At 45.9% G+C, this 63,821-nt stretch overlaps 2 protein-coding genes across 2 annotated transcripts; both read right to left on the bottom strand.

The window, feature by feature from the left end:
- Nucleotides 1-5,051: 5,051 nt before the first annotated feature.
- On the bottom strand, nt 5,052-34,136 carry fmr1 (fragile X messenger ribonucleoprotein 1). The gene is made up of 15 exons (XM_072459662.1): nt 33,990-34,136; nt 28,886-28,938; nt 28,715-28,808; nt 26,985-27,056; nt 26,763-26,911; nt 25,624-25,717; nt 22,823-22,939; nt 21,950-22,120; nt 19,440-19,518; nt 19,074-19,192; nt 18,910-18,996; nt 18,205-18,439; nt 17,373-17,570; nt 12,292-12,371; nt 5,052-7,853 (listed from the first exon to the last, which is right to left on the bottom strand). The coding sequence occupies exons 1-15, from the start codon at nt 34,038-34,040 to the stop codon at nt 7,710-7,712; spliced, it is 1,743 nt and encodes a 580-aa protein (XP_072315763.1). The 5' UTR covers nt 34,041-34,136; the 3' UTR covers nt 5,052-7,709.
- Nucleotides 34,137-42,468: 8,332 nt separating this feature from the next.
- On the bottom strand, nt 42,469-58,092 carry rab33a (RAB33A, member RAS oncogene family). Its single transcript, XM_072459664.1, has 4 exons — nt 57,644-58,092; nt 49,592-49,732; nt 49,084-49,164; nt 42,469-42,702 (listed from the first exon to the last, which is right to left on the bottom strand). Exons 1-4 carry the CDS (start codon nt 58,016-58,018, stop codon nt 42,478-42,480), a joined length of 822 nt encoding a protein of 273 aa, XP_072315765.1. The 5' UTR covers nt 58,019-58,092; the 3' UTR covers nt 42,469-42,477.
- Nucleotides 58,093-63,821: the final 5,729 nt, after the last annotated feature.

The following is a 63,821-nucleotide window of genomic DNA, read 5'->3' on the forward strand; positions in this document are numbered from 1 at the left end:
ACCACAGGGAGGACCACAGGGTCACATGGAGGACCACAGGGAGGACCACAGGGTCACATGGAGGACCACAGGGTCACAGGGAGGACCACAGGATCACAGGGAGGACCACAGGGAGGACCACAGGGTCACATGGAGGACCACAGGGTCACATGGAGGACCACAGGGAGGACCACAGGGTCACATGGAGGACCACAGGGTCACATGGAGGACCACAGGGAGGACAACAGGGTCACATGGAGGACCACAGGGTCACATGGAGGACCACAGGGAGGACCACAGGGTCACAGGGAGGACCACAGGGTCACTGGGAGGACCACAGGGAGGACCACAGGGTCACATGGAGGACCACAGGGAGGACCACAGGGTCACAGGGAGGACCACAGGGTTACAGGGAGGACCACAGGGTCACAGGGAGGACCACAGGGAGGACCACAGGGTCACATGGAGGACCACAGGGAGGACCACAGGGAGGACCACAGGGTGTACCACAGGGTCACATGGAGGACCACAGGGAGGACCACAGGGTCACATGGAGGACCACATGGTCACATGGAGGACCACAGGGAGGACCACAGGGTCACATGGAGGACCACAGGGAGGACCACAGGGTCAGAGGGAGGACCACAGGGTCAAAGGGAGGACCACAGGGTCACATGGAGGACCACAGGGTCAAAGGGAGGACCACAGGGTCACATGGAGGACCACAGGGTTACATGGAGGACCACAGGGTCACATAGAGGACCACAGGGTCACATGGAGGACCACAGGGTCACATGGAGGACCACAGGGAGGACCACAGGGTCACAGGGAGGACCACAGGGTCACAGGGAGGACCACAGGGTCACATGGAGGACCACATGGAGGACCACAGGGTCACATGGAGGACCACAGGGAGGACCACAGGGTCACATGGAGGACCACAGGGAGGACCACAGGGTCACATGGAGGACCACAGGGTCACATGGAGGACCACAGGGAGGACCACAGGGTCACATGGAGGACCACAGGGAGGACCACAGGGTCACAGGGAGGACCACAGGGAGGACCACAGGGTCACATGGAGGACCACAGGGTCACATGGAGGACCACAGGGAGGACCACAGGGTCACATGGAGGACCACAGGGAGGACCACAGGGTCACAGGGAGGACCACAGGGAGGACCACAGGGTCACATGGAGGACCACAGGGTCACATGGAGGACCACAGGGAGGACCACAGGGTCACATGGAGGACCACAGGGTCACAGGGAGGATCACAGGGAGGATCACAGGGTCACATGGAGGACCACAGGGTCACAAGGAGGACCACAGGGTCACATGGAGGACCACAGGGTCACATGGAGGACCACAGGGAGGACCACAGGGTCACATGGAGGACCACAGGGTCACATGGAGGACCACAGGGAGGACAACAGGGTCACATGGAGGACCACAGGGTCACATGGAGGACCACAGGGAGGACCACAGGGTCACAGGGAGGACCACAGGGTCACAGGGAGGACCACAGGGAGGACCACAGGGTCACATGGAGGACCACAGGGAGGACCACAGGGTCACAGGGAGGACCACAGGGTTACAGGTAGGACCACAGGGTCACAGGGAGGACCACAGGGAGGACCACAGGGAGGACCACAGGGAGGACCACAGGGAGGACCACAGGGTCACATGGAGGACCACAGGGAGGACCACAGGGAGGACCACAGGGAGGACCACAGGGAGGACCACAGGGAGGACCACAGGGAGGACCACAGGGTCACATGGAGGACCACAGGGTCACATGGAGGACCACAGGGTGTACCACAGGGTCACATGGAGGACCACAGGGAGGACCACAGGGTCACAAGGAGGACCACATGGTCACATGGAGGACCACAGGGAGGACCACAGGGTCACATGGAGGACCACAGGGTCACATGGAGGACCACAGGGTCACAGGGAGGACCACAGGGTCAAAGGGAGGACCACAGGGTCACATGGAGGACCACAGGGTCAAAGGGAGGACCACAGGGTCACATGGAGGACCACAGGGTTACATGGAGGACCATAGGGTCACAGAGGACCACAGGGAGGACCACAGGGTCACATGGAGGACCACAGGGTCACATGGAGGACCACAGGGAGGACCACAGGGTCACAGGGAGGACCACAGGGTCACATGGAGGACCACAGGGAGGACCACAGGGTCACAGGGAGGACCACAGGGTCACAGGGAGGACCACAGGGAGGACAACAGGTTCACATGGAGGACCACAGGGTCACATGGAGGACCACAGGGAGGACCACAGGGTCACATGGAGGACCACAGGGTCACAGGGAGGACCACAGGATCACAGGGAGGACCACAGGGTCACATGAAGGACCACAGGGAGGACCACAGGGTCACATGGAGGACCACAGGGTCACATGGAGGACCACAGGGAGGACCACAGGGTCACATGGAGGACCACAGGGTCACATGGAGGACCACAGGGTCACAGGGAGGACCACAGGGTCACAGGGAGGACCACAGGGTCACATGGAGGACCACAGGGTCACAGGGAGGACCACAGGGAGGACCACAGGGTCACATGGAGGACCAAAGGGAGGACTACAGGGTCACATGGAGGACCACAGGGTCACATGGAGGACCACAAGGAGGACCACAGGGTCACATGGAGGACCACAGGGTCACATGGAGGACCACAGGGTCACATGGAGGACCACAGGGTCACATGGAGGACCACAGGGAGGACCACAGGGTCGCATGGAGGACCACAGGGAGGACAACAGGGTCACATGGAGGACCACAGGGTCACATGGAGGACCACAAGGAGGACCACAGGGTCACATGGAGGACCACAGGGAGGACCACAGGGTCACATGGAGGACCACAGGGCCACATGGAGGACAACAGGGAGGACAGAAGGGTCACATGGAGGACCACAGGGAGGACCACAGGGTCACATGGAGGACCACAGGGTCACATGGAGGACCACAGGGTCACATGGGGGACCACAGGGAGGACCACAGGGTCACATGGAGGACCACAGGGAGGACCACAGGGTCACATGGAGGACCACAGGGAGGACCACAGGGAGGACCACAGGGTCACATGGAGGACCACATTGAGGACCACAGGGTCACATGGAGGACCACAGGGAGGACCACAGGGTCACATGGAGGACCACAGGGTCACATGGAGGACCACAGGGAGGACCACAGGGTCACATGGAGGACCACAGGGTCACATTAGGACCACAGGGAGGACCACAGGGTCACATGGAGGACCACAGGGAGGACCACAGGTTCACATGGAGGACCACAGGGAGGACCACAGGTTCACAGGGAGGACCACAGGTTCACAGGGAGGACCACAGGGAGGACCACAGGGAGGACCACAGGGAGGACCACAGGGTCACAGGGAGGACCACAGGGTCACATTAGGACCACAGGGAGGGCCACAGGGTCACATGGAGGACCACAGGGAGGACCACAGGGTCACATGGAGGACCACAGGGAGGGCCACAGGGTCACATGGAGGACCACAGGGAGGACCACAGGGTAACATGGAGGACCACAGGGTCACATGGAGGACCACAGGGAGGACCACAGGGTCACATGGACCACAGGGAGGACCACAGGGTCACATGGACCACAGGGAGGACCACAGGGTCACATGGAGGACCACAGGGAGGACCACAGGGTCACATGGAGGACCACAGGGAGGACCACAGGGAGGACCACAGGGTCACATGGAGGACCACAGGGAGGACCACAGGGTAACATCGAGGACCACAGGGTCACATGGAGGACCACATGGAGGACCACAGGGTCACATGGAGGACCACAGGGAGGACCACAGGGTCACATGGAGGACCACAGGGAGGACCACAGGGTCACATGGAGGACCACAGGGAGGACCACAGGGAGGACCACAGGGAGGACCACAGGGAGGACCACAGGGTAACATGGACCACAGGGAGGACCACAGGTTCACAGGGAGGACCACAGGGAGGACCACAGGGTCACATGGAGGACCACAGGGAGGGCCACAGGGTCACATGGAGGACCACAGGGAGGACCAAAGGGTAACATGGAGGACCACAGGGTCACATGGAGGACCACAGGGAGGACCACAGGGTCACATGGACCACAGGGAGGACCACAGGGTCACATGGAGGACCACAGGGAGGACCACAGGGTCACATGGAGGACCACAGGGAGGACCACAGGGTCACATGGAGGACCACAGGGAGGACCACAGGGTCACATGGAGGACCACAGGGAGGACCACAGGGTCACATGGAGGACCACAGGGAGGACCACAGGGTCACATGGAGGACCACAGGGTCACATGGAGGACCACAGGGAGGACCACAGGGTCACATGGAGGACCACAGGGAGGACCACAGGGTCACAGGGAGGACCACAGGGAGGACCACAGGGTCACATGGAGGACCACAGGGTCACATGGAGGACCACATGGAGGACCGCAGGGTCACATGGAGGACCACAGGGAGGACCACAGGGTCACATGGAGGACCACAGGGAGGACCACAGGGTCACATGGAGGACCACAGGGTCACATGGAGGACCACAGGGAGGACCACAGGGAGGACCACAGGGAGGACCACATGGAGGACCACAGGGTCACATGGAGGGAACTCTGTTGGGAAAGTGTGTCTGGTTTCTTTTTAAGCCCATGTCAAAGTGCCCATGACTCACAGGGAAATGCAGACTGTTGGAGAGGATGTGGCAGGACTAAAGCAGGTCTAAACCAGGTCTAAACCAGGATTAAACCAGGACTAAAGCAGGACTAAACCAGGATTAAACCAGGACTAAAGCAGGACTAAAGCAGGACTAAATCAGGATTAAACCAGGACTAAAGCAGGACTAAAGCAGGACTAAACCAGGATTAAACCAGGATTAAACCAGGACTAAAGCAGGACTAAACCAGGATTAAACCAGGACTAAAGCAGGACTAAACCAGGATTAAACCAGGACTAAAGCAGGACTAAAGAAGGACTAAATCAGGACTAAATCAGGTCTAAGTTTACAAATGAAAAAGCAGCTTTGTCTGTACACGAGCCTTTTATTTTAAGGTATCCAGGTTGAACTCGTTGATATGTTCCGTCTACAGTAACACTTGAAATAAAAAGTACGATTATTTCCCAAAAACAGAGCAGAAGAAAGTACAAAGAAGTCTCCATAAATTAAAGAAACATTCAGTAATATTCCTGTGGTTAGAAGAACAAAGAGGACATTTACATCGCGCCTCGGAGCCAAACACCAGGAGTTTGACAAATATATCATCCTTTATTTCTTCTTCTGGAGCACAAACATGACAACTTCCCCTTTTCGCACCGGAGAGAAACGTTTCACCTGGAGAAACCAAATCATCCCAAAAGTCGCCGCTTTCAGACGGCTAAATCGAATAATGCTGTGAATTTGACATCTTCAGGAATGATTGGGAAGATTTTGGACCAGAATCTCACGGGTGATAAAACGGAAATAACCGAGACATTTGGCCAAACTCGGGCAATCGCCAAAACCGACAGCGGGAAGTATTTACAGACGTTCTACTGCGGCGGGAAAAGCCTCGTGGCTCGTCTACGCTTCGCGCTAACATCGTGCTAACATCGTGCTAACCGCTACGTAGCCGCCTTGTAGCGCCGCGAGTGTCGTTTCCCTTTAGCGAAGCCGATTTTGCCGCGCCTCTTCCAACGCGACCGTAACCGCTTAGCGACGTTAGCTGCCGTTTCCTGTCCGATTTCATACGACACAAACTCGATATTCTATATTTAGAATCGTTTTTGGCTCAAGATTTGTCACACGTTTGTTTTTATTTCGTCGTTTGCAGAACTTTAAAAATGCTAAAGTTACGGACATTATGGTCGTTCACATAAGGCAAATGTGCTGCTGTAGTAAAACAGATTTAGACCAAGTTTGACTTAAAAATCTTGTTCAGAAAGATGTGTTTTGCTTAAGTTTGTGTAAAATCCAAAATGGAGGTCAAAGTTTCAATGGAACAAACTGAGATGAACGTCAGAATCTGGTGTTTTAAATGTGCTTTAAACGCCGGGTTCGACTGTGTTTGAAGCACATTTAAACACACTTTATCACACACAAACGTGTCGTCTGCAGAAACATGACACTCGCACACAACAAATACACCTTTTTCTAGAGCTGGAAACGTGTCGGAACTTCCTGACGCTCAGTGAACAAAACCACAGATGGATTCAGAGTGACTGAACTTTCCTCCTCCAGGCGGCGCTCTCCTCCAGGCGGCCCTCCTGGAGGCGCTCTCCTCCAGGAGGCGCTCTCCTCCAGGAGGCGCTCTCCTCTCCTCCAGGAGGCGCTCTCCTCTCCTCCAGGAGGCGCTCTCTTCTCCTCCAGGAGGCGCTCTCCTCTCCTCCGGGTGGCGCTCTCCTCTCCTCCGGGCGGCGCTCTCCTCCGGGCGGCCCTCTCCTCCAGGCGAGCGCAGCCTCTAAGTGGACAGATCACGCTTGGTTTGCAGCGCCCCCTGCTGACAGCGACCGGTATTGAACCATGAGGGAAAAGCCTTTTAGCAGCAATTTAGCAACAACGCTGCACTGAGCACTTTAACAGTTGAACCGTAACTTCCAAACAAAGTGTAAATATGAGACGGAGAATATTCACAAATAAAGACTGTTATTTGTCCTTTCTTTTGGGACATTTTGCTTTAAAAATGTGGCCGTTTCTGTTCAAAAAGCTCCGAGCGATTTCCGAGCGCGTTTGAATCCGGCTCCGGGTGGAGAGTCCGCTCTGTGTGATGTGTCCACTTTGCGGTCGCCGTGGAGACGAGGCGTTTGGCTGGTGGTCCGCCTCCGTTTGAGATTAAGGCTTTTCCCGTTTGTCTGTTTTTGCATCGACCGCGATCCACGACGACGCGTACAAACCGCTAAGAAGAGACTAAACCTGGGCTAAACCTGGACTAAACCTGGGCTAAACCTGGACTAAACCTAGACTAAACCTGGGCTAAACCTGGACTAAACCTGGACTAAACCTGGACTAAACCTGGACTAAATCTGGACTAAATCTGGGCTAAATCTGGGCTAAACCTGGGCTAAACCTGGACTAAACCTGGACTAAATCTGGACTAAACCTGGACTAAACCTGGACTAAATCTGGACTAAATCTGGGCTAAATCTGGGCTAAACCTGGACTAAACCTGGACTAAACCTGGACTAAATCTGGACTAAACCTGGGCTAAATCTGGGCTAAATCTGGGCTAAATCTGGGCTAAACCTGGGCTAAACCAGGGCTAAACCAGGGCTAAACCTGGACTAAACCAGGTCTAAACCTGGGCCAGACCTGGCCTGCGTTAAAGGTGACACTACAGACCTCATCATGTACAAGAGCCATTTAAAACAAAGAAATCATCGTTTTCGAACACGTTTTGAGCCGTTCTGGCGTCGACAGTTCATTTCAAAATAAAATAAGTGCGAGAGAGAAACAAACAAAAAAAACACAAATAAATCCAAATTGTTTTACTGAGAGTCGACTTGCATTTGTTGTTTGCCGAACGTGAGAGTCTTTCTGCTCCAAAAGCTCAAAGAAAGCAGTCATTTGGAACCGTTTGACCAAAATTCTCCCGTAAATCCAGGGCAGTGGGAGGAGCCGAGGGAGGGGCCAAGGGAGGGGCCGGAGTGTGGGCAGATTTCTGGTTTAAATGTGTGTCAGTGCCGTGAGTGTCCTGAGGGGGGCGCCTACGACACCCCGTTGACCAGCGGAGGCGGTGGCGGGGCGTCCGGCTTGTCCCTCTTCAGCCCTCTGATTGGACGGTGGTGGGAGAGAGCTCCGCCTCCTCTGGACGAGTGCTGGACACTGCGCTCGTTTCCGTCGACGCGGATCTGAGGAAGAGGAAGGAAGAGTGAGGAAGAGGAAGGAAGAGTGAGGAAGAGGAAGGATGAGGAAGGAAGAGTGAGGAAGAGGAAGGAAGAGTGAGGAAGAAGGACGAGTGAGGAAGAGGAAGGAAAAGGAGGGACGAGTGAGGATTCTAGGGTCTAGTCCTGGTTCAGGTTCTGGTCTAGTCCTGGTTCAGGTTCTGGTCTAGTCCTGGTTCAGGTTCTGGTCTAGTCCTGGTTCAGGTTCTGGTCTAGTCCTGGTTTGGTCTTTGCTCGCTCCTGTTGTTATGGGCGACATTGACATTGTTTTATTGTTTTATTGACCTGGGTGAACAGTGTGTGTTTGTGGTGTTGGACATGAACAGTACAAGAACTGAACAGCTGTAAGTTCATGAAGTCTACGTGACACAGAAGCTTCTGATGAACATTCAGAGGGACCAAACACACCCCTGACTCAACCGTGTTGGTCACATAAAGGTTTTTCTCTCTGCTTCTCAGTTTTAAAGGCGTAACACTGGGTTTGTCTCTCTGCTTCTCAGTTTTAAAGGCGTAACACTGGGTTTGTCTCTGCTTCTCAGTTTTAAAGGCGTAACACTGGGTTTGTCTCTGCTTCTCAGTTTTAAAGGCGTAACACTGGGTTTGTCTCTCTGCTTCTCAGTTTTAAAGGCGTAACACTGGGTTTGTCTCTCTGCTTCTCAGTTTTAAAGGTGTAACACTGGGTTTGTCTCTCTGCTTCTCAGTTTTAAAGGTGTAACACTGGGTTTGTCTCTCTGCTTCTCAGTTTTAAAGGCGTAACACTGGGTTTGTCTCTCTGCTTTTCAGTTTTAAAGGCGTAACACTGGGTTTGTCTCTCTGCTTCTCAGTTTTAAAGGCGTAACACTGGGTTTGTCTCTCTGCTTCTCAGTTTTAAAGGCGTAACACTGGGTTTGTCTCTCTGCTTCTCAGTTTTAAAGGTGTAACACTGGGTTTGTCTCTCTGCTTCTCAGTTTTAAAGGCGTAACACTGGGTTTGTCTCTCTGCTTCTCAGTTTTAAAGGCGTAACACTGGGTTTGTCTCTCTGCTTCTCAGTTTTAAAGGCGTAACACTGGGTTTGTCTCTCTGCTTCTCAGTTTTAAAGGTGTAACACTGGGTTTGTCTCTCTGCTTCTCAGTTTTAAAGGCGTAACACTGGGTTTGTCTCTCTGCTTCTCAGTTTTAAAGGCGTAACACTGGGTTTGTCTCTCTGCTTCTCAGTTTTAAAGGCGTAACACTGGGTTTGTCTCTGCTTCTCAGTTTTAAAGGTGTAACACTGGGTTTGTCTCTCTGCTTCTCAGTTTTAAAGGCGTAACACTGGGTTTGTCTCTCTGCTTCTCAGTTTTAAAGGCGTAACACTGGGTTTGTCTCTCTGCTTTTCAGTTTTAAAGGCGTAACACTGGGTTTGTCTCTGCTTCTCAGTTTTAAAGGTGTAACACTGGGTTTGTCTCTCTGCTTCTCAGTTTTAAAGGCGTAACACTGGGTTTGTCTCTCTGCTTCTCAGTTTTAAAGGCGTAACACTGGGTTTGTCTCTCTGCTTCTCAGTTTTAAAGGCGTAACACTGGGTTTGTCTCTCTGCTTTTCAGTTTTAAAGGCGTAACACTGGGTTTGTCTCTCTGCTTCTCAGTTTTAAAGGTGTAACACTGGGTTTGTCTCTCTGCTTCTCAGTTTTAAAGGCGTAACACTGGGTTTGTCTCTCTGCTTCTCAGTTTTAAAGGTGTAACACTGGGTTTGTCTCTGCTTCTCAGTTTTAAAGGTGTAACACTGGGTTTGTCTCTCTGCTTCTCAGTTTTAAAGGTGTAACACTGGGTTTGTCTCTCTGCTTCTCAGTTTTAAAGGCGTAACACTGGGTTTGTCTCTCTGCTTCTCAGTTTTAAAGGTGTAACACTGGGTTTGTCTCTCTGCTTCTCAGTTTTAAAGGCGTAACACTGGGTTTGTCTCTGCTTCTCAGTTTTAAAGGCGTAACACTGGGTTTGTCTCTCTGCTTCTCAGTTTTAAAGGTGTAACACTGGGTTTGTCTCTCTGCTTCTCAGTTTTAAAGGTGTAACACTGGGTTTGTCTCTCTGCTTCTCAGTTTTAAAGGTGTAACACTGGGTTTGTCTCTCTGCTTCTCAGTTTTAAAGGTGTAACACTGGGTTTGTCTCTCTGCTTCTCAGTTTTAAAGGCGTAACACTGGGTTTGTCTCTCTGCTTCTCAGTTTTAAAGGTGTAACACTGGGTTTGTCTCTCTGCTTCTCAGTTTTAAAGGCGTAACACTGGGTTTGTCTCTCTGCTTCTCAGTTTTAAAGGCGTAACACTGGGTTTGTCTCTCTGCTTCTCAGTTTTAAAGGTGTAACACTGGGTTTGTCTCTCTGCTTCTCAGTTTTAAAGGTGTAACACTGGGTTTGTCTCTGCTTCTCAGTTTTAAAGGCGTAACACTGGGTTTGTCTCTCTGCTTCTCAGTTTTAAAGGCGTAACACTGGGTTTGTCTCTCTGCTTCTCAGTTTTAAAGGCGTAACACTGGGTTTGTCTCTCTGCTTTTCAGTTTTAAAGGCGTAACACTGGGTTTGTCTCTCTGCTTCTCAGTTTTAAAGGTGTAACACTGGGTTTGTCTCTCTGCTTCTCAGTTTTAAAGGCGTAACACTGGGTTTGTCTCTCTGCTTCTCAGTTTTAAAGGCGTAACACTGGGTTTGTCTCTCTGCTTCTCAGTTTTAAAGGTGTAACACTGGGTTTGTCTCTCTGCTTCTCAGTTTTAAAGGTGTAACACTGGGTTTGTCTCTCTGCTTCTCAGTTTTAAAGGCGTAACACTGGGTTTGTCTCTCTGCTTCTCAGTTTTAAAGGCGTAACACTGGGTTTGTCTCTCTGCTTCTCAGTTTTAAAGGTGTAACACTGGGTTTGTCTCTCTGCTTCTCAGTTTTAAAGGTGTAACACTGGGTTTGTCTCTCTGCTTCTCAGTTTTAAAGGCGTAACACTGGGTTTGTCTCTCTGCTTTTCAGTTTTAAAGGTGTAACACTGGGTTTGTCTCTGCTTCTCAGTTTTAAAGGTGTAACACTGGGTTTGTCTCTCTGCTTCTCAGTTTTAAAGGTGTAACACTGGGTTTGTCTCTCTGCTTCTCAGTTTTAAAGGTGTAACACTGGGTTTGTCTCTCTGCTTCTCAGTTTTAAAGGCGTAACACTGGGTTTGTCTCTCTGCTTCTCAGTTTTAAAGGTGTAACACTGGGTTTGTCTCTCTGCTTCTCAGTTTTAAAGGTGTAACACTGGGTTTGTCTCTCTGCTTCTCAGTTTTAAAGGTGTAACACTGGGTTTTTCTCTCTGCTTCTCAGTTTTAAAGACGTAACACTGGGTTTGTCTCTCTGCTTCTCATTTTTAAAGGTGTAACACTGGGTTTGTCTCTCTGCTTCTCAGTTTTAAAGGCGTAACACTGGGTTTGTCTCTCTGCTTCTCAGTTTTAAAGGCGTAACACTGGGTTTGTCTCTCTGCTTTTCAGTTTTAAAGGCGTAACACTGGGTTTGTCTCTCTGCTTTTCAGATTTAAAGGTGTAACACTGGGTTTGTCTCTCTGCTTCTCAGTTTTAAAGGCGTAACACTGGGTTTGTCTCTCTGCTTCTCAGTTTTAAAGGCGTAACACTGGGTTTGTCTCTCTGCTTCTCAGTTTTAAAGGCGTAACACTGGGTTTGTCTCTCTGCTTCTCAGTTTTAAAGGCGTAACACTGGGTTTGTCTCTCTGCTTCTCAGTTTTAAAGGCGTAACACTGGGTTTGTCTCTCTGCTTCTCAGTTTTAAAGGCGTAACACTGGGTTTGTCTCTCTGCTTCTCAGTTTTAAAGGCGTAACACTGGGTTTGTCTCTCTGCTTCTCAGTTTTAAAGGCGTAACACTGGGTTTGTCTCTCTGCTTCTCAGTTTTAAAGGCGTAACACTGGGTTTGTCTCTCTGCTTCTCAGTTTTAAAGGCGTAACACTGGGTTTGTCTCTCTGCTTCTCAGTTTTAAAGGCGTAACACTGGGTTTGTCTCTCTGCTTCTCAGTTTTAAAGGCGTAACACTGGGTTTGTCTCTCTGCTTCTCAGTTTTAAAGGTGTAACACTGGGTTTGTCTCTCTGCTTCTCAGTTTTAAAGGTGTAACACTGGGTTTGTCTCTCTGCTTCTCAGTTTTAAAGACGTAACACTGGGTTTGTCTCTCTGCTTCTCAGTTTTAAAGGCGTAACACTGGGTTTGTCTCTCTGCTTCTCAGTTTTAAAGGCGTAACACTGGGTTTGTCTCTCTGCTTCTCAGTTTTAAAGGTGTAACACTGGGTTTGTCTCTCTGCTTCTCAGTTTTAAAGGCGTAACACTGGGTTTGTCTCTCTGCTTCTCAGTTTTAAAGGTGTAACACTGGGTTTGTCTCTCTGCTTCTCAGTTTTAAAGGTGTAACACTGGGTTTGTCTCTCTGCTTCTCAGTTTTAAAGGGTCACTGTGGTGGTCACCTGTAAAGAGTCTTCTGGAGCTCTGGACTTGGGGTCTCTGATGTGCCGGGGTCTGGGGTCTCCCCACGGCAGGTCGTCTCCTGCAGCAGAGACAGTTCATCTACTTTAAGCTCCTTTTGGATCTTCATTATTCAAATATCACAAACAAAGGAAATCTGGCCACTGTTTTTGTGAAAGAAACATTTATCATGATCAGAGTATTTATTTAGCCCTTTTCCACTTTCTAGACACTCAAAAAACACACAAATATCACTTTATTCACAAGTGTTTCTGTCACAAAACTCTGAAACGTTTAGTGCTTCTGGAAATACATGCATGTTATCTAAAGCAAATATCAATTAAATAAACCTTAGAATCAGCCTCATTTTAAATACTGAAACGACTAATCTACTATAAAATATGATGGAAATGTTTGTCTAAAACACAAATAAAAAGAGCTTTTATAACAAACATAATTCAAGGATCAATATTACACTTTTATGAATGGAGAAGCCTTCAGTCGCCATCAGCTTATGTGGTTAAGTGTATTTAAAGAAATCCAATGTTCAACAGAAATAATAGTTTGACTGTCAAACACTAAAATAATTATAAGTTGCAGCTCTAATTCAAATACCGTATTTTCTGGAGTATAAGTCGCACTGGCCAAAAAATGCATAATAGAGAAGAAAAATACATAAGTCGCACTGGAGTATGAAAATAACAAATATATCACATATAAGTCGCTCCAGAGTGTAAATATAAGTATAAGTCGCACCCCGGCCAAAACCATGAAAAAAGGTGCAACTTATAGTCCAGAAAACACGGTAAATAAAAGCGAAAGAACCTGACCGGATTCACCACCGTGTTTAAAGCTGCGTTTGGTTTCTCCGTTTTTCAAATTGGTTTCTTTTAACGAGAAAAACGGGCGTGGTTTATCTGGACAAACATGACAACATTCAGATGGCAGAATGTAAATGTCCAAAGATTTGAAAAAATCATTATTTGTCTCGGTGGCATTAAAGGGCACACACACGAAGGGGTCATGTCGTAAGAATCATCATAATCATAATAATAATCATAATAATAATCATAATGTCGGGGTCGGAGTGTAATAAACGCACGAGGACACAAGCGTTGGATTTAATATTCTAATAATATGATTTAATATGCAATGGTATTTATGTATTTATTTATTTATTTGTCTATGGGAGTTTTTGTTTAAAGGAGATCTTCTACTGAAAGTGTTTTTCAGACTTCCTATAAGTGATCTGTTCTTTTCTTCTGGATCTGCCTCTGTATCTTGCGTTGCAAAAATGAAATTTCCCCATGTGGGACAATAAAGGATTATCTTATCTTATTGTAGAAAAAGCTTCAGTTGTAGTCATCTGGACTCAGTTTGAAAAAATAGACGTTTCGACTCTCATCCAAGAGTCATTGTCAATAAAAGAATTTAGGTCGAGAACTCCGATATTAATACTGTTCTGTGGTAAGACCCGCCCATTGGGAGGAGCCTTCCTGAAGTAGAAAGAGTTGTTTGTTTCAACAGAAACTCCCCCTTGTATCTACCGAGCCTATTCAGAATCTTAATGGGCTATTAGAATCCTCTTTGTCTTTGTGAGACCCTGGCTCAACCACCCTGAGGACCTGATTAGCATCTGAATGTCCTCTACCTTTCCAGGGGTTCAGAATCCCATTATAAATAACAGGAAGATGAAACCTAAGCCCTCCATTTCTGTTTAAAGAAGGTCTTTCTTTTTTAACAAAAATAGCTTCCTTGACTCCTCTTTCAAACCATCTTTTCTCCTGCTTAAAACCTTCACCTCACCGTCTTCAAACGAGTGATTAGAGGCTTCAAGATGGAGATGCACGGCGCTCTGAGGTCCTGGACTTGTATTTCTTCTGTGCTGATAAAGCCTCTTGTGTAGAGGCTGTTTCGTCTCACCTATGTAACGTTCTTTACAGCTTTCTTCACTGCATTGGATCGAATAAACTACATTGCTCTGTTTTGAGTCGGCAACTTGTCCTTAGGATGAACCAGTTTTTGTCTTAAAGTGTTTCCTGGTTTAAAATAAACAGGGACTTCGTGTTGTCTAAAAATTCTCTGCAGTTTTTCCGACAGGCCAGACACATAAGGGATAGAAACACCCTTCCTTCTCTGTTCAGTTTCCCTTTTGTCCTGCTTCTTGGTTCTCTTCACTCTGTTGAGAGCCCAAGCGGGGTAACCACAGGCTGAGAGGGCATTTCGGACATGTTTTTCCTCTTTCTTCTTGCCCTCTGAGCTGGTGGGCACACCTTGAGCTCTGTGTTGTAAGGTTCTGATCACTCCCAGCTTGTGCTGTAGTGGGTGGTTGGAACCAAAGAGCAGATACTGGTCCGTGTGTGTAGGTTTCCTATATACTTCTATTTGGAGTTTCCCGTCCTCTCCTCTGATCGTGGAACAATCAAGAAAGGCCAAGCGATTCTCCTTAGCGTCTTCTCTTGTAAACCTGATATGTGGGTCCACAGCATTGATGTGATCAGAGAAGGTTTCCAGCTCTTGTTTCTTGATTGTTACAAAAGTATCATCGACATAGCGGAGCCACAGTTTTGGGGCTATGCCTGAGAATGAGGACAGTGCCTTCTTCTCAAAGTGCTCCATGTACAGGTTGGCCACTATGGGAGAGACGGGCGAGCCCATGGCACAGCCATGAATCTGTCTGTAAAATTGTCCCCGGAATTGAAAGTAAGTGGTGTTCAGACAGATGTCCAACAGTTTACATATGTGTTCAGGTGTCAGTTTGGTCCTTTCCTGTAGGGTGCTGTCTTCCTGCAGTCTGGTCCTCACTGCTGCTACTGCATCAGAGGTCGGGATGCAGGTGAACAGGGACACAACATCATATGAAACCATGAGGTCATCTGGGTCCAGTTGGAGATGTTTCACTTTATCCAAAAAGTTGTGCGTGTTTTCCACATGATGTTCCGAATTCCAGTAATCAGCTGCGTTGAGAATCACAGTGCAAACGCAGCTGATTACGAAGCCAAAGTCCACACCCTCCTCGAGGACACGACCACATACGAACGCTTGAAAAGAGATCCCACCAGTGGCTACAAGAAGAAAGTGATAGACTGTTTACAAAGGCTGGAAAAAGAGGAAGCGATAGACCGGCCTCTGTATTACAGACTGTATCCTGGTGAAGCCATGCCTTGCATTTATGGCCTTCCAAAAATACACAAAAAGGAGGTTCCACTCAGACCCATAGTGTGCAGCACAGATTCCATCACTTACAATGTGGCCAAGCATTTAACAACTATATTGGCTCCGCTTGTGGGGAATTCGGAACATCATGTGGAAAACACGCACAACTTTTTGGATAAAGTGAAACATCTCCAACTGGACCCAGATGACCTCATGGTTTCATATGATGTGGTGTCCCTGTTCACCTGCATCCCGACCTCTGATGCAGTAGCAGCAGTGAGGATCAGACTGCAGGAAGACAGCACCCTACAGGAAAGGACCAAACTGACACCTGAACACATATGTAAACTGTTGGACATCTGTCTGAACACCACTTACTTTCAATTCCGGGGACAATTTTACAGACAGATTCATGGCTGTGCCATGGGCTCGCCCGTCTCTCCCATAGTGGCCAACCTGTACATGGAGCACTTTGAGAAGAAGGCACTGTCCTCATTCTCAGGCATAGCTCCAAAACTGTGGCTCCGCTATGTCGATGATACTTTTGTAACAATCAAGGAACAAGAGCTGGAAACCTTCTCTGATCACATCAATGCTGTGGACCCACATATCAGGTTTACAAGAGAAGACGCTAAGGAGAATCGCTTGGCCTTTCTTGATTGTTCCACGATCAGAGGAGAGGACGGGAAACTCCAAATAGAAGTATATAGGAAACCTACACACACGGACCAGTATCTGCTCTTTGGTTCCAACCACCCACTACAGCACAAGCTGGGAGTGATCAGAACCTTACAACACAGAGCTCAAGGTGTGCCCACCAGCTCAGAGGGCAAGAAGAAAGAGGAAAAACATGTCCGAAATGCCCTCTCAGCCTGTGGTTACCCCGCTTGGGCTCTCAACAGAGTGAAGAGAACCAAGAAGCAGGACAAAAGGGAAACTGAACAGAGAAGGAAGGGTGTTTCTATCCCTTATGTCTCTGGCCTGTCGGAAAAACTGCAGAGAATTTTTAGACAACACTAAGTCCCTGTTTATTTTAAACCAGGAAACACTTTAAGACAAAAACTGGTTCACCCAAAGGACAAGTTGCCGACTCAAAAACAGAGCAATGTAGTTTATTCGATCCAATGCAGTGAAGAAAGCTGTAAAGAACGGTACATAGGTGAGACAAAACAGCCTCTACACAAGAGGCTCTATCAGCACAGAAGAAATACAAGTTCAGGACCTCAGAGCGCCGTGCATCTCCATCTTGAAGCCTCTAATCACTCGTTTGAAGACGGTGAGGTGAAGGTTTTAAGCAGGAGAAAAGATGGTTTGAAAGAGGAGTCAAGGAAGCTATTTTTGTTAAAAAAGAAAGACCTTCTTTAAACAGAAATGGAGGGCTAAGATTCAATCTTCCTGGTATCTATAATGGGTTACTGAACCCCTGGAAAGGTAGAGGACCAGGACCAGGACATTTAGATGCTAATCAGGTACTCAGGGTGGTTGAGCCAGGGTCTCACAAAGACAAAGAGGATTCTAATAGCCCATTAAGATTCTGAATAGGCTCGGTAGATACAAGGGGGAGTTTCTGTTGAAACAAACAACTCTTTCTACTTCAGGAAGGCTCCTCCCAATGGGCGGGTCTTACCACAGAACAGTATTAATATCGGAGTTCTCGACCTAAATTCTGTTATTGACAATGACTCTTGGATGAGAGTCGAAACGTCTATTTTTTCAAACTGAGTCCAGATGACTACAACTGAAGCTTTTTCTATTATGGAACACGCCTGGACGAATGAGGGATTACACCGACATCTTATCTTATTCTAACTTTTGTCACTAAACCGAAATGTCAAACTGCATTTCAACACTAAATGATGGCATTTCCTCCTGGATGAAACGGGGGAGAGAGTGAGGAAGGACATGCAGTTACAGACCTCGCCCTCACCTTTGTATCCTCCTCTTCCCCTTCCTCCTCGCCCTCGCAGCCCCGCCCCAGTGCCCCGCCTCCTGCCCTCGCCGCCTCGCCTGGGCAAAGTCCCGCCTCCCGTCAGCAGCTCGTCGGCCGGAGCCAGCGACCAATCGCTGAGCTCTTCTCGGTGGTCCGACTCCGTCTCCGACGCGTTCGACGCCTCAGAGTTTGTGCCTGAAACATGTGGAAAGCACGTCTCGTTCTTCTGGACTTTGACAAACACACTTAAAGCCAACGACGGCGTAGCTCCATCTGCAGGTTACTGTGGCAACCTGATGAATATTGTCATTGACTTACATGGGATGAAAAATATGACTTTGTCATAAACGGCTGAGATTTGGCACACGTGTTCTCCACGTCGCACTGAACATAGAAGCCAATGAGGACATGACTCCATCTCGAGCCGTGCGGTCGTGAAAATGTCATAAATATCTCTCAATGCAGTGAACGCAGTAGTATAAAGATGGTTCTGTTTATGGGGAGGGGTCACGAGAAGGGCCCCTCCCAGAATGGAGTGAAGATTCATCAAGCTCGTGTGAATGACGCTAAATGTACTCCAGCTGTTTGTGACGAGGAACAATGTGAGAAAAGGGTTAAAAGAGAGGAAAAGGACATTCATGTGTGTAATATAAAAGGGAGAAAATGCAAATAAATGAAGAAATATGACTGAATAGTGAGAGTTATTGATTGACACTGTGAGTAAGCACCTGTGGCTCTAGTGTCCCGCCTGATGAAGAACAGACTGGAATGATCAGTGGTGAAAGCTCTGGTCTAAAGGTCAGGGTTAAACAGAGGGGGTGTGGTTTACCTGACGTGAAGGGTCCTCCCCCTCTGCGTCCTCGCCCTCTCCCTCCGTACGGTCGCCCCCTCTCCCCGCGCTCGCCTCGCTCGCCGCGCTCGCCTCGCCCCGCGCCGCCTCCGCCATTGTCGAACACGTACACTTTGTCTTTGAGGTTCCGAGGCCCGGGTCCGGGTCCGGCCCCCCCGATCTGCCTCAGCTGCTCGTCGATCTGCAAACGCTCCAGTCGCAGCTGGTCCACCTCCTGCGCCGCAAGGTTGAGGGTTTCAAGATCGCCACGGCAACACGCAAAGCAGCACTTCATAACGGCAACATGGTTATAACGGTGATATCTGACTCAACTTTGACACAATCGTTACAGTTTAGGGCTGAGACATGACTCTAGAGGACGTCGTGACTCTAGAGGACGCTGCGACTCTAGAGGACGCTGCGACTCTAGAGGACGTCGTGACTCTAGAGGACGCCGCGACTCTAGAGGACGCCGCGACTCTAGAGGACGTCGTGACTCTAGAGGACACTGCGACTCTAGAGGACGTCGTGACTCTAGAGGACGCCGCGACTCTAGAGGACGTCGTGACTCTAGAGGACACTGCGACTCTAGAGGACGCCGCGACTCTAGAGGACGTCGTGACTCTAGAGGACACTGCGACTCTAGAGGACGCCGTGACTCTAGAGGACGTCGTGACTCTAGAGGACATCATGACTCGCTGGTACCTTCAGGTAGTTGAGGTGATAGTCCAGCAGAACTGTGGCGTTAGAAATGGCCTCCTTCGTCCCCACGAACACAAACGGCACCATTCCCTTCATGAGCAGAGGAAAAGCAGCTCAGTGAAACCAGAGAACACGCTCCAGATCCTGATGAAGGGGCGTGGCTATACCTCGTCCGCCGCCGCGGTGGACGGCTTCTTGTCGTTCTCCGGCTCGATCCGGACTCGCACCACTCCAGATTTGTCCACCACTTCCTGGATCAGCTTTCCGTTCTTACCGATCACCTTTCCTACAGGGGGCGGAGTGGAGTTAGTTTTAACCAACCAGCAGCAGCGATTATGTTACAAGCCCCACTCCCATCTCACGACCCTGACCTGGATGAACTCTCTCTGCACTCTCTTGCTCAAACACTCACAATGACTGTTTCATTGTTTAATTTTCTCATTTCCAGTTGGTTAAATCTACTGCTGTGTGTAGTTTTTATGCTGTAGTATTCTATCTATGACACACTCTGAGGCGTTTTCTTTTTCTTTTACCGACGAGGTTTCTTGGCACTTTGATGACGTCTTCAGAAAACTCCAGGAAACTCCGAGCCAAACGGACAGCGTCCTGGTCCTGAAACACAGTCAAACAGCAGATTTTAATCACCAATTATGACTTTGTTTGGTGTTTATTTGTTCATATCCAAATCTAAAGCTGATTTAATCAAGTTTTAACTCACGGACAAAAGATATTTATTATATCCATTATGTCAACGAAATGAAGCAAGTATTTTACATACATTTTTCAGATGGATTTGTGCCATTTGATGAACACAATAGTCTGACCTGTCACTTTATAATTGAGATCATATTCAAACAACTTTAATAACGATGTGGCGCAGGACATTGTTTGAAGCACATTAAAGGTGACTGTATGGAGCGGTTGTGAGTTTAAAGGTGACTGTATGGAGCGGTTGTGAGTTTAAAGGTGACTGTATGGAGCGGTTGTGAGTTTAAAGGTGACTGTATGGAGCGGTTGTGAGTTTAAAGGTGTCTGTATGGAGCGGTTGTGAGTTTAAAGGTGACTGTATGGAGCGGTTGTGAGTTTAAAGGTGACTGTATGGAGCGGTTGTGAGTTTAAAGGTGACTGTATGGAGCGGTTGTGAGTTTAAAGGTGACTGTATGGAGCGGTTGTGAGTTTAAAGGTGACTGTATGGAGCGGTTGTGAGTTTAAAGGTGTCTGTATGGAGCGGTTGTGAGTTTAAAGGGGACTGTATGGAGCGGTTGTGAGTTTAAAGGTGACTGTATGGAGCGGTTGCGAGTTTAAAGGTGACTGTATGGAGCGGTTGCGAGTTTAAAGGTGACTGTATGGAGCGGTTGCGAGTTTAAAGGTGACTGTATGGAGCGGTTGCGAGTTTAAAGGTGTCTGTATGGAGCGGTTGCGAGTTTAAAGGTGACTGTATGGAGCGGTTGTGAGTTTAAAGGTGACTGTATGGAGCGGTTGTGAGTTTAAAGGTGTCTGTATGGAGCGGTTGTGAGTTTAAAGGTGTCTGTATGGAGCGGTTGTGAGTTTAAAGGTGACTGTATGGAGCGGTTGTGAGTTTAAAGGTGACTGTATGGAGCGGTTGTGAGTTTAAAGGTGACTGTATGGAGCGGTTGTGAGTTTAAAGGTGACTGTATGGAGCGGTTGTGAGTTTAAAGGTGTCTGTATGGAGCGGTTGTGAGTTTAAAGGTGACTGTATGGAGCGGTTGTGAGTTTAAAGGTGACTGTATGGAGCGGTTGTGAGTTTAAAGGTGACTGTATGGAGCGGTTGTGAGTTTAAAGGTGACTGTATGGAGCGGTTGTGAGTTTAAAGGTGTCTGTATGGAGCGGTTGCGAGTTTAAAGGTGACTGTATGGAGCGGTTGCGAGTTTAAAGGTGACTGTATGGAGCGGTTGTGAGTTTAAAGGTGACTGTATGGAGCGGTTGTGAGTTTAAAGGTGACTGTATGGAGCGGTTGTGAGTTTAAAGGTGACTGTATGGAGCGGTTGTGAGTTTAAAGGTGTCTGTATGGAGCGGTTGTGAGTTTAAAGGTGACTGTATGGAGCGGTTGTGAGTTTAAAGGTGACTGTATGGAGCGGTTGTGAGTTTAAAGGTGACTGTATGGAGCGGTTGTGAGTTTAAAGGTGACTGTATGGAGCGGTTGTGAGTTTAAAGGTGTCTGTATGGAGCGGTTGTGAGTTTAAAGGGGACTGTATGGAGCGGTTGTGAGTTTAAAGGTGACTGTATGGAGCGGTTGTGAGTTTAAAGGTGACTGTATGGAGCGGTTGCGAGTTTAAAGGTGACTGTATGGAGCGGTTGTGAGTTTAAAGGTGACTGTATGGAGCGGTTGTGAGTTTAAAGGTGACTGTATGGAGCGGTTGTGAGTTTAAAGGTGACTGTATGGAGCGGTTGTGAGTTTAAAGGTGTCTGTATGGAGCGGTTGTGAGTTTAAAGGTGACTGTATGGAGCGGTTGTGAGTTTAAAGGTGACTGTATGGAGCGGTTGTGAGTTTAAAGGTGACTGTATGGAGCGGTTGTGAGTTTAAAGGTGTCTGTATGGAGCGGTTGCGAGTTTAAAGGTGACTGTATGGAGCGGTTGTGAGTTTAAAGGTGACTGTATGGAGCGGTTGTGAGTTTAAAGGTGACTGTATGGAGCGGTTGTGAGTTTAAAGGTGACTGTATGGAGCGGTTGTGAGTTTAAAGGTGACTGTATGGAGCGGTTGTGAGTTTAAAGGTGTCTGTATGGAGCGGTTGTGAGTTTAAAGGTGTCTGTATGGAGCGGTTGTGAGTTTAAAGGTGACTGTATGGAGCGGTTGTGAGTTTAAAGGTGACTGTATGGAGCGGTTGTGAGTTTAAAGGTGACTGTATGGAGCGGTTGTGAGTTTAAAGGTGACTGTATGGAGCGGTTGTGAGTTTAAAGGTGTCTGTATGGAGCGGTTGTGAGTTTAAAGGTGTCTGTATGGAGCGGTTGTGAGTTTAAAGGTGACTGTATGGAGCGGTTGTGAGTTTAAAGGTGACTGTATGGAGCGGTTGTGAGTGCGCACCTCTCCGTAGATGTGGAAGGTGCACGTCTCCTCGTCCAGGTCGATGTTGGTGACGCCGGGCACTTTTCGAGCCTGTTGGATGTTTGCTCCATGAGTCCCGATGGCCAAACCCATCAGATCATCACGGACGGAGAACTGTTCATGGAACCTGGAGGCCAACTGTCTGGAGCTCTGCAGAGACGAGGACACCGGGGTCAGACATTTTAAAAGCGTCCAGTTTACATTCAAAGTCTATGTGGACGCGCGTCTTGGGCCTCCTCTGTAGTAGTAGTAGCAGCAGTATATCTAGCTGCCGGCTGGCCTCGTCTACAGTATTAGCAGCAGCAGCAGCAGCAGCAGCAGCAGCAGCAGCAGCAGCAGCAGCAGCAGCAGCAGCAGCAGCAGCAGCAGCAGCAGCAGCAGCAGCAGCAGCAGCAGCAGTAGCAGTAGCAGCAGCAGCAGCAGCAGCAGCAGTAGCAGCAGCAGTAGCAGTAGCAGCAGCAGCAGCAGCAGCAGCAGCAGCAGCAGCAGCAGCAGCAGCAGCAGCAGCAGCAGCAGCAGCAGCAGCAGCAGCAGCAGCAGCAGCAGTAGCAGTAGCAGTAGCAGCAGCAGCAGCAGCAGCAGTAGCAGCAGCAGCAGTAGCAGTAGCAGTAGCAGTAGCAGCAGCAGCAGCAGTAGCAGCAGCAGCAGTAGCAGTAGCAGTAGCAGTAGCAGCAGCAGTAGCAGCAGCAGCAGCAGCAGCAGCAGCAGCAGTAGCAGTAGCAGCAGCAGCAGCAGCAGCAGTAGCAGTAGCAGCAGCAGTAGCAGCAGCAGCAGCAGCAGCAGCAGCAGCAGTAGCAGTAGCAGCAGCAGCAGCAGCAGCAGCAGCAGCAGCAGCAGCAGCAGCAGCAGTACCTCTAGCTGCCGGCTGGCCTCCTCGTTCCTCTGCATCAGGGACAGTTTGGTCCTCAGACTCCTGAAGTGCATGTCACTCATCATCTGGGCTCTCTTTGTGGTCACCTCGTTCACAGACTGTGGGTCAGAAAACACCATCAACAATCTGACCAGAGAAGAAGAGACTGTCCACATCCAAAGCTCACATATTCTGTATGTTGTGTCTGGAAGTACTGTACTTTTAACTAAGTGAGAAAAATAATTAGGACTGAGCGTCTGCCTGAACGCCTGCCTGAACGCCTGCCTGAACGTCTGCCTGAGCATCTGCCTGAACGCCTGCCTGAGCATCTGCCTGAACGCCTGCCTGAGCATCTGCCTGAACGCCTGCCTGAACGCCTGCCTGAACGCCTGCCTGAACGCCTGCCTGAACGTCTGCCTGAACGCCTGCCTGAGCATCTGCCTGAACGCCTGCCTGAACGTCTGACTGAACGTCTGACTGAACGCCTGCCTGAACGTCTGACTGAACGTCTGACTGAACGTCTGCCTGAACGCCTGCCTGAGCGCCTGCCTGAGCATCTGCCTGAGCATCTGCCTGAACGCCTGCCTGAACGTCTGCCTGAACGCCTGCCTGAGCGCCTGCCTGAGCATCTGCCTGAGCATCTGCCTGAACGCCTGCCTGAACGTCTGACTGAACGTCTGCCTGAACGCCTGCCTGAGCGCCTGCCTGAGCATCTGCCTGAGCATCTGCCTGAACGCCTGCCTGAACGTCTGACTGAACGCCTGCCTGAGCATCTGCCTGAACGCCTGCCTGAACGTCTGCCTGAACGCCTGCCTGAGCATCTGCCTGAACGCCTGCCTGAGCATCTGCCTGAACGCCTGCCTGAGCGTCTGCCTGAACGCCTGCCTGAACGTCTGACTGAACGCCTGCCTGAACGCCTGCCTGAACGTCTGACTGAACGCCTGCCTGAACGTCTGACTGAACGTCTGACTGAACGTCTGCCTGAACGCCTGCCTGAGCGCCTGCCTGAGCATCTGCCTGAGCGTCTGCCTGAACGTCTGACTGAACGTCTGCCTGAACGCCTGCCTGAGCGCCTGCCTGAGCGCCTGCCTGAGCATCTGCCTGAACGCCTGCCTGAACGTCTGACTGAACGTCTGCCTGAACGCCTGCCTGAGCGCCTGCCTGAGCATCTGCCTGAGCATCTGCCTGAACGCCTGCCTGAACGTCTGACTGAACGCCTGCCTGAGCATCTGCCTGAACGCCTGCCTGAACGTCTGCCTGAACGCCTGCCTGAGCATCTGCCTGAACGCCTGCCTGAGCGTCTGCCTGAACGCCTGCCTGAACGTCTGACTGAACGCCTGCCTGAACGCCTGCCTGAACGCCTGCCTGAGCATCTGCCTGAACGCCTGCCTGAGCGTCTGCCTGAACGCCTGCCTGAACGTCTGACTGAACGCCTGCCTGAACGTCTGACTGAACGACTGCCTGAACGCCTGCCTGAGCGCCTGCCTGAGCATCTGCCTGAGCATCTGCCTGAATGCCTGCCTGAACGTCTGACTGAACGCCTGCCTGAGCATCTGCCTGAACGCCTGCCTGAACGTCTGCCTGAACGCCTGCCTGAGCATCTGCCTGAACGCCTGCCTGAGCGTCTGCCTGAACGTCTGACTGAACGCCTGCCTGAACGCCTGCCTGAGCATCTGCCTGAACGCCTGCCTGAGCGTCTGCCTGAACGCCTGCCTGAACGTCTGACTGAACGTCTGCCTGAACGCCTGCCTGAACGTCTGACTGAACGTCTGCCTGAGCGCCTGCCTGAGCATCTGCCTGAACGCCTGCCTGAACGTCTGACTGAACGTCTGCCTGAACGCCTGCCTGAACGTCTGACTGAACGTCTGCCTGAGCGCCTGCCTGAGCATCTGCCTGAGCATCTGCCTGAACGCCTGCCTGAACGTCTGACTGAACGTCTGCCTGAACGCCTGCCTGAACGTCTGACTGAACGTCTGCCTGAGCGCCTGCCTGAGCATCTGCCTGAGCATCTGCCTGAACGCCTGCCTGAACGTCTGACTGAACGTCTGCCTGAACGCCTGCCTGAACGTCTGACTGAACGTCTGCCTGAGCGCCTGCCTGAGCATCTGCCTGAGCATCTGCCTGAACGCCTGCCTGAACGTCTGACTGAACGTCTGCCTGAACGCCTGCCTGAACGTCTGACTGAACGTCTGCCTGAGCGCCTGCCTGAGCATCTGCCTGAGCATCTGCCTGAACGCCTGCCTGAACGTCTGACTGAACGTCTGCCTGAACGCCTGCCTGAACGTCTGACTGAACGTCTGCCTGAGCGCCTGCCTGAGCATCTGCCTGAGCATCTGCCTGAACGCCTGCCTGAACGTCTGACTGAACGCCTGTCACAGGGCCTGCAGAGTTCAGCCAGGTTTCACATGGTCATTAAACTGGAACACGCTCGTGTGAGGTTTTAAATAAACACATTTAATTACACTCGTTAGGCTGCAACTTAATTAAATCTTTTAATAAAAAATGTGTTGCAACAGATGAAGAATGTGTTTGTCCCGAGGGGAAATAGTTTTGCACCAAAATCACAAACATGACTTCACCTCCAACTTAAAGGGGAAGATTAAGTTTAGGACCTTTAATCAGGACCAGTGTGTGTGGGATGAAATGTTTCACTCATAAATAGATTTATAGAAGTCGTTAAATATAAAGACGGAAACAACAATTGAACTGGAAATAGTTCTTGAGTCGAGATCCTCATAAAACCTAAACCAGCACAAACAATAAAACATCATCTCATTCTGTTACAGTTGAACTTTGAACTCACCAAGATGACCAGCTGTTTCTTCTCCGAGTCGTAGATGACGCTGAACGCAGTCACGGCCTTTTTAAAGTCTTTGTGTGAGGACTCTTTGGAGCACCTGTCCAGAGAACACAGAGGTCAGAGGGGTCAGTGAGGGTGTGACCGAGGTGTGACCGAGGGCGTGACCGAGGGCGTGACAGAGGCGTGACAGAGGGTGTGCCCGAGGTGTGCCCGAGGGTGTGACCGAGGGCGTGACCGAGGGCGTGACCGAGGGCGTGACAGAGGCGTGACAGAGGGCGTGACAGAGGGTGTGCCCGAGGGTGTGACCGAGGGCGTGACCGAGGGCGTGACCGAGGGCGTGACAGAGGCGTGACAGAGGGCGTGACAGAGGGTGTGCCCGAGGTGTGCCCGAGGGTGTGACCGAGGGCGTGACCGAGGGCGTGACCGAGGGCGTGACAGAGGCGTGACAGAGGGCGTGACAGAGGGTGTGCCCGAGGGTGTGACCGAGGGCGTGACAGAGGGCGTGACCGAGGTGTGACAGAGGGCGTGACCGAGGGCGTGACAGAGGGCGTGACCGAGGTGTGACAGAGGGCGTGACCGAGGGCGTGCCCGAGGGCGTGACCGAGGGCGTGACCGAGGGCGTGACCGAGGGCGTGACCGAGGGCGTGACCGAGGGTGGTGTGCCCGAGGGTGTGACCGAGGGTGTGACAGAGGGTGTGACCGAGGGTGAGACCGAGGGTGAGACCGAGGGCGTGACAGAGGCGTGACAGAGGGCGTGACAGAGGGTGTGCCCGAGGGTGTGACCGAGGGCGTGACAGAGGGCGTGACCGAGGTGTGACAGAGGGCGTGACCGAGGGCGTGCCCGAGGGCGTGACCGAGGGCGTGACCGAGGGCGTGACCGAGGGCGTGACCGAGGGCGTGACCGAGGGCGTGACCGAGGGTGGTGTGCCCGAGGGTGTGACCGAGGGTGTGACAGAGGGTGTGACCGAGGGTGAGACCGAGGGTGAGACCGAGGGCGTGACAGAGGGCGTGACAGAGGGCGTGACAGAGGGCGTGACAGAGGGCGTGACAGAGGGCGTGACCGAGGTGTGACAGAGGGTGTGTCCGAGAGTGAGACCTAGGGCGTGACCAAGGTGTGCCCCATGCCCTCCCGTCCCCCTCACATCTGCCGCAGGTCCTCAGGGACGTCCAGTCTGATCTTGATGAACGTGGCTTTGGACGCGCCCTTGTTTGGATTGACGGGCCGTAGTCGCTCCAGCGTCACGATCTCGTTGAGCGTGGCGTCGCAGGCGGCGTATTCGATCACGTAAAACTGCAGGAGAGAGACGTTTCAGCTTCTGTTTTGGCCCAGAAGGTGAGATAAAAACACTGGTGGTCAGACTCACCTCTCCTTTGACCATTCGGACCTTGGCCGGCCACCAGCCGCACGGCTCCTTGTCGTTTGCCCTGGAGTAAACCTCAAACACAACACAGAGCACATCTTAAAGCGCCCCCTACAGGTCAGACTGCTCATCCAATTAAAACACAGTTCGGATATATATATATAATATATATATATATATTATATATTATATATATATATATAATATATATATATATATTATATATTATATATATATATATTATATATTATATATATATATAATATATATATATATATATATTATATATTATATATATATATAAATATATATATATATATATATATATATATATATATATATATATAATATATATATATATATATATATATATATATATATATATATATATTATATATATATATATAATATATATATATATATATATTATATATTATATATATATATAATATATATATAAATATATATATATATATATATATATATATATATATATAATATATATATATTTGGAATTTTACACAAAAAAAATTTAAAATAAAAAAAAAAAATCACAGAATAGCTCATTTTTTAGGTTTTTTAATTTCACTTTCTGTTTGTAATTGATGACATCACTGTAGGAAATTACCCAGCAAACACTGGGCCAAAACTCATGTCACAAGTTTTTATTTGACAAAGAAAAATACAAAGTCAAAAAAGTTGTGTTTTTGTGTAAATTCTGCATAAACTTTGACTGGAATGAGAGTCCCTGGTGTGATGTCACTTCCTGTATGAGCGTCCCTGGTGTAATGTCACTTCCTGTATGAGCGTCCCTGGTGTGATGTCACTTCCTGTATGAGCGTCCCTGGTGTGATGTCACTTCCTGTATGAGTGTCCCTGGTGTGATGTCACTTCCTGTATGAGTGTCCCTGGTGTGATGTCACTTCCTGTATGAGCGTCCCTGGTGTGATGTCACTTCCTGTATGAGCGTCCCTGGTGTGATGTCACTTCCTGTATGAGCGTCCCTGGTGTGATGTCACTTCCTGTATGAGCGTCCCTGGTGTGATGTCACTTCCTGTATGAGTGTCCCTGGTGTGATGTCACTTCCTGTATGAGCGTCCCTGGTGTGATGTCACTTCCTGTATGAGTGTCCCTGGTGTGATGTCACTTCCTGTATGAGCGTCCCTGGTGTGATGTCACTTCCTGTATGAGCGTCCCTGGTGTGATGTCACTTCCTGTATGAGCGTCCCTGGTGTGATGTCACTTCCTGTATGAGTGTCCCTGGTGTGATGTCACTTCCTGTATGAGCGTCCCTGGTGTGATGTCACTTCCTGTATGAGTGTCCCTGGTGTGATGTCACTTCCTGTATGAGTGTCCCTGGTGTGATGTCACTTCCTGTATGAGTGTCCCTGGTGTGATGTCACTTCCTGTATGGGTGTCCCTGGTGTGATGTCACTTCCTGTATGAGTGTCCCTGGTGTGATGTCACTTCTTGTCATTTTCTAAAAATTTGTCAACATTTTCTCCACAAATACCTGCTTGATTGGAGTAAAACTATAATTTATATGTACGACAGGTATAAATACACCAATTGCGCGATGTAGAACGCGCAAGATGTAAAGAGTGCGTTCTAGAACGTGCGTTCCCTTCGTGCGTTCCCTATCGAGCCTTCCCATCGAGCGTCCCCATCGAGCGTCCCCATCGAGCGTTCTCATCGCTCGCTCCTCCTCCAGATGATCCTCAGGCTGGACTCACCTCCACCTCATCGCTCTCGTTGATCTCCTTGAGCGTTCCGGGCGGAGGAGGAAACCGCACGTCGTGGAACGGGATTTTTCGCTCCGGCTGCCAGCTGAAAAACACACGTTAATTCACCGTCTCTAGAGCTGAACACGCGTGTGACGTGTACGAAATGACCTCATCACTCACTTGTTTTCAAAGGCAACGGTCACTGACGTTTCCTGGACGTCTTTCACAAACGCCTGGAAGAAGAAACAAAAGGTTCAGAAGCAGAAGAACGACCGGCTGCATCTCCAAAACCACACGAGGGACTATTCTGAAGTATCCATACTAAAGTACCACACACAAGGGACTCATCTGAAGTATCCATACTAAAGTACCACACACGAGGGACTCATCTGAAGTATCCATACTAAAGTACCACACACAAGGGACTCATCTGAAGTATCCATACTAAAGTACCACACACGAGGGACTCATCTGAAGTATCCATACTAAAGTACCACACACAAGGGACTCATCTGAAGTATCCATACTAAAGTACCACACACGAGGGACTCATCTGAAGTATCCATACTAAAGTACCACACACGAGGGACTATTCTGAAGTATCCATACTAAAGTACCACACACACGAGGGACTCATCTGAAGTATCCATACTAAAGTACCACACACGAGGGACTCATCTGAAGTATCCATACTAAAGTACCACACATGAGGGACTATTCTGAAGTATCCATACTAAAGTACCACACACGAGGGACTATTCTGAAGTATCCATACTAAAGTACCACACACGAGGGACTATTCTGAAGTATCCATACTAAAGTACCACACACACGAGGGACTCATCTGAAGTATCCATACTAAAGTACCACACATGAGGGACTATTCTGAAGTATCCATACTAAAGTACCACACATGAGGGACTATTCTGAAGTATCCATACTAAAGTACCACACATGAGGGACTATTCTGAAGTATCCATACTAAAGTACCACACACAAGGGACTATTCTGAAGTATCCATACTAAAATACCACACACACGAGGGACTATTCTGAAGTATCCATACTAAAGTACCACACACACGAGGGACTATTCTGAAGTATCCATACTAAAGTACCACACACGAGGGACTAGTCTGAAGTATCCATACTAAAGTACCACACACGAGGGACTATTCTGAAGTATCCATACTGAAGTACCACACACGAGGGACTATTCTGAAGTATCCATACTAAAGTACCACACACAAGGGACTATTCTGAAGTATCCATTCTAAAGTACCACACACAAGGGACTATTCTGAAGTATCCATTCTAAAGTACCAGGTTTACAAGTAAGTTTATAGGTAAGTTTACGAGTAGGTTTACAAGTAGGTTTACAGGTAGGTTTACAAGTAGGTTTACAAGTAGGTTTACAGGTAGGTTTACAAGTAGGTTTACAAGTAAGTTTACAAGCAGGTTTACGAGTAAGTTTACAGGTAAGTTTACGAGTAAGTTTACGAGTAGGCCACGTTCTGCCCAGAAGAAAACACAAGGACACGGGTCGGCGAGGACGCGGGTCTCACAGATAAAGGTATCGGCTCACAGATAAAAGGTATCGGCTTACAGATAAAAGGTATCGCCTCACAGGTAAAGGTATCGGCTCACAGATAAAAGGTATCGGCTCACAGATAAAAGGTATCGGCTCACAGATAAAAGGTATCGGCTCACAGATAAAAGGTATCGCCTCACAGGTAAAAGGTATCGGCTCACAGATAAAAGGTATCACCTCGCAGATAAAAGGTATCGGCTCACAGATAAAAGGTATCACCTCGCAGATAAAAGGTATCGCCTCGCAGGTAAAGGTATCGCCTCGCAGGTAAAGGTATCGCCTTGCAGGTAAAGGTATCGCCTCGCAGGTAAAGGTATCGCCTCGCAGGTAAAGGTATCGCCTCGCAGGTAAAGGTATCGCCTCGCAGGTAAAGGTATCGCCTCGCAGATAAAGGTATCGCCTCGCAGGTAAAGGTATCGCCTCGCAGGTAAAGGTATCGCCTCGCAGGTAAAGGTATCGCCTCGCAGATAAAGGTATCGAATCACAGATATTGGTATCGAATCACAGATATCGGTTCAGCCGATACATTTACAAAAATGACTGATGTAGGCCCAGAACGTCTCATGTTTGAACGTTTATTACACAAAGCTTTTCTGTGAAACAATGTGATGTAAGTTTTCCGTGTTTTAAATAAATAAATACTATTGTTATTGGCATCTCTGGCATCTGTTCATTTTGAGTCATAATTAAACTTAATATGGGGCTGATTTTCACTCAAACTCACTTCGTTTCTCCCAATTCAAACTGAAGCTGTTCCAGACTCTTTGGAGCTCAAACAAAAGTCCAACAAAACACAGCACTAAATACAATCAGACTTTAAATCCAGCCTGGACTTATATCATTCAATTTAGTCTTTTCAAAAAACAAAATAAGAACAGCATTTACAACAGCAAAGACATGATGGCCAGCATTTTATACATTATATATTATACAATCACTCAATAAATGCCTAATGGAACGACAGCTCTACATTTATCAGGTGTACAGTGTCTTTACAATAAGTGTACAGTGTCTTTACAATAAGTGTACAGTGTCTTTACAATAAGTGTACAGTGTCTTTACAATAAGTGTACAGTGTCTTTACAATAAGTGTACAGCGTCTTTACAATAAGTGTACAGCGTCTTTACAATAAATGTAGTGTCTTTACAATAAGTGTACAGTATCTTTACAATAAGTGTACAGTGTCTTTATAATAAGTGTACAGTGTCTTTACAATAAGTGTACAGTATCTTTACAATAAGTGTACAGTGTCTTTATAATAAGTGTACATTGTCTTTACAATAAGTGTACAGCGTCTTTACAATAAGTGTACAGTGTCTTTATAATAAGTGTACAGTGTCTTTACAATAAGTGTACAGTATCTTTACAATAAGTGTACAGTGTCTTTACAATAAGTGTACAGTGTCTTTACAATAAGTGTACAGTATCTTTACAATAAGTGTACAGTGTCTTTACAATAAGTGTACAGTATCTTTACAATAAGTGTACAGTGTCTTTATAATAAGTGTACATTGTCTTTACAATAAGTGTACAGTGTCTTTATAATAAGTGTACATTGTCTTTACAATAAGTGTACAGTGTCTTTATAATAAGTGTACATTGTCTTTACAATAAGTGTACAGTGTCTTTACAATAAGTGTACAGTGTCTTTACAATAAGTGCACAGTGTCTTTATAATAAGTGTACAGTGTCTTTACAATAAGTGTACAGTATCTTTACAATAAGTGTACAGTGTCTTTACAATAAGTGTACAGTATCTTTACAATAAGTGTACAGTGTCTTTACAATAAGTGTACAGTGTCTTTACAATAAGTGTACAGTGTCTTTACAATAAGTGTACAGTATCTTTACAATAAGTGTACAGTGTCTTTATAATAAGTGTACATTGTCTTTACAATAAGTGTACAGTGTCTTTATAATAAGTGTACATTGTCTTTACAATAAGTGTACAGTGTCTTTATAATAAGTGTACATTGTCTTTACAATAAGTGTACAGTGTCTTTACAATAAGTGTACAGTGTCTTTATAATAAGTGTACATTGTCTTTATAATAAGTGTACAGTATCTTTACAATAAGTGTACAGTGTCTTTATAATAAGTGTACATTGTCTTTACAATAAGTGTACAGTGTCTTTATAATAAGTGTACATTGTCTTTACAATAAGTGTACAGTGTCTTTATAATAAGTGTACATTGTCTTTACAATAAGTGTACAGTGTCTTTACAATAAGTGTACAGTGTCTTTATAATAAGTGTACATTGTCTTTATAATAAGTGTACAGTATCTTTACAATAAGTGTACAGTGTCTTTATAATAAGTGTACATTGTCTTTACAATAAGTGTACAGTGTCTTTATAATAAGTGTACAGTGTCTTTACAATAAGTGTACAGTGTCTTTACAATAAGTGTACATTGTCTTTACAATAAGTGTACAGTGTCTTTATAATAAGTGTACAGTGTCTTTACAATAAGTGTACAGTGTCTTTACAATAAGTGTACAGTGTCTTTACAATAAGTGTACATTGTCTTTACAATAAGTGTACAGTATCTTTACAATAAGTGTACATTGTCTTTACAATAAGTGTACAGTGTCTTTATAATAAGTGTACAGTGTCTTTACAATAAGTGTACAGTGTCTTTACAATAAGTGTACAGTATCTTTACAATAAGTGTACATTGTCTTTACAATAAGTGTACAGTGTCTTTATAATAAGTGTACAGTGTCTTTACAATAAGTGTACAGTGTCTTTATAATAAGTGTACAGTGTCTTTATAATAAGTGTACAGTGTCTTTACAATAAGTGTACAGTGTCTTTATAATAAGTGTACAGTATCTTTACAATAAGTGTACAGTGTCTTTACAATAAGTGTACAGTGTCTTTATAATAAGTGTACATTGTCTTTATAATAAGTGTACAGTGTCTTTATAATAAGTGTACAGTGTCTTTACAATAAGTGCACAGTGTCTTTATAATAAGTGTACAGTGTCTTTACAATAAGTGTACAGTGTCTTTACAATAAGTGTACAGTGTCTTTATAATAAGTGTACATTGTCTTTACAATAAGTGTACAGTGTCTTTACAATAAGTGTACAGTGTCTTTATAATAAGTGTACAGTATCTTTACAATAAGTGTACAGTGTCTTTATAATAGTGGGGAGTTTGTTTTGCGGTTTTTTAACAATTCTGCCATTCATTTGTTGCAGCTCATGATTAATAACACTTAAACATGTGTCACCGCGAAACAATTACTTTCAGTATCACTCTGCACACGCCCTTTTCTCCTAAAAATAAACTTATATTTGACCACAAACAGACACGAGCATAATCGCGTTATAAAGAACATTTTAATCACAAACGTTTGCGTTCGATAAAGACAAATCCACTTGACTTTATTTATCCTCCTGCACAAACGACACACGCCCATTTCACAAACATAACGCCCGCAAAAGCAAACTTTATGTCTTTATGTTATAAGTCACTAAAAAGGCACAAATATGTCGTTGTAAATGCGTTTGTTTTCATGTTTGCATCGCTCGTGAACGTGCAGCACCGAGGCCCAAATGGACCCAAACGGACCCGAATACACACCACAGCACCTCATTTGCATATTTTTGTATTAATTGCACGTAAATTACAACACGATCTGTCATTTGAAGCATTAAAAGTCAAAGAAAAGCGCACGAAACGCACCTTGTAGAAGGCTCCGCTCGTCCCTCGCACTTCCACGACCAGTTCATCCATAGCGTCTGCTGCTGCCCACTGTTAGCGGCTAGGCTAGGCTAGGCTAACTGGCAAATTAGCCTCCCGCGACCCGCACAGAACAGGCTCCGAGTGCGGGGGAAAGACGGGGTGGTTCCCGGGGTTCGGTTCTGGCGCCGACGTGCTGTTCGCGCGACGTTTCACGCAGAGAAGAAGTTTGGCGGATGAAGAGTTTAGGAGAAAGCCGAGGGCGGCGCATGTAGCCCGCTAGCCCGTTAGCTCCGTTAGCTCGTTAGCCTGTTAGCTTGCGTAGTGTTGTGGAGAGAGGAGTGGATGCTGCTTGTGTCCGTGACGTCTGACTTTTCTTCCTCACATCCGCGCAGGAGCTGGAGGCGCGTGGAGCGGGCTGCGTGGAGCTCTCTGCAGGATGAAAGCAGGACATGCAACACGTTCTGCACTTTAACACATATTATATACACTTTTACACTTTTACACACATTATACACTTTTACACACATATTATACACTTTTACAGACATATTATACACCTTTAAAGGCATATTATACACTTTTACACACATCTTATACACTTTTACACACATATTATACACTTTTACACACGTTATACACTTTTACACACATATTATACACTTTTACACACATATTATACACTTTTACACACGTTATACACTTTTACACACATATTATACACTTTTACACACATATTATACACTTTTACACACGTTATACACTTTTACACACATATTATACACTTTTACACACGTTATACACTTTTACACACGTTATACACTTTTACACACATATTATACACCTTTACACACATCTTATACACTTTTACACACATTATACACTTTTACAGACATATTATACAATTTTACACACATATTATACACTTTTACACACATATTATACACCTTTACACACATCTTATACACTTTTACACACATTATACACTTTTACAGACATATTATACAATTTTACACACATATTATACACTTTTACACACATATTATACACCTTTACACACATATTATACACTTTTACACACGTTATACACTTTTACACACATATTATACACTTTTACACACATTATACACTTTTACACACATTATACACTTTTACACACATATTATACACTTTTACAGACATATTATACACCTTTAAAGGCATATTATACACTTTTACACACATCTTATACACTTTTACACACATATTATACACTTTTACACACGTTATACACTTTTACACACATATTATACACTTTTACACACATATTATACACTTTTACACACGTTATACACTTTTACACACATATTATACACTTTTACACACGTTATACACTTTTACACACGTTATACACTTTTACACACATATTATACACTTTTACACACATATTATACACCTTTACACACATCTTATACACTTTTACACACATTATACACTTTTACAGACATATTATACAATTTTACACACATATTATACACTTTTACACACATATTATACACCTTTACACACATATTATACACTTTTACAGACATATTATACACCTTTACACACATATTATACACTTTTACAGACATATTTTACACCTTTACAGACATATTATACACTTTTACACATATCTTATACACTTTTACACACATATTATACACTTTTACACACATAGTGTATAATATTATTATACATTTTTACAGACATATTATACACCTTTACACACATCTTATACACTTTTACACTTTTACACACATTATACACTTTTTACAGACATATTATACACCTTTACACACATTTTATACACTTTTACAGCCATTATACACCTTTACACTTTTACACAAATATTATACATTTTTACACTTTTACACACATATTATACATTTTTACAGACATATTATACACTTTTACACACATATTATACACTTTTACACACATATTATACACTTTTACAGCCATTATACACCTTTACACTTTTACACACATATTATACACTTTTACACACATATTATACACTTTTACACACATATTATACACTTTTACAGACATTATACACCTTTACACTTTTACACACATATTATACACTTTTACAGCCATTATACACCTTTACACTTTTACACACATATTATACACTTTTACACACATATTATACACTTTTACACACATATTATACACTTTTACAGACATTATACACCTTTACACTTTTACACACATATTATACACTTTTACACACATATTATACACTTTTACAGCCATTATACACCTTTACACTTTTACACACATATTATACACTTTTACACACATATTATACACTTTTACACACATATTATACACTTTTACAGACATTATACACCTTTACACTTTTACACACATATTATACACTTTTACAGCCATTATACACCTTTACACTTTTACACACATATTATACACTTTTACAGACATATTATAGACTTTTACACACATATTATATACTTTTACACTTTTACAGGTTTGAAAGAGGAGTCAAGGAAGCTATTTTTGTTAAAAAAGAAAGACCTTCTTTAAACAGAAATGGAGGGCTAAGGTTTAATCTTCCTGTTATTTATAATGGGTTACTGAACCCCTGGAAAGGTAGAGGACATTTAGATGCTAATCAGGTACTCAGGGTGGTTGAGCCAGGGTCTCACAAAGACAAAGAGGATTCTAATAGCCCATTAAGATTCTGAATAGGCTCGGTAGATACAAGGGGGGAGTTTCTGTTGAAACAAACAACTCTTTCTACTTCAGGAAGGCTCCTCCCAATGGGCGGGTCTTACCACAGAACAGTATTAATATCGGAGTTCTCGATCTAAATTCTTTTATTGACAATGACTCTTGGATGAGAGTCGAAACGTCTATTTTTCAAACTGAGTCCAGATGACTACAACTGAAGCTTTTTCTATTATGGAACACGCCTGGACGAATGAGGGATTACACCAACACTTTTACAGACATTATACACCTTTACACTTTAACACACATTTTATACACTTTTACACAAATATTATACATTTTTACACTTTTACACACATATTATACACTTTTACACACATAGTGTATAATATTATTATACATTTTTACACACATATTATACACTTTTACACACATTCTAATATTAGTACTAATACTATAATAGTATTATAGTTGTTATAGTCGTGTTATAGTTGGTGTTATAGTTTGTGTTAGTTATGTTATAGTTTTGTTATAGTGTTATAGTTATGTTATAGTCGTGTTATAGTCGTGTTATAGTGTTATAGTTGTGTTATAGTTTGTGTTATAGTTATGTTATAGTCGTGTTATAGTTATGTTATAGTTTGTGTTATAGTTATGTTATAGTTTTGTTATAGTGTTATAGTTATGTTATAGTCGTGTTATAGTTGTGTTATAGTATAATAGTTATGTTATAGTTGTGTTGTATATATTTGCCACCACAGACATTGTTGATTCGGCACCCTGGGAGGCAACTGTTGTTGTGATTTTGGGCCTTACAAAAATAAATTGAATTGAAACATTGAATTGAATTATAGTGTTATAGTTATGTTATAACGTTATAGTTGTGTTATAGTTGTGTTATAGTTGTGTTATAGTCGTGTTATAGTTATGTTATTCTGTTATAGTTGTGTTATAGTTATGTTATAGTTATATTATACTGTTATAGTTGTGTTATAATCGTGTTATAGTTATGTTATACTGTTATAGTTGTGTTATAGTTGTGTTATAGTTATAGTTATGTTATACTGTTATAGTTGTTATAGTCGTGTTATAGTTGTTATACTGTTATAGTTGTGTTATAGTTGTGTTATAGTCGTGTTATAGTTATGTTATACTGTTATAGTTGTGTTATAGTTGTGTTATAGTCGTGTTATAGTTATGTTATAGTGTTATAGTTGTGTTATAGTCGCGTTATAGTTATGTTATTCTGTTATAGTTGTTATAATCGTGTTATAGTTATGTTATACTGTTATAGTTGTGTTATAGTTGTGTTATAGTTATAGTTATGTTATACTGTTATAGTTGTTATAGTCGTGTTATAGTTGTTATACTGTTATAGTTGTGTTATAGTTGTGTTATAGTCGTGTTATAGTTATGTTATACTGTTATAGTTGTGTTATAGTTGTGTTATAGTCGTGTTATAGTTATGTTATAGTGTTATAGTTGTGTTATAGTCGCGTTATAGTTATGTTATTCTGTTATAGTTGTTATAATCGTGTTATAGTTATGTTATACTGTTATAGTTGTGTTATAGTTGTGTTATAGTTATAGTTATGTTATACTGTTATAGTTGTTATAGTCGTGTTATAGTTGTTATACTGTTATAGTTGTGTTATAGTTGTGTTATAGTCGTGTTATAGTTATGTTATACTGTTATAGTTGTGTTATAGTTGTGTTATAGTTGTGTTATAGTTATGTTATAGTGTTATAGTTGTGTTATAGTTGTGTTATAATCGTGTTATAGTTATGTTATACTGTTATAGTTGTTATAGTCGTGTTATAGTTGTTATACTGTTATAGTTGTGTTATAGTTGTGTTATAGTTATGTTATAGTTATGTTATACTGTTATAGTTGTGTTATAGTTGTGTTATAATCGTGTTATAGTTATGTTATACTGTTATAGTTGTGTTATAGTTATGTTATACTGTTATAGTTGTTATAGTCGTGTTATAGTTGTTATACTGTTATAGTTGTGTTATAGTTGTGTTATAGTTATGTTATAGTTATGTTATACTGTTATAGTTGTGTTATAGTTGTGTTATAATCGTGTTATAGTTATGTTATACTGTTATAGTTGTGTTATAGTTATGTTATACTGTTATAGTTGTTATAGTCGTGTTATAGTTGTTATACTGTTATAGTTGTGTTATAGTTGTGTTATAGTTATGTTATACTGTTATAGTTGTGTTATAGTCGTGTTATAGTTATGTTATACTGTTATAGTTGTGTTATAGTCGCGTTAGTTGTTATACTGTTATAGTTGTGTTATAGTTGTGTTATAGTCGTGTTATAGTTATGTTATAGTGTTATAGTTGTGTTATAGTTATGTTATAGTGTTATAGTTGTGTTATAGTTGTGTTATAGTGTTATAGTTGTGTTATAGTTTGTCTTTAAAGGTCACTTCTGAGCCACAGAAGCATCAGTTTGACTCGATCCGCACGACGACTGAAACAACCTTTTTTTACTTTCATGTTTGTCAGTTACGTTTAAAAGTGACAGAACTCTAAACTTAACTCTTAACTTAACTCTAAACTTAACTCTTAACTTAACTCTAAACTTAACTCTTAACTCTTAACTTAACTCTAAACTTAACTCTTAACTCAACTCTTAACTTAACTCTAAACTTAACTCTAAACTTAACTCTTAACTCTAAACTTAACTCTTAACTCAACTCTTAACTTAACTCTAAACTTAACTCTTAACTTAACTCTAAACTCTTAACTTAACACTAAACTTAACTCTAAACTTAACTCTAAACTCTTAACTTAACTCTAAACTTAACTCTTAACTCAACTCTTAACTTAACTCTAAACTCTTAACTTAACTCTAAACTTAACTCTTAACTTAACACTAAACTTAACTCTAAACTTAACTCTTAACTCAACTCTTAACTTAACTCTAAACTTAACTCTTAACTCAACTCTTAACTTAACACTAAACTTAACTCTAAACTTAACTCTTAACTTAACTCTTAACTTAACTCTTAACTTAACACTAAACTTAACTCTAAACTTAACTCTTAACTTAACTCTTAACTTAACTCTTAACTTAACTCTTAACTTAACACTAAACTTAACTCTTAACTTAACTCTTAACTTAACTCTTAACTTAACTCTAAACTTAACTCTTAACTTAACTCTAAACTTAACTCTTAACTTAACTCTAAACTCTTAACTTAACACTAAACTTAACTCTTAACTTAACTCTAAACTTAACTCTAAACTTAACTCTAAACTTAACTCTTAACTTAACTCTTAACGTGTTTAAGGTTTGTTCAGACTTCAGTGTCAGTATTTTAAAACATAAATCCAGAGAACGACGTCAGAAGAGAAAGTCCAAACTGCTTCACAGAAAACACACGCTTTAATATATAAAGATTAAATAGTTGCAGTTTTACAAAATGTCACTGTAATTAAGGCCTTTGTTATTGTTACATTACATTTACATTTACATTGTGATAAGACTTGATTGAGAAACTGAGTGATGTGAGTGATTTAGAAGAAATAAAAACATTACATTCCACAGGTTTATGTTAATGAGGCTTTGAAATGTGTGATGAATGTGTAACTGACGAGAGAAACATGAAGTTCATGTGAAAATAAAGAGGTTAAACAGTAAAAATATGATCTTATTTTACAGTCTTTTCACTGGATGTAGAAGTGAATTATTATTATCTCAGGACGGCTCGGGACCAGCTCACAGGACCGGCTCACAGGAGCGGCTCACAGGACCGGCTCACAGGAGCGGCTCACAGGACCGGCTCACAGGACCGGCTCACAGGAGCGGCTCACAGGACCGGCTCACAGGAGCGGCTCACAGGACCGGCTCACAGGAGCGGCTCGGGACCGGGTCAGGACTCCTTGTGTCCTTGTCTCCTCGTCCACAGCAGAGTCTTATTGTCCTCGTGGCTCCATAAACCAGGATTATACTGAACACTTTGTTACTTAAGTAAAAGTACAAAAACAGGAGCAAAAAAAGTAACAGAAATAAACATCTACTTTTAGAGTGAACAGTAAAAGTATTTAGACTTTGCTTTGCTCTGGCCCTCACACTGGCCCGTGCTTTGCTCTGGCCCTCACACTGGCCCTTTGCTCTGGCCCTCACACTGGCCCGTGCTTTGCTCTGGCCCTCACACTGGCCCTTTGCTCTGGCCCTCACACTGGCCCGTGCTTTGCTCTGGCCCTCACACTGGCCCTTTGCTCTGGCCCTCACACTGGCCCGTGCTTTGCTCTGGCCCTCACACTGGCCCGTGCTTTGCTCTGGCCCTCACACTGGCCCTTTGCTCTGGCCCTCACACTGGCCCGTGCTTTGCTCTGGCCCTCACACTGGCCCGTGCTTTGATCTGGCCCTCACACTGGCCCGTGCTTTGCTCTGGCCCTCACACTGGCCCTTTGCTCTGGCCCTCACACTGGCCCGTGCTTTGCTCTGGCCCTCACACTGGCCCGTGCTTTGCTCTGGCCCTCACACTGGCCCTTTGCTCTGGCCCTCACACTGGCCCGTGCTTTGCTCTGGCCCTCGTGCTCTGTCCCGGTTTAGCTCGAGCGGTCATCCTCCGGTTCCTCTGTGGATCATCTCGGCCCGTGCGCTCTCGTCACAGTGTTTGAAAAGCCTGCTCCTCCTTCTGTATTTATGCTACGAGAGTATAACGTGTGTTTGCGACGCGTGGTGCAAGCGCTTTTAAGGCAGAGCTTTTGTGTAACGGCTCAAACGTGGAAGGCATTCGCGATTTACAGTCTCGTACGGCCAGTTTCACAAAGAAGAGTCCTCAATGGCCAATCTGCCCCAAATAATGTAGAGGCGCCTTTTTCTACAGAGTGGATTATATTCTGAAACTGTCCTGAGCGGTGTCACAAAGGATTGGACCCACAGTGTAGCTACAGTCAACAGAAAAGGCAAAGACAATACACCAACCAACCAAATCATCATCAAATTTACATCGTGTTTAAAATCCCCCAAAACGCCCTCTCAGTCTCCGGACGCTCTTCCATCAAGACCGATTTCGTAAAACTTGTGCCCTCGGACTCGGAGGTGGCAAGTCTTGAGAAAAGTTGATGCATGAATTCCATCTCGCCGTCGTCAGCGCTCAGACCTCGAGGTATTCGCCTGTCATAGTCCCGAGCGCGTGTGTGGTCCTCGGGCGCTCGGGTTTCTGGGACAAAAAGCTGAGGATACGACTTTTGCACGTGTTTTATCAGGTTTAGATACTGCTGCTGTTTTTTGTACAGTGACAATAAATATCCATCTATCTTTCCGCATTCATGTTCTTTTGTCTCTGAAAGTCTGGACCATGATGCCCGCTCTTTAACAGTAAGATGAGTTGTGATTAGCGCTCTCAAATGCTTATGCGCTATTCGTTTTGGAAAACATCCTAGCATTTTTACTTGCAAGCTAACGTTACAACCGTGTCGAGTTTTTTTTTTCCTTTTTGTCTGTGTCCATCGTACACTGTATGTGAGTGGACGTAACTAGCCTGTTAGCCACGGCGTTCCAAACAGGAGTACCTGCAACACCCTTGCTCCAAAGTATCCGCTATATGTCGAATATGTCGACCCTACGTCCACTTCTATGTACAGTCTGTCGTTTCCACACTGCAGTGATGTCCAGCGCGGAAATCGGCCTTTTGACCCGAGTTCATAAGTTCCTCTCTCAACTGGAACGGATCTTTCTCTGATAAACGTTTCCCTGAGTTCCCGAGGACCACATGAACGCAGCACTGCGTTATCCTCCATCTTGGCTCTAGCAAGGGCAGTTGCTCTTGCCCTCAGTCCGCTGGGAGAGCTCCACGCGCCCTCCCTCTCGCTCCACGTCCCGGTACAGGAGGGGCTTCTGGGTCTTCAGACGACAGGCCAAAGACATGAAGATGGAGTCCACGTTCTGACTTTCTTTGGGGTCTTTGGCCGAAGTCTCGAACAGGAGCATGTTGTGTGAGTCTGCGAACTTCAGCGCCGTGTTCGAAGGGACCTGAGGGAGGAAGAGGGAGCAAGAGGGAGCAAGAGGGAGGGAGAGGGAGCAAGAGGGAGCAAGAAGGAGCAAGAGGGAGCAAGAGGGAGCAAGAAGGAGGAAGAAGGAGGAAGAGGGAGCAAGAGGGAGCAAGAAGGAGCAAGAGGGAGCAAGAGGGAGCAAGAAGGAGGAAGAAGGAGGAAGAGGGAGCAAGAGGGAGGGAGAGGGAGCAAGAGGGAGCAAGAAGGAGGATGAGGAAGCAAGAGGGAGCAAGAGGGAGTAAGAGGGAGGGAGAGGGAGCAAGAGGGAGCAAGAGTGAGGGAGAGGGAGGGAGAAGGAGCAAGAGAGAGCAAGAAGGAGGATGAGGAAGCAAGAGGGAGTAAGAGGGAGTAAGAGGGAGGAAGAGGGAGCAAGAGGGAGGGAGAGGGAGGGAGAGGGAGCAAGAGGGAGCAAGAGGGAGCAAGAGGGAGCAAGAGGGAGCAAGAGGGAGGGAGAGGGAGCAAGAGGGAGCAAGAAGGAGGATGAGGAAGCAAGAGGGAGCAAGAGGCAGCAAGAGGGAGGGAGAGGGAGCAAGAGGGAGCAAGAAGGAGGAAGAGGGAGCAAGAGGGAGCAAGAGGGAGCAAGAGGGAGCAAGAAGGAGGAAGAAGGAGGAAGAAGGAGCAAGAGGGAGCAAGAAGGAGCAAGAGGGAGCAAGAATGAGCAAGAGGGAGCAAGAAGGAGGAAGAAGGAGGAAGAGGGAGCAAGAGGGAGCAAGAAGGAGCAAGAGGGAGCAAGAGGGAGCAAGAGGGAGCAAGAAGGAGGAAGAAGGAGCAAGAGGGAGCAAGAAGGAGCAAGAAGGAGGAAGAAGGAGGAAGAGGGAGCAAGAGGGAGCAAGAAGGAGGATGAGGAAGCAAGAGGGAGCAAGAGGCAGCAAGAGGGAGGGAGAGGGAGCAAGAGGGAGCAAGAAGGAGGATGAGGAAGCAAGAGGGAGCAAGAGGCAGCAAGAGGGAGGGAGAGGGAGCAAGAGGGAGCAAGAAGGAGGAAGAGGGAGCAAGAGGGAGCAAGAGGGAGCAAGAGGGAGCAAGAGGGAGCAAGAAGGAGGAAGAAGGAGGAAGAAGGAGCAAGAGGGAGCAAGAAGGAGCAAGAGGGAGCAAGAATGAGCAAGAGGGAGCAAGAAGGAGGAAGAAGGAGGAAGAGGGAGCAAGAGGGAGCAAGAAGGAGCAAGAGGGAGCAAGAGGGAGCAAGAGGGAGCAAGAAGGAGGAAGAAGGAGCAAGAGGGAGCAAGAGGGAGCAAGAAGGAGGAAGAAGGAGGAAGAGGGAGCAAGAGGGAGCAAGACGGAGCAAGACGGAGCAAGAGGGAGCAAGAAGGAGGAAGAAGGAGGAAGAGGGAGGAAGAGGGAGCAAGAGGGAGCAAGACGGAGCAAGACGGAGCAAGAGGGAGCAAGACGGAGCAAGACGGAGCAAGAGGGAGCAAGAGGGAGCAAGAGGGAGCAAGTTTTAAAACTCTAGATACTTTTATTCCCTCCATCTTACCTGCGTTTGTTTGTCTGTTTGTTTGTTTGTTTGTTGGCAGACCTTGACATGTTTCAAAATTGGGGCACTAACGCCGTAACAAATATGACATGGGTCTCATTAACTTTTTTGATCGGGATGCCAAAATTGAATTTTGTGCCAAATTTTGTAAAATTTAAAAAAGTAAATAATTTACCCTCCATGTAAATTTTTATTTCACTCTATAGGGGGCACTAGGGCGCAAAAATAATTTACTTCACTTCAAGTAGGTTTTGGGCAAAGGTTTTAACAACTGACTTAAATTTGACGCAATTCGGAACTTTATCTGCGCAAACGGCAGCAAATGAAAAAAATGGTAAATTTCTAGCTACAGTTTGCAGCTTCGCCGCACAGAGACCGTGACAGGTATCAAAGTAATTTGGATAACTTTTGATGTCCCACTCCTCAACACAATTTTCACCAAATTTCAGCTTTTTCAGGCCAAAGTCCTAGGAGGAATTCGTAAAAGTACGACGTTTGGAAAAACTCCCTAGTCATGCTTAGCAAATTTTGATCCAATATGGCCGACATTTGGTTGGGTGGACGGCGTTGCATTCAAAATATTTTTTACTTCTCTTATCACCATCTACCTCTGCGCCAAATTTCATGATTCTACGATCCGATTTTTTTTGCCCATTGAGAGATTGAGAGATTGAGAGATGCCCATTGTCCTTGAACCGACACCTTAACGTGGTGGAGGGGTTTGAGTGCCCGAATGATCCCGGGAGCTATGTTGTCGGGGGCTTCATGCCCCTGGTAGGGTCTCCCAAGGCAAACAGGTCCTAGGTGACGGGTCAGACAAAGATCGGTTCAGAAGCCTCTTATGACGACGACACGAACAAGGCCGTTTACGTCGCCCGGATCGGCGTCACCGGGGCCCCATCCTGGAGCCAGGCCTGGGATGGGTGCTCCATGGCGAGCGCCTGGTGGCCGGGTCTTACCCCACGGGGCCCGGCCGGGCACAGCCCGAAAGAGCGACGTGGGGCCGCCCTCCCGTGGGCCCTCCACCCGCAGGAGGATCCATAAGGGGCCGGTGCAGAGAGATCTGGGCGGCAGTCGACGGCAGGGGCCTCGGCGACCAGATCTCCAGACACAGAGACTAACTCTGGGGACATGGAATGTCACCTCGCTGGGGGGGAAAGAGCCTGAGCTTGTGCGGGAGGTTGAGCGATACCGACTAGATATAGTCGGCCTCACCTCCACGCACAGTTTGGGCTCTGGAACCCATCTCCTCGAGAGGGGCTGGACGCTCCACTTCTCTGGTGTTGCCCGCGGGGAGAGGCGGCGGGCTGGTGTGGGCTTGCTGATAGCCCCTCAGCTCAGCCGCCACGTGTTGGAGTTTACCCCGGTGAACGAGAGGGTCGCGTCCCTCCGCCTTCAGGTGGGGGACAGGTCTCTCACTGTTGTGGCGGCCTACGGGTCGAACAGCAGAGTACCCAGCCTTCTTGGAGTCCTTGGGAGGGGTACTGGACAGTGCACCGACTGGGGACTCCGTTGTTCTACTGGGGGACTTCAACGCCCACGTGGGCAATGACAGTGACACCTGGAGAGGGGTGATCGGGAAGAACGGCTTCCCCGATCTGAACCCGAGCGGTGTTCAGTTATTGGACTTCTGTGCTAGCCACGGATTGTCCATAACGAACACCATGTTCAAGCACAAGGGTGTCCATCAGTGCACATGGCACCAGGACACCCTAGGCCGGAGGTCAATGATCGACTTTGTTGTCGTGTCATCAGACCTCCGGCCGCGTGTCTTGGACACTCGGGTGAAGAGAGGGGCAGAGTTGTCAACCGATCACCACCTGGTGGTGAGTTGGATCCGCTGGCGGAGGAGGAAGCCGGACAGACTTGGCAGACCCAAGCGCATTGTGAGGGTCTGTTGGGAACGTCTAGTGGAGCCCTCTGTCAGTAGGGTATTCAACTCGCACCTCCGGGAGAGCTTCTCCCATGTCCCGGGGGAGGCTGGGGACATTGAGTCCGAGTGGACCATGTTCTCCGCCTCCATTGTTGATGCGGCTGCTCTGAGTTGTGGTCGCAAGGTCTCCGGTGCCTGTCGTGGCGGCAAACCCCGAACCCGGTGGTGGACACCGGAAGTAAGGGATGCCGTCAGACTGAAGAAGGAGGCCTATCAGGCCACTCTGGCTTGTAGGTCTCCGGAGGTCATCGACGGGTATCGGCAGGCCAAGCGAGCCGCGGCTCGTGCTGTCGCAGAGGCAAAAACCCGGGCCTGGGAGGAGTTCGGGGAGGCCATGGAGGAGGACTATCGGTCGGCACCAAAGAAATTCTGGCAAACCGTCCGGCGCCTCAGGAGGGGGAAGCAGTGTCTCACCAACACCGTTTACGGTGCGGGTGGAGGCCTGCTGACCTCAACTGGGGATGTCGTCGGACGGTGGAAGGAATACTTTGAGGATCTCCTTAATCTCTCAGTCACGTCTTCCGAAGAGGAAGTAGAGACCGGGGACTCGGAGGCTGGCTCATCCATCACCCAAGCTGAAGTCACTGAGGTTGTTCGCAAACTCCTCGGTGGCAGGGCTCCGGGGGTGGATGAGATCCGCCCTGAGTACCTAAAGTATCTGGATGTTGTAGGACTGTCTTGGTTGACACGTCTCTGCAACATCGCGTGGCGTTCGGGGACCGTGCCTCTGGACTGGCAGACCGGGGTGGTGGTCCCTCTGTTCAAGAAGGGGGACCGGAGGGTGTGTTCCAACTACAGAGGGATCACACTCCTCAGCCTCCCGGGTAAGGTCTATTCCAAGGTACTGGAGAGGAGAATCCGACCGATAGTCGAACCTCGGATTCAGGAGGAGCAGAGTGGTTTTCGTCCCGGTCGTGGAACACTGGACCAGCTCTATACCCTCCATCGGGTGCTCGAGGGCTCATGGGAGTTTGCCCAACCAGTCCACATGTGCATTGTGGATCTGGAGAAGGCTTTCGACCGTGTCACTCGGGGTGTCCTTTGGGGGGTGCTCCGGGAGTACGGGGTCCGGGGCCCTTTGCTCAGGGCTGTCCGGTCCCTGTATGACCGGAGCAGGAGCTGTGTTCGCATTGCCGGCAGTAAGTCAGACCTGTTCCCAGTGCATGTTGGACTCCGCCAGGGCTGCCCTTTGTCACCGGTTCTGTTCATAATTTTTATGGACAGAATTTCTAGGCGCAGTCAGGGGTCGGAGGGTGTCCGGTTTGGGGACCACAGGATCTCATCTCTGCTGTTTGCAGATGATGTTGTCCTGATGGCTCCATCAAACCCGGACCTGCAACATGCACTGGGACGGTTTGCAGCCGAGTGTGAAGCGGCTGGGATGAGAATCAGCACCTCCAAATCCGAGGCCATGGTTCTCGACCGGAAAAAGGTGGCTTGCCCTCTCCAGGTGGGTGGGGTGTCCTTGCCCCAAGTGGAGGAGTTTCAAGTATCTCGGGGTCTTGTTCACGAGTGAGGGAAGGATGGAGCGTGAGATCGACAGTTGGATCGGTGCAGCGGCTGCAGTGATGCAGTCGCTGCATCGGACCGTTGTGGTGAAGAGGGAGCTGAGCCGAAAGGCAAAGCTCTCTATTTACCGGTCGGTCTACGTTCTGACCTCACCTATGGTCATGAGCTTTGGGTAGTGACCGAAAGAACAAGATCGCGGATACAAGCGGTCGAAATGAGTTTCCTCCGCCGTGTGGCTGGGCGCTCCCTTAGAGATAAGGTGAGGAGCTCGGCCACACGGGGGGAGCTCGGAGTAGAGCCGCTGCTCCTCCACGTCGAGAGGAGCCAGCTGAGGTGGCTCGGGCATCTGTTCCGGATGCCTCCTGGGCGCCTCCCTCGGGAGGTGTTTCAGGCATGTCCCACCGGGAAGAGGCCCCGGGGAAGACCCAGGACAAGCTGGAGAGACTATGTCTCTCGGCTGGCCTGGGAACGCCTCGGGATCCCCCCGGAGGAGTTAGAGGAAGTGTCTGGGGAGAAGGAAGTCTGGGAGTCCCTGCTCAGACTGCTGCCCCCGCGACCCGGCCCCGGATAAAGCGGCAGAAGATGGATGGATGGATGGAGATAGGAATCTCTCAATGCATTTTTGGTACATTTGGGGGCGCTGACGCGCCAATTTTTTTATTTTAGAAAAGGGAAATAGCCAGAATGTAGAGAGGCACGATTTTTAGAGGTGTGAACATTTTTGTGACTTTTCGTCAATGTTCACTGGGTGAAAAATAGGGGGGTTGGTCCCGAGAAGAAGAAGAAAAAGAAGAAAGAATAATATTCTGATGCGAAAACAATGTTTCCCATTTTTCAAATATCATAAACTATACATTTTACCTCATGGTGTGGGTCCCTGGTCACTGACGGATACTTTCGTGTTTTTGAGTGAGCTCCGCCCACTTTGTGTTTTTGGCCCTCTATACAGTAATAATGTTACATTTTTGCATCACATGTTTATATGAACGGAACATGCAAGAGATGGAACGTATTTGTGAGCTACTTAAGAGTAAACGAGTGCTTTGACCCCATGACCCCCATCGTCCGTTTACAACGGTAATGTTCCATTTTCCTACTACTAATTAGTCTGCACGGCATGAGTGAGGAGTGTGTGTGTGTTTGGAAGTGGGCGATTTCGTGCTTCGCACGGCCTTACGGAACTAATAGGCCTCTCGCCAGCTTGTGGCACTCGGGCCTAATAATAATAATAATAATAATAATAATAATAATACACTGATATAAAGACATTGTTGGACGTGTTTATAATGTGAACCTGGAACAGAATCCTACACAACGTCACAAAATAAGTCCTAAATTGAATCGTAATTGCAAAACTGTGCAGCCCCAATAATAATAACACAGGACCTCTCTTTATTCCATGGCCCAAAGACATGTCCCTGTGGCACTCCTGCGACTGAAGCCTGTACCTGGATTTGGTCGATGAGGTCACACTTGTTTCCCACCAGAACACGAGGCACCGACGCCGAGACTCTGTGTCCATTACACTCCTGAGGAAAACACACAAAACACACAGACCACTGAGGAAAACACACAAAACACACACACCACTGAGGAAAACACACACACTCCTGAGGAAAACACACAAAACACACACACCACTGAGGAAAACACACACATTCCTGAGGAAAACACACAAAACACACACACCACTGAGGAAAACACACACACTCCTGAGGAAAACACACAAAACACACACACCACTGAGGAAAACACACACACTCCTGAGGAAAACACACAAAACACACACACCACTGAGGAAAACACACACACTCTCACATGACAGCGCCCCTGGAGAACACGCCCCCATGGAGGACACGCCCCTCTGAAGGACACCCCCCTGGAGGACACGCCCCCCGGAGGACACGCCCCCCGGAGGACACGCCCCCTAGAGGACGCTCACATATCGCCGCTGACCTCGATCCAGGTCTGCAGGTTGCGGAAAGACGCCATCTTGGTGACGTCGTAGACAAAGACGACGGCGTGGACGTTCCTGTAGTAATGCTCCACCATGGACTTCCTGAAGCGCTCCTGTCCTGCCGTGTCCCACACCTGCACCTGCACAGGCACAACAACAACAACAGCAGCGTCACGCCAGCACCCCCTACAGGTCGCACCACTCACGGAACTAACACGCAGATGAATATATTTTGAATTTAGCTAAAAATATAAGAATGTTATCACAGAAAAGCACATTTTTTAGGTTTATAATTTCACTTCCTGTTTGTAATTGAGGACATCACAGTAGGAAATTACCCAGCAAACACTGGGCCAAAACTCAACTAAAAGTAGTTTTTATTCGACAAATTAAATATATGAGAGCAACTTTATTTTGTTGAATTAATTAATTTAAGTGAAAAAAGTTGTTTCTTTTGTGTAAATTCTGCATAAACTTTGACTGTATGAGCGTCCCTGGTGTGATGTCACTTCCTGTATGAGCGTCCCTGGTGTGATGTCACTTCCTGTATGAGCGTCCCTGGTGTGATGTCACTTCCTGTATGAGTGTCCCTGGTGTGATGTCACTTCCTGTATGAGCCTCCCTGGTGTGATGTCACTTCCTGTATGAGAGTCCCTGGTGTGATGTCACTTCCTGTATGAGAGTCCCTGGTGTGATGTCACTTCCTGTATGAGCGTCCCTGGTGTGATGTCACTTCCTGTATGAGCGTCACTGGTGTGATGTCACTTCCTGTATGAGCGTCCCTGGTGTGATGTCACTTCCTGTATCAGCGTCCCTGGTGTGATATCACTTCCTGTATGAGTGTCCCTGGTGTGATGTCACTTCCTGTATGAGTGTCCCTGGTGTGATGTCACTTCCTGTATGAGTGTCCCTGGTGTGATGTCACTTCCTGTATGAGCGTCCCTAGTGTGATGTCACTTCCTGTATGAGCGTCCCTGGTGTGATGTCACTTCCTGTATGAGAGTCCCTGGTGTGATGTCACATCCTGTATGAGCGTCACTGGTGTGATGTCACTTCCTGTATGAGCGTCCCTGGTGTGATGTCACTTCCTGTATGAGTGTCCCTGGTGTGATGTCACTTCCTGTATGAGCGTCCCTGGTGTGATGTCACTTCCTGTATGAGCGTCCCTGGTGTGATGTCACTTCCTGTATGAGCGTCCCTGGTGTGATGTCACTTCCTGTATGAGTGTCCCTGGTGTGATGTCACTTCCTGTATGAGCGTCCCTGGTGTGATGTCACTTCCTGTATGAGTGTCCCTGGTGTGATGTCACTTCCTGTATGAGAGTCCCTGGTGTGATGTCACTTCCTGTATGAGAGTCCCTGGTGTGATGTCACTTCCTGTATGAGCGTCCCTGGTGTGATGTCACTTCCTGTATGAGCGTCCCTGGTGTGATGTCACTTCCTGTATGAGCGTCCCTGGTGTGATGTCACTTCCTGTATGAGCCTCCCTGGTGTGATGTCACTTCCTGTATGAGCCTCCCTGGTGTGATGTCACTTCCTGTATGAGCGTCCCTGGTGTGATGTCACTTCCTGTATGAGCGTCCCTGGTGTGATGTCACTTCCTGTATGAGTGTCCCTGGTGTGATGTCACTTCCTGTATGAGTGTCCCTGGTGTGATGTCACTTCCTGTATGACTGTCCCTGGTGTGATGTCACTTCCTGTATGACTGTCCCTGGTGTGATGTCACTTCCTGTATGAGTGTCCCTGGTGTGATGTCACTTCCTGTATGAGTGTCCCTGGTGTGATGTCACTTCCTGTATGACTGTCCCTGGTGTGATGTCACTTCCTGTATGAGTGTCCCTGGTGTGATGTCACTTCCTGTATGACTGTCCCTGGTGTGATGTCACTTCCTGTATGAGCGTCTCTGGTGTGATGTCACTTCCTGTATGAGTGTCCCTGGTGTGATGTCACTTCCTGTATGAGTGTCCCTGGTGTGATGTCACTTCCTGTATGACTGTCCCTGGTGTGATGTCACTTCCTGTATGAGTGTCCCTGGTGTGATGTCACTTCCTGTCCTGCTCGATCGGTGTAAAACTATAATATATATGTACAACAGGTACAAATACACAGAATGAAGTCAGGATTAGAACATGGTAAGATCCCGTCAGAGACACTTTAAGTCTTTTCAGGTTTAGTGTTTCAGGAGAAGGTGAACAAAGGCGATGACTCATTCTGTCAACAGTTCTTGATGATTCTGACGCTAACGCAGCAGCTAAAGCGTGAGTCAGAGGACGAGAGATGGACGGAGCGGGACAGAGGGAGGGAGGGACGTTTAAAGGAACAGCCAAAACAAGACCAAACCGGGTCAGGGTCAGGGGGTTAGATCTGCTAGACTAAACCAGGACTAAACCAGGACTAAAACAGGACTAAACCAGGACTAAAACAGGACTAAACCAGGACTAAAACAGGAATAAAACAGGACTAAACCAGGACTAAACCAGGACTAAAACAGGTCTAAACTAGCACCTTGTGTTCAGCTCTGTTTTCTCTCGTGCTTGTTGCATGTTCTCTCTCTGTTGGTCTCAACTGATTTGAGCTCAGAATCACTCTTCTCCACATTAAATATTCAGGAGGTTTTATGATTCCATTTCAGATGCTGAGACGGCAGCTCCAGCATTTATATTTAATATACTTAGATTTGTGTTTAATATACTTATATTTATATTTAATACACTTATATTTGTGTTTATTAAACTTATATTTATATTTAATATACTTATATATACTTGTATTTATGTTTAATATACTTATATTTATGTTTAATATACTTATATTTATGTTTGATAAAACCCTAACGAGGTGGAGACGTTAAAAACGTAGCGACATCGGCCGTTCAAGAATAAAAAGTCAACACGTCGTCTTGAAAGTAGCGACAAAAAATGTGAGATTTCTCCACTTTTTTGTTAATTCTATCATTTTATCATAAACGAATAAACAAAAACTCACTCCGTCGTCTCTGAAGCTACAATGGCACGATCCCAACAAAACGAGCGCTCGACCAGCGGAACCGATTAATCGAACGACCACAACGTCGTCCGAACGTCCAGATCGAGATCGTTTAGGTTTGTGTCGTTACAGTATGGCGTCTCCGCTCGATGGCGTCTCCGCTCGATGGCGTCTCCGCTCGATGGCGTCTCCGCTCGATGGCGTCTCCGGTCGATGGCGTCTCCGCTCGATGGCGCCTCCGCTCGATGGCGTCTCCGCTCGATGGCGTCTCCGGTCGATGGCGTCTCCGGTCGATGGCGCCTCCGCTCGATGGCGTCTCCGCTCGAGACGCTATCGGGATTTTACAGATTTACACGGATCACGGCGAAGAGAAGAAGTTTGTGCAGCCAACTGTGCGTTTAATCCCACCTTTTACAGATGAATACATGGTTCGCCGGTCGTTTTCTGTTTAAACGTCCGACAATTGTGCAAAATCCATGGAAATCCGCACGTTGTAAGTTGGAAGAGTCCATGCGAGACGAAGTAGCAGCTTCACATCCAAACGTCTAAAGTAGTTTGGGTCAAAGATAAAACTTTCCTTGAGGAGTTAAAATAAAAGAATCGGAAAAACGCACCGATCCAGGTTTAAACGTGGAGATGAAACTACTGCAGATCCGACTGAAAAATGGCGTAAAATTCCAATTTCACCTCCTTTTTTTGGAGAGGAAAAGCTGTAACGAGTCGTGTTCAAGAGCAAAAGGACGACAACGGAGCGCGTTGAATATCTCGATGCTTATTTCAACGTGTCCGTGTGTGAAAATGGCGCCGCGACCTTACGTCCTCGACCTTCCGGCCTCGACCTTCCGGCCTCGACCTCAAAGGCGTGGACAATCGCAGAAGTGACTGGGCCGTTCAGGGCGAGCGTGTCAGAGCAGTGAACGTGTCACGTCAACATGACATTTGTGAAATCACATAAACAAGACAAAACTGAACCTTCTGAGTCTGTGGGTTTCTATTATTATTATTATTATTATTATTATTATTATTATTATTATTATTATTATTATTGTTATTATGTATTTATTAATATTATTAGTATGTATTTATTATTATGTATTTATTATTATTATTATGTATTATTAAGTATTATTATTAATTATCATTATGTATTGATTATTATTATTTATTATGATTAATTATTACTGTTATTATTATTATCATCAGTAGTAGTATTATGAATTACTATTATGTATTCATTATGATTAATTATTACTATTATTATTATTATTTATTATTATTATTAATAATAATACAATAATCAAATCCAGGATAAGACCAAATGTTAAATAAAATAAATAACTTTAATTGTTTTTCAATAATAGTGAATCGTTATCTGGATTAAACAGACTTTATACTGTTTTGTTTTTGTTTGTTTATGTTTAAAAGCTCTAAAGTGACAATAATGTGGCCCAAAGCTCTAAAGGAGAAGCTCTAAACTCTGAATCCGCTCTAACATTTGACACCTTCAATCACCGCGGCCGCTCACATCTTAGAGCTCTGTTAGAGTCTTAACTCTAGCTGCAGTCATCTTAGAGCTCTGTTAGAGTCTTAACTCTAGCTGCAGTTATCTTAGAGCTCTGTTAGAGTCTTAACTCTAACTACAGTTATCTTAGAGCTCTGTTAGAGTCTTAACTCTAACTGTAGTCATCTTAGAGCTCTGTTAGAGTCTTAACTCTAACTGTAGTCATCTTAGAGCTCTGTTAGAGTTTTAACTCTAACTGCAGTTATCTTAGAGCTCTGTTAGAGTCTTAACTCTAACTGCAGTTATCTTAGAGCTCTGTTAGAGTCTTAACTCTAGCTGCAGTTATCTTAGAGCTCTGTTAGAGTCTTAACTCTAACTACAGTTATCTTAGAGCTCTGTTAGAGTCTTAACTCTAACTGTAGTCATCTTAGAGCTCTGTTAGAGTCTTAACTCTAACTGTAGTCATCTTAGAGCTCTGTTAGAGTCTTAACTCTAGCTGCAGTTATCTTAGAGCTCTGTTAGAGTTTTAACTCTAACTGCAGTTATCTTAGAGCTCTGTTAGAGTCTTAACTCTAACTGCAGTTATCTTAGAGCTCTGTTAGAGTCTTAACTCTAGCTGCAGTTATCTTAGAGCTCTGTTAGAGTCTTAACTCTAACTACAGTTATCTTAGAGCTCTGTTAGAGTCTTAACTCTAACTGTAGTCATCTTAGAGCTCTGTTAGAGTCTTAACTCTAGCTGCAGTCATCTTAGAGCTCTGTTAGAGTCTTAACTCTAACTGCAGTTATCTTAGAGCTCTGTTAGAGTCTTAACTCTAACTGCAGTTATCTTAGAGCTCTGATAGAGTCTTAACTCTAACTGCAGTCATCTTAGAGCTCTGTTAGAGTCTTAACTCTAACTGCATTTATCTTAGAGCAATGATAGAGTCTTAACTCTAACTGCATTTATCTTAGAGCTCTGTTAGAGTCTTAACTCTAACTGTAGTCATCTTAGAGCTCTGTTAGAGTCTTAACTCTAACTACAGTTATCTTAGAGCTCTGTTAGAGTCTTAACTCTAACTGTAATCATCTTAGAGCTCTGTTAGAGTCTTAACTCTAACTGTAGTCATCTTAGAGCTCTGTTAGAGTCTTAACTCTAGCTGCAGTCATCTTAGAGCTCTGTTAGAGTCTTAACTCTAACTGTAGTCATCTTAGAGCTCTGTTAGAGTCTTAACTCTAACTGTAATCATCTTAGAGCTCTGTTAGAGTCTTAACTCTAACTGTAGTCATCTTAGAGCTCTGTTAGAGTCTTAACTCTAGCTGCAGTTATCTTAGAGCTCTGATAGAGTCTTAACTCTAACTGTAGTCATCTTAGAGCTCTGTTAGAGTCTTAACTCTAACTGTAATCATCTTAGAGCTCTGTTAGAGTCTTAACTCTAACTACAGTTATCTTAGAGCTCTGTTAGAGTCTTAACTCTAGCTGTAGTTATCTTAGAGCTCTGTTAGTCTTAACTCTAACTACAGTTATCTTAGAGCTCTGATAGAGTCTTAACTCTAACTACAGTTATCTTAGAGCTCTGATATAAGATCTCTGTTAGAGTCTTAACTCTAACTACAGTTATCTTAGAGCTCTGTTAGAGTCTTAACTCTAACTACAGTTATCTTAGAGCTCTGTTAGAGTCTTAACTCTAACTACAGTTATCTTAGAGCTCTGTTAGAGTCTTAACTCTAGCTGTAGTTATCTTAGAGCTCTGTTAGAGTCTTAACTCTAACTACAGTTATCTTAGAGCTCTGTTAGAGTCTTAACTCTAGCTGTAGTTATCTTAGAGCTCTGATAGTCTTAACTCTAACTGCAGTTATCTTAGAGCTCTGATATGAGAGCTCTGTTAGAGTCTTAACTCTAGCTGCAGTTATCTTAGAGCTCTGTTAGAGTCTTAACTCTAACTACAGTTATCTTAGAGCTCTGCTATGAGAGCTCTGTTAGAGTCTTAACTCTAACTACAGTTATCTTAGAGCTCTGTTAGAGTCTTAACTCTAACTACAGTTATCTTAGAGCTCTGTTAGAGTCTTAACTCTAACTACAGTTATCTTAGAGCTCTGTTAGAGTCTTAACTCTAACTGTAGTTATCTTAGAGCTCTGATATGAGAGCTCTGTTAGAGTCTTAACTCTAACTACAGTTATCTTAGAGCTCTGTTAGAGTCTTAACTCTAACTACAGTTATCTTAGAGCTCTGTTAGAGTCTTAACTCTAACTGCAGTTATCTTAGAGCTCTGTTAGAGTCTTAACTCTAACTGTAGTCATCTTAGAGCTCTGTTAGAGTCTTAACTCTAACTGTAATCATCTTAGAGCTCTGTTAGAGTCTTAACTCTAACTACAGTTATCTTAGAGCTCTGTTAGAGTCTTAACTCTAGCTGTAGTTATCTTAGAGCTCTGTTAGTCTTAACTCTAACTACAGTTATCTTAGAGCTCTGATAGAGTCTTAACTCTAACTGCAGTTATCTTAGAGCTCTGTTAGAGTCTTAACTCTAACTGCAGTTATCTTAGAGCTCTGTTAGTCTTAACTCTAACTACAGTTATCTTAGAGCTCTGATAGAGTCTTAACTCTAACTGCAGTTATCTTAGAGCTCTGTTAGTCTTAACTCTAACTACAGTTATCTTAGAGCTCTGTTAGAGTCTTAACTCTAACTGCAGTTATCTTAGAGCTCTGTTAGAGTCTTAACTCTAACTGTAGTCATCTTAGAGCTCTGTTAGAGTCTTAACTCTAACTGTAATCATCTTAGAGCTCTGTTAGAGTCTTAACTCTAACTACAGTTATCTTAGAGCTCTGTTAGAGTCTTAACTCTAGCTGTAGTTATCTTAGAGCTCTGTTAGTCTTAACTCTAACTACAGTTATCTTAGAGCTCTGATATAAGATCTCTGTTAGAGTCTTAACTCTAACTACAGTTATCTTAGAGCTCTGTTAGAGTCTTAACTCTAACTACAGTTATCTTAGAGCTCTGTTAGAGTCTTAACTCTAACTACAGTTATCTTAGAGCTCTGTTAGAGTCTTAACTCTAGCTGTAGTTATCTTAGAGCTCTGTTAGAGTCTTAACTCTAACTACAGTTATCTTAGAGCTCTGTTAGAGTCTTAACTCTAGCTGTAGTTATCTTAGAGCTCTGATAGTCTTAACTCTAACTGCAGTTATCTTAGAGCTCTGATATGAGAGCTCTGTTAGAGTCTTAACTCTAGCTGCAGTTATCTTAGAGCTCTGTTAGAGTCTTAACTCTAACTACAGTTATCTTAGAGCTCTGCTATGAGAGCTCTGTTAGAGTCTTAACTCTAACTACAGTTATCTTAGAGCTCTGTTAGAGTCTTAACTCTAACTACAGTTATCTTAGAGCTCTGTTAGAGTCTTAACTCTAACTACAGTTATCTTAGAGCTCTGTTAGAGTCTTAACTCTAACTGTAGTTATCTTAGAGCTCTGATATGAGAGCTCTGTTAGAGTCTTAACTCTAACTACAGTTATCTTAGAGCTCTGTTAGAGTCTTAACTCTAACTGCAGTCATCTTAGAGCTCTGATATTAGAGCTCTGTTAGAGTCTTTGTCACCTTGATGGTCTCTCCCTGGATCTCCACCGCCTTCTCTCTGAAATCCACGCCGATCGTCGCCTCGGTTTTGTCGGGGAAGTTTCCTCCGGTGAAGCGGAAGGTCAGACACGTCTTTCCCACGTTAGAATCTCCGATGACGATGATTTTGAAGATGCGGGTTTGGATGCTGAGCTCCAGGGAGGAGCCGAGGATGGACGAGGCCGTGTCGTGCTGTGCCGTGCCGGCCCGGCTCCGCCCGCCGCCGCCGCCGCCGCCGCCGCTGCTGCGCCGCCGGGAGAAGTCCGCGGACGAGGTCAGGATGGTCACGTTGTCCTCCGCCGCCGTCCGGTGCCTCCGCGGGAAGCCTCGGTCCTCATCCGGGGACTCGTTGGTCATGATGCCGGAGGAGGTGAAGCGAGAGGCGGCTGTGGAGAGGAGAGTGTGCAGAGGAAGAGGAGGAGGAGGAGGAGGAGGAGGAGGAGGAGGAGGGAGGTATGAGCCTGCAGAGCGGAGGAGCCGCAGTCTCACACCAGCAGCATCAGCAGGCCTCACACGGCGGGTTTCTGTCTTTAATACCGCCCCCTGCTGGTCACAGCACATAAGTCTAGTTTACAGTCAGGTGTCAAACTGGTGGCCCGCGGGCCTAATCTGACTAAACCAGGACTAAACCAGGACTAAACCAGGTCCAAACCAGAACTAAACCAGGTCTAAACCAGGACTAAACCAGGACTAAACCAGGACTAAACCAGGTCCAAACCAGAACTAAACCAGGTCTAAACCAGGACTAAACCAGGACTAAACCAGGACTAAACCAGGACTAAACCAGGTCCAAACCAGGACTAAACCAGGACTAAACCAGGACTAAACCAGGTCTAAACCAGGACCAAATCGGGTCTAAATCAGGACTATACCAGGACTAAACCAGGACTAAACCAGGTCTAAACCAGGACTATACCAGGACTAAACCAGGACTAAACCAGGTCTAAACCAGGACTAAACCAGGTCTAAACCAGGACTAAACCAAGTCCAAACCAGGACCATACCATGACTATACCAGGACTAAACCAGGACTAAACCAGGTCTAAACCAGGAATAAACCAGGACTAAACCAGGACTAAACCAGGTCTAAACCAGGACTAAACCAGGACTAAACCAGGTCCAAACCAGGACTAAACCAGGACTAAACCAGGACTAAACCAGGTCTAAACCAGGACTAAACCAGGTCTAAACCAGGACCAAATCGGGTCTAAATCAGGACTATACCAGGACTAAACCAGGACTAAACCAGGTCTAAACCAGGTCTAAACCAGGACTAAACCAGGACTAAACCAGGTCTAAACCAGGACTAAACCAGGTCTAAACCAGGACTAAACCAAGTCTAAACCAGGACCATACCATGACTATACCAGGACTAAACCAGGACTGAACCAGGACTAAACCAGGACTAAACCAGGACTAAACCAGGACTAAACCGAGTCTAAACCAGGACTAAACCAGGACTAAACCAGGTCTAAACCAGGACTAACCCAGGTCTAAACCAGGACTATACCAGGACTAAACCAGGTCTATACCAGGACTAAACCAGGACTAAACCAGGACTAAACCGAGTCTAAACCAGGACTAAACCAGGACTAAACCAGGTCTAAACCAGGACTAACCTAGGTCTAAACCAGGACTATACCAGGACTAAACCAGGTCTATACCAAGACTAAACCAAGACTGAACCAGGACTAAACCAGGACTATACCAGGACTAAACCAGGACTAAACCAGGACTAAACCAGGTCTATACCAAGACTAAACCAGGACTAAACCAGGTCTAAACCAGGACTAAACCAGGACTAAACCAGGTCTAAACCAGGACTAAACCAGGACTAAACCAGGACTAAACCAGGTCTATACCAAGACTAAACCAGGACTAAACCAGGTCTATACCAAGACTAAACCAGGACTAAACCAGGTCTATACCAAGACTAAACCAGGACTAAACCAGGTCTATACCAAGACTAAACCAGGACTAAACCAGGTCTAAACCAGGACTAAACCAGGACTAAACCAGGACTAAACCAGGTCTATACCAAGACTAAACCAGGACTAAACCAGGTCTAAACCAGGACTAAACCAGGACTGAACCAGGACTAAACCAGGTCTAAACCAGGACTAAACCAGGTCTATACCAAGACTAAACCAGGACTAAACCAGGACTAAACCAGGTCTAAACCAGGACTATACCAGGACTAAACCAGGTCTATACCAGGACTAAACCAAGACTAAACCAGGACTAAACCAGGACTGAACCAGGACTAAACCAGGACTATACCAGGACTAAACCAGGTCTATACCAAGACTAAACCAAGACCAAACCAGGACTAAACCAGGACTATACCAAGACTAAACCAGGATTAAACCAGGACTAAACCAGGACTAAACCAGGACTAAACCAGGACTAAACCAGGTCTAAACCAGGACTAAAACAGGTCTAAACCAGGACTAAACCAGGTCTAAACCAGGACTAAACCAGGACTAAACCAGGACTAAACCAGGACTAAACCAGGTCTAAACCAGGACTAAACCAAGTCTAAACCAGGTCTAAACCAGGACTAAACCAGGTCAATACCAAGACTAAACCAAGACTATACAAGGACTAAACCAGGTCTAAACCAAGACTAAACCAGGACTAAACCAGGACTAAACCAGGTCTAAACCAGGACTAAACCAGGTCTAAACCAGGACTAAACCAGGTCTAAACCAGGACTAAACCAGGACTAAACCAGGTCTAAACCAGGACTAAACCAGGTCTAAACCAGGACTAAACCAGGACTAAACCAGGTCTAAACCAGGACTAAACCAGGTCTAAACCAGGACTAAACCAGGTCTAAACCAGGACTAAACCAGGACTAAACCAGGTCTAAACCAGGACTAAACCAGGTCTAAACCAGGACTAAACCAGGTCTAAACCAGGACTAAACCAGGACTAAACCAGGTCTAAACCAGGACTAAACCAGGTCTAAACCAGGACTAAACCAGGACTAAACCAGGACTAAACCAGGTCTAAACCAGGACTAAACCAGGTCTAAACCAGGACTAAACCAGGACTAAACCAGGTCTAAACCAGGACTAAACCAGGACTAAACCAGGACTAAACCAGGACTAAACCAGGTCTAAACCAGGACTAAACCAGGACTAAACCAGGTCTAAACCAGGACTAAACCAGGTCTAAACCAGGACTAAACCAGGATTAAACCAGGACTAAACCAGGACTAAACCAGGACTAAACCAGGACTAAACCAGGTCTAAACCAGGACTAAAACAGGTCTAAACCAGGACTAAACCAGGTCTAAACCAGGACTAAACCAGGACTAAACCAGGACTAAACCAGGACTAAACCAGGTCTAAACCAGGACTAAACCAAGTCTAAACCAGGTCTAAACCAGGACTAAACCAGGTCAATACCAAGACTAAACCAAGACTATACAAGGACTAAACCAGGTCTAAACCAAGACTAAACCAAGACTAAACCAGGTCTAAACCAGGACTAAACCAGGTCAATACCAAGACTAAACCAAGACTATACAAGGACTAAACCAGGTCTAAACCAAGACTAAACCAAGACTAAACCAGGACTAAACCAGGACTAAACCAGGTCTAAACCAAGACTAAACCAAGACCAAACCAGGACTAAACCAGGACTAAACCAGGACTATACCAGGACTAAACCAGGTCTATACCAGGACTAAACCAGGATTAAACCAGGTCTAAACCAGGACTAAACCAGGACTAAAACAGGTTTAAACCAGGACTAAACCGAGTCTAAACCAGGACTATACCAGGATTAATCCAGGACTATACCAGGACTAAACCAGGACTAATATAAAATGCACAGGAGACAGGGGTGTGTGTCGGATGCCCTCCCTGGACCTGGTCATGTGACGGGCTTTCACATTCCACACTCTTCTTGGTTTAGGGCCGGTCCAGTTCACTCCAAACTACTATCGACTATCCACACATTGACATATCGATACTGCGGCTGTTGTATCGCCATAGCGACGCTTGTTTGGACAAATGAAACGTGCTGATGCAAAACGGTTTTACATGTTCACGCTTTATGTGTATGATCAACAAACGGTCAACAAACGGTCACAACAAAACCATGACCGTTTCAGAAGCACGATCAACACGTAAAGCTAATGTAAAGAGCTTTATGTCACGTTAAGGGAGAAACAGCAGAGAACATCTCCACCCGTCGTTTTTGCTCGTCGTTGTAAACACAGAAGAGCGTTTTCAGAGGGAGCAGAGGAAGACGAGGAAGAGGAAGAGGAGGAGGAGGAGGAGGAGGAGGAGGAGCGTTCTCAGACAGAGCAGCCTCAGTGTGAGTCAAAGAGCTCAGTGTCTTTTACAGCAGCAGCAGCAGAGGAAGAGGAGGAAGAGGAGGAAGAGGAGGAAGAGGAGGAAGAGAAGGAAGAGGAGGAAGAGGAGGAAGAGGAGGAAGAGGAGGAAGAGGAGGAAGAGAAGGAAGAGGAGGAAGAGGAGGAAGAGGAGGAAGAGGAGGAAGAGAAGGAAGAGGAGGAAGAGGAGGAAGAGGAGGAAGAGGAGGAAGAGGAGGAAGAGGAGTAACATTTCACTGTCTCTGAGTACAGAGCTGTTGGTCATATTTGTGCCCGAAGTGTTTTTATGATTGATTCCTGTGTCTTTAGCGAGAGAACAGTCTCTCTCCTTCTCCTGGGATGAGCAGACGGGCGGGGCCTACTCTGCAGCACGCGTCCCTGTTCCAGCCCCTCCTCCAGGAAGCACTCTGCACCTGTAACACGCCCTCTTTCGTCTGCATGATACGGGACCTTTAAATGTTACATACACAAAACAAAAACACTGACTTTAGATAAATATATGACGTCACCGTTTCAAGACATTCTCAGACTCCTCAAAGACATTCTCCCCCTAATTACAGATCAGCAGGGTCCAGAGCCCACCACAGCAGGGTTCAGAGCCCACCACAGCAGGGTTCAGAGCCCACCACAGCAGGGTTCAGAGCCCACCACAGCAGGGTTCAGAGCCCACCACAGCAGGGTTCAGAGCCCACCACAGCAGGGTTCAGAGCCCACCACAGCAGACGATGGACTGGTCTCACTCCTGGTTCTGACCTCAGCGTTTGACACCATCAACCACAACATTCTACTGCAGTAGGTGTCAGAGGCCCCGCCCTCAGCTGCTTTACATCCTATTTATCTGATAGGTACCAGTTTGTTCTTGTAAACCAGAGCTCCTCCCCTTGTTCTAAAGTAACTTATGGTGTGCCTCAGGGGTCAGCACTGGGTCCAGTTCTGTTTACTCAGAAGAATCCTGCCTAAAAGCGAAGCTGAAAAACTTATCCATGCATTTGTAACGACTAGATTAGACTACTGTAACTCCCTGCTTGCAGCGTGTCCTAAAAGCTCCATAAAAAGCTTTCAACTGGTTCAAAATGCAGCAAGATTACTAACAGGAACAAAAAGAAGAGAGCACATTACGCCGGCGCTGGAGTCTCTTCACTGGCTCCTGTCCAGTTTAGAATCACATTTAAACTCCTCCTCCTGACTTACAAAGCCATAAATGACATGGCCCCTCCCACCTCAAAGATGATATAGAACCATCTCATCCAAACAGAGCTCTTCACTCTCTAAATGCCGGCCTTCTGGTGGTGCCAAGAGTCTCTAAAAGCACAGTAGGAGGTAGAGCTCCTGTCCATGTTAAAGGCGTTGAGGCGACACAGGGTTAAATGTTCAGGACAGTGAGGAACAGAAGTGTGTCTGGGGAAGTATGAGCTCTGACTCTGAGAAACACTTATTATAACAAACTATATTTACTATTTAACTTCACTTTTGTTTGTTTGTTGTCTTTTCTTCTTCTTCTCTCACTTCCTGTCGAGAGTGGAACAGACACATTTCATCTGCCTCAAGAACTGGTTCTCCTCCTGAAGAACTGTTTCTCCTCCCGAAGAACTGGTTCTCCTCCTTCACTGTGGAACTCCTGCAGGTTTATACTTTTTCCCAAAGAGGTTTTTTGTAGTTTTTTCTTGTCGAGATGGAGGGTCTAAGGACAAAGGACTCTGGGACATTTGTCTAAGGATTAAACTTAGATAAATGTCCCTATGAACATTGTTTAATCCATTTTTCACTGTCGCCCTCAGAGACTCTGGCACCAGCAGGAGGCCGGTCCATGTTTAG

The sequence above is a fragment of the Eucyclogobius newberryi genome, unplaced genomic scaffold (assembly GCF_026437365.1).
Source record: "Eucyclogobius newberryi isolate DKJ021-1_F unplaced genomic scaffold, fEucNew1.0.hap1 SCAF_243, whole genome shotgun sequence".
Lineage (NCBI taxonomy): Eukaryota > Metazoa > Chordata > Actinopteri > Gobiiformes > Gobiidae > Eucyclogobius > Eucyclogobius newberryi.

Excerpts from the sequence above, each read along its gene's own strand:
- fmr1 (XM_072459662.1), bottom strand. The coding sequence starts at position 34,040 with ATGGATGAACTGGTCGTGGAAGTGCGAGGGACGAGCGGAGCCTTCTAC. Across the intron at positions 26,912-26,984 it reads TCCGAATGGTCAAAGGAGAG|TTTTACGTGATCGAATACGC; the intron begins GTGAGTCTGACC and ends TCTCTCCTGCAG. Across the intron at positions 22,940-25,623 it reads AGAAACAGCTGGTCATCTTG|TCTGTGAACGAGGTGACCAC; the intron begins GTGAGTTCAAAG and ends TCTGACCCACAG.
- rab33a (XM_072459664.1), bottom strand. The coding sequence starts at position 58,018 with ATGACCAACGAGTCCCCGGATGAGGACCGAGGCTTCCCGCGGAGGCAC. Across the intron at positions 49,733-57,643 it reads TCCAGGGAGAGACCATCAAG|GTGCAGGTGTGGGACACGGC; the intron begins GTGACAAAGACT and ends GTGCCTGTGCAG. Across the intron at positions 42,703-49,083 it reads ACCTCATCGACCAAATCCAG|GTCCCTTCGAACACGGCGCT; the intron begins GTACAGGCTTCA and ends TTCCTCCCTCAG.